This window comes from Athene cunicularia (genome assembly GCF_003259725.1).
Source record: "Athene cunicularia isolate RWA chromosome 11 unlocalized genomic scaffold, athCun1 chr11_part1, whole genome shotgun sequence".
NCBI lineage: Eukaryota > Metazoa > Chordata > Aves > Strigiformes > Strigidae > Athene > Athene cunicularia.
Window position 1 is genome coordinate 12198545 of NW_020799113.1, and position 61017 is coordinate 12259561.

Sequence of the window (61017 nt, forward strand, 5' to 3'; positions counted from 1 at the left end):
GCACCTTGAACTCAATGTTATGTAGTCCAAATTGTACAGATGACTAGATCATGATGCAATTCTGCTGATTGAGTAGGATTGCATAGAGGTGTATTTGGTTTATGGAACTCAGTGATGTTTTCATCTCTATTTTGAAAATGTACTGGAGAAAGACACACCACACACACCCCCCCACCCCCCAGGACTACCGGATTAGCCCCACTTCTTTTTTCTCCACTGCTAGCGCTCTGACAGATGTTAGTTTTTAAAAATGAAGGGCAGCAGGCCACATAGATACCATTCTTTTGGAGGCAGGTATTCTGCTCTGTTTCTTGCACGCACTGATATTTATACTATTGCCGTCTTCTAAATACCTTCTTGACTCTGAAATGGTGACCCTTTCCTCCTCCTTCTGTTTCTACCCCCCATGCTGACTTCCTAACTTACATAAGGACAGAGCATAATCACAGTACAGATGTTAGAATCTAACCTTTTATATACACAGCACTTATAGATAACGTCAATATAGCAATAAAATAATCTCCTAGGCAATTCAGTAGCACTCTTGTAGTCCCACAAAGGACAATGAACATGTAGGAAAACAGCACTTGTCCCATAATAAAAGTGTCCCCACTATGCATAAACAAACTTTATTCCAAAAATCACTGTTTTCTTCAAATAACCTTTTTTTTTTAAAAAAAAAAAAAAAAGTTAAATTTAGGCTGCCAGTTACTAAGTTCCTATTTCCAGATTTAATATCCTGTGTTAGTGAAACAGTTTTGAAAATGTTATCCCAATCTAATAACAAAATAAAGTTAATTTGAGTTGAAAATTCCCCTTTTCAAATATAGAACCGATACTTATTACACCTTTTTTTTTTTTTTCTTCATTTTTAGGTACCTAGCAATTATGTGTATGTTTTTTATGGGTGATCCTTAGAAGTTTATTGAACATTCTATACTTTCAGTTTCCAGTAAAAACATTTTTGTAGGATTTGCCGATTCTCCAGAAGGCTTGCTCATACTGTCCAAAACTTTCCCTACCACTGAGTGGCAGAAAAGTTGAAGAAAATTATTATAATGGAAATGAGCTAAAAAGGAGTGATTTATAGGAAGAAAGTAAGAGCCATTAATCTTTAACTTCAGAAAGCAACAGCTATAATGGTATAGACTTTTGCAAAACTTTTTCCCTCTAACATGAGTTACAAACATACTAAGAACTGTAGTCAATGGGGAAGGACTACCATGATCCCAGCTTTGCTTCTCACAGCAGCAGTGGGGATAACTGGTTTTGACAGGGAAGTGAGTAAAACTAGGAGCACATAGATTAGAATGTAAAATTTTATTTCCTTTGTATTTACTTTCAATTTTTGAATTAAGTCTCTGCTGCAGTGGCAACAGCTAAAAACATTGTGAAGATTAAATTTGGGAAAAAAGTGCATGTGCATATTTGTATTTGTGAGAGATTTTCATTGGGTAATATGAAACAGCTGAAAGTAGGAATTTATGTGAGGCACACATTCCTATCATCAGTGGTTAAAAACTCAAATCTCATCGGGCTTTCCTCTGCTGAATTCAAAACACTGCCATTGATGACCCCACTGTTACTCACCATGGACCAAAAGTCACACACAAATAGGGTTTTAACATGCTCTGCTGGCCAGGTCAAACCCTTTGCAAAAGCATTATGGTATTAGCCTGTCATTTGTTCCTGCATTATTTGTCCAATTTCTATTAATGCTGCATGAGTACAGAGAAGAAGGGAGAGGGACAAAGAAGCATCATCCATAGTTGGTACATCTGGAGTACCCCGTTTTCAGAGAAACTATAAAACTAATTAAGCTTTTTATATGGAAAATGTATTGCCCTATTCTTGTGGCAAACCCAGCATCAAATGTGGTAGCTTTGCTCAGTCAAAGAAACACAGAACAACTTAGGTCCAATCCCCTGCTCAAAGCAGGTGCAAGATGTGGTGGTACAGGACATTGTCCTGTCCAGTTCTTGAAGGACAAAGATTCCATGACTTGTCTGGTCATCTGTTCCAGTGTTTGAGCACCCTCACAGTGAAAACATTTCTCTTGATATGTAATTGGAATTTCCTGTGTTCCAGTTTGCTTCCATTTCTCTCATCCTATAGCTGTACACCTCCTGGGAAGAGTCACTGTCTCTTTTCTATACCTTCCCAATAAATAGATGTAGAGAGCAATAAGGTATCCCTTTCACCTTCTCTTCTTCAGGTTCAAATAACCGAGTTTTGTCAGCATCTCTTTGTGTACCATGTACTTCAACACCCTGATTATCTTAGTGGCTTTTTGCTGATTTAAGTCCAATATGTCAATGTCTTTGATACTGGAGAGCCGTTAAGAGGTTTCTAGTGCTCATTTAACTGAGATGCATCTGTCTGGTACATGACTGAGAAAGGTTTGAAATTCTTTCAAAAGTAGCAGTAGAATATTTTACAAGTGGATCATAAACTGTCATACTTTCACATTTTATCTCATCCATCTTGCACAAAGCTTTTACACACTACAATATACATGATTTAATATATATCAATACAAGAAGCTGTCAAACTTCTGTTTTCTAAAGTTTTTCTGCTGGGATTAGGAACTGGAAACTAGGACACTTCCTGCGTAAGCTTTACCTTCACTCACAGTAAAAAGAAATATTAACAAGGACATCAGGACTTTGAAAAGTGTCATAGCTTTGCTGTCCTAGATTTAAAAAGGAAATAGCAATGCAGTGTCTGCTACATTGAGACTGACTCCTGGGAGCCAGAGGGAAAGCAGATGAAAAGCAACTTTTTTTTTTTTTTTTTTTTTTTTTTTAAATTCTTGCAAAGATCTTAAAGTGATGCCTTATCCCATTTTTAGAAACAATGATTTTTTTTTAAAGTGCTATTCATATACAGAAAAATAACAGCACAGGGATTACATCACCTCAAAAATACATGAGTATAATCAAGGATTCTGGGCTTCAAAAAGAAAGGTGGCGCAAGCATCGGCTTCCTCTTGGTTAATATTGACAAAAGCCAAATGAAACAAACTTTCTCTTGCTCACAGTATGCCTTGCAAAGCATGGCTCCAACAGGGCATGTGCAAACAGGGGGAGCAGAGGCAAGGCCAGGGCCTCACACAGGCTGGTGTGCTGGAGCAAACACTGCTTCTTTCTAAGAAAACACTGCGCACATCCCTGCGTAATGCTGCAACTGCAGCTAATACTAACAAAATGCTTTACATTTTCTTCAGTTGGTTTCCTGAAGCACTCAGAGGATCTCCTAGCTCCAGCAGACAGACAGGTCGTGTACAATAAATAAATGAGGACCCTGCTAAAATGTGCACTCAGCCAATAACATAGCTTTCAAACAGTTTGGGGGTTTTGTAAACCGGCGGACACCTGAAGGTAAAAAGGGGATGGAAAACTAAATCACATATTAAATTGCTGACTGCACTACTCACATACATTAGCCTGCATTGTAGGCACAAAATCTTTGACCTCATTTAAGCTACTGCAAAAACAGAGGCACAAAGATGGCAGTGAAAAACATATTTAAAATTAGACACCGAGATATTCAGACATCATGTGCTAAATGATATTTTATTCACTGTCAGGGAGGGAATGCTGGAACCAGGAGGTTCCATAAAAACTGAAAATGACAGTGGCTTGTGTAGTGAGAAGGAAGTGAGAACTAATCCAGCTACCTCCTCAGCCTGTCTATAGGCACAAAACTCTTTATGTTTGTTTTGTATGATTCTCTGAGAAGTTTAACCCCAAATGGCTGAGATTTTTCAGCCCCTGGGAGATCGCTAATGTTACTAGTTAACAGTGACAAGAGTTAGAGGCCTCCTGCAAACTCCTTGCGTAAAAAGCTACAGCTTGCAATGGAAGCATCTGACCTTTGTTGAAAGTCGTATCAGTGTAAACAGAAGCGTTCTCTTTTCATAACAAGTACTTGCATAACTAGGGCAATCCCCTGAACAGATGAATTCAAGTACCTTTGCGAAATTCAGAGAAGCAAGACTATAGCTGGAAATGACCTGACTTGCAAAGAATCTATCCATTTATTCTGCTTTCATTTATATTTAAGGAAATAATCAGAAAGGTTGTCGCTTCTATTGTTATGTGTAGTGACTCAAGAACATCAACCAATTCTCCTGATTTTCTCTCTCACCAAAAGAGGATTTTTTTTATTTTTTTTTTTTTTTTTTACTGTGGTATTGCCAGTCAGCCTGTCACATTCAAATCTCACTTACTGTAGCAGTTGGTGTTTTCTTCAGCTCATATCTGGTGCTTGTTTGCATTCTCATTTTCTGCCCCTGACTTTTGGGAAATAAGTGGCATATCTAGCATTTCAGAATTTTTGCTATGGGTGCTGATCAATACAATTGGTGGAGCTCTTCTATAATATAAACATGGGAAAACTACTGAACAAAGGGCTTTCATCTGAAACACTTCAAGATACCTTGGAGTAAAAAATACATTCTGCAATTCAATAAGAAAAAAAAATACAGTATATACATAAAACTTGAAAAGAAATTACTTTTATCTCTGAAATATTGACAGTGCCAATATAATTAAGATTTCTGAAGGACAGTGTAAAACCTGAAACTCCATAATGACCTAACTAGTAAAACCAACAAAAATGAGAGCACAGAAAAGCGTGTTTTCTGGTTGTTTTGTTTTTGAACTGTCCTGTTCTTATTTTTTAACTGAATATCCGAGGCTTGCACAGGTAGAGACGATGCTGTTAAAATGGACCTCTCTGGTCTTGCCCAGCTCACCACACTGCTTTGGAACCTTAGGCCATCATACCTCTGAATAACCTGAAAAAGGCTTGGAAATAAAAATACTGAAATGAATTCGAAAGAGTCGTAGGAGGAAATGGGCAGGGAAGAATCTGTTCCTTTTCAATACAACATTTCGGAAGAGACAAAGTAAATACAGCACAATCTCAATCATTTAGAGTGCCAAGAAAAAGGATCAACTATGTTTGAAACAAGTGATTTATTATGGTTTGTACAGTCCATGTCTGCTCCCACATCCCCCTACAGGGATCTGGATACCAATGTCACATGGACCTTCACCTACTACAAACTGGGAAGGAGGCCAAGAACAATCTTTCCACTGGCCTTTGATGGCTATGTTTTCTATCAAGCCAAGGAAATTTGCAGAGGGACACTCAAAAAGTGAATGTATTTCTATACTTCAAAAATCTGGACTGATTATTTTTGTAAACAAAATCTCAACGAAAAACCCTCATAAGATCCATGACAAGTGATATTCACAGCTGATGCACACAGAATGGATCCTGTATCCATGTTCTGCACAGCCATATTTCTATACCATACAAATTTTAAAGACATTGAGAAAAACCTTGTATGGAGCCCTTTGTATTAATATTTACTGTTTGTTTCTGAGCATTATTACTCTTATATTTTCTCTTTCTTGTCACTTGGTAAATATTCTACAGTTTTCCCTAACATTGGAACTTTTAATTGAAAGTGAGACAGCACATCTGAGCAAACATATCAGAAGTTGGCCTTATTCACCATCTGGTTCTGAAGAATCCCTCTGGTATTCTGGGACAGAGTATAAGTTTTTAGGATCACATCTGTAGCATTTAATATTTAGAATGATTGTGAACCAAATAATGCTTCAAATTATTTTAAAAATGCATTTAGATATAACAGAACATAAAGGATATCTGTGCCCTTATGAATGGGCGGGCAGCCGTACTAGAAGTGAAATATCTCATCACGATGGCAATGGACATTTACTTTCTGGCAACAGATTCATGCCCCAAAAATAAAGTCCCAAACTCCAGGGGAAGTAGGATAGAGCAGAGCATGCAGGATTTGTGCCCAATCTGTTGTGTGTAAGTGTAAGCATACCTTGGAAAGATGTAACAGTGCTTAATTAAACCTTACATGACACTTCCCACAATCAGAAAACTTTACAGAATTAATCTTTATAACCTGTAAGATATTGGCATATCATAATTTTACAAATTGAAATGCAATTTTTTTTATTTCCTTGACACAAAGGACTATAAAATTGCAAGAAATCAGGATAGAAAATTGACTCCAGTGGTTTATGCTCAAAGTGAAGAGAAGTTTAATACAGGATGGAGTACATATGTTCAGCTAGACCTATCTCCATCTCCTTACTCCCCAAAAGGCTTTTATTACATAAAGAGATTCCCATGTTTATAAAATGAAAAATGAACACGACTTGACCGCGCAACAAATTCAGTCAAGGAGGCCCATCACTTTGGAGTTAGAGCTACATTTAAGGAATTAAATTTCTTCACTAACTAATCAACAATATCGACGCCCTTCATGGTTACTAATGCTCATAGACAAACACATAAATATTATGATCATCAATGGATATTTTCCTGCATGGATTCATGACAGTGAGGCTGTTTCATATAGTATTCTGTACCTTAAAGGGAGATGCTTGGTACTTCTGTGATTTGATCATAAAGGTTCAAATTCATTTACGCTTGGAGGAAATAAATTGGAAATTTTGCCAAAGGCTAGCAAAGCAGTTTATCATATTTCTGTTACGACATCAAATGGCAAAAAACCGAAAATCAATTCAGAGTGAAAACTTCCACTACTTGGGATTAGAAATTATTTTATTGCTACATCTTTGCAGAGTGATTCCTGAAATGTTTTTGTACACTTTTATTGCAAATTCTATGATTATTACACTGCAGCAGCATTCTACACGTGAACTTGAATTTAATTTTCTATTTTTTCTTAAGCTACTTCATATTAAAGGGCCCTTACTGGGGCTCAATTAGTTGGATTGATGGCAAATTTTATCTCAGAAGAGTAATGCGAATGAAGTATTCAAACCTCCAGACACCTATTGCAGTGCATTGGAGAGAGGCCAGTTTTTACTCACAATGTTCTTCGACTAAATTGAATCCAGATGTTTACATGGAATAAAATATTAACAAATGTGTCCCAAGGGCAGCCAATCATTATTGAGTGCTTTAATAACCTAACCCAAAAATTCTTTAAGGTGACAACTAGCCTTTAGCCAGAAAGATACTTTTGTTTATTTTACTTTACTTTTTTAATAATGCAGGGTGTATTATCCTAATTTAATTCCAGCTTGTCATCAACAAAATACTTATCTGGGATAATTCTGAAAAAGCTGTACAACAAACCATTTGTGAAAGCAGTAATAATTTAGTTCTAAACATATGGTTCCAATTTTATTTTTTCTTATTTTTTTTTCCCCTCTATAAACATAAGTTACTTATTGCAGTTTTATTTTTGTAACACAAATCAGATATCTTTGAGAGAAAGATCTAGGCATAAAAGAAAAGCTGTATTTACATTTTAAAAACTGCTCCAATAGCCCACCATTTTGTCCCTATAACAATATAGTACTATTCAGTAGTGTTCCAGTTCTTGAAGATTAAATTCACAGAAAAGCTAATATTTAACAGGAATTTCCTGGAAAGACATTTCAACTTTACATTTCTTGGGAAAACTACTTGACACTGTCTAAACAAACATATAGTTTATTTGTGTCTGCAGCTTGTACACATTCAAATCTAAATTCTAGATTTCATAGAAGTCAGTGTGAAGTTGACCTGAAGGTCTCAATAGCATGTCAAGAAACTAATATTAATTTTCAATATGATCAAGCATACAGCAAGGTAGCGTGAGATTCTAATTTACATTTGACCTTCCTTCTTGAGTAGGTTGGCCTAATTTGCTTTATTAGGAACTTGCAATATGCAAGAAGTTATGGTCCTTTTTTGATACTAAAAAGTATTTTGATAATTGGAAATTTATCCTAATTTATTTTTCTTTCACTTTCTTAAATGCACTGACCAACTTGTATCCTCCCTGATTCAAATACAAGCCAGGTTCGTGTCCTTGAAGGTTAAGGATGCCCATTCCTCTCGTATCCAGAAATCTTATCCTGAAGTGTCACTAAGGGTTTAGTCAGGAAAACTTCATTACCAAGACTCTCCAGACACAAATTTCTTACTTCCTCAAAACTACTCTGACAAAGCTCGTCCCCCTTCCCTGTCTCAGCTGTTGCAACCATTTTGCATGCAAGGAATCTCTAGCCTCCTGATTTACCAGACATATTTACCACATCAGACTGGTAAAATGTGACTGGATCATGAGTAGAAACATGTCTCAAAGACTTTAAGGGAACGTATTTTTGTGACCAGGAAAACTGTTTACTTTATATGTCTGTTAAAATGCAATATATGGATGGAAGAAAAGCTGAAATTCTATGTAAGACATGGATATTTCTAGAGCATCTTTATACATAAACACTGTGAATATTTACTACTAAGATCAAGGAATGCTCAACAACATCAGATACACTGAAGAGTTGAGCCATCCTATTTTATACTTTCCTAAAACAAGGATATCTGGGACATGTTAAAAGCTTTCAGTGCATTTGTCACGTGAAGAGACAATGGAAGATGCAAAAATGCAGCTCAGACTCTTAAGTACTATTCACGGAGAAATACTTGTGGAACTTACCCACGAGACATGCAAAGACCAAGCCAACACAAACACAGATGGTGAAGCCCTTTTCAGACCCTATCTGGTGTCAAAGGCAGGGGAAGGTATCAAATGAATTTTGCAACTAAAAGTACGTGAGGAATCCAAATTCCTCGATCTGCTTTGCAACAACAGTTAAGCACACTAAAAGAGACAACGATGCACAAAGTAGACTTTCTGGTCTTGGTTTTTGGTTTACTACTGAGGACTTCTTTCAGAATCATACCAGGATAACAGGCTGACATGCCTGCTTACCCATAGATATATGCATGGATACCACCTTCTATTCTACTTTACTTGAATTTCATATCAGTTACTGAAATGAGATACCAAGCATGTCAATTAAAAAAAAAAAAAAAATAAAAAAAATTAATCATCCAGTGTTATATTCACAAATGGAAGAGATGTCACAGAGTGGATTCTTCCCTCTTCTACACAGTCTGGGTGGTGTCACTGAAAATATTCCATATTTATACCATTTGGAGAAAAAGATTTAGGCCTATATTTTATTTTGAAGACAGACTCTTGATACTTAGTAGCTGACAGAGAAGCAGTAGCTTCCAGGAATGTACTCAGACATTACAGAGGTAACTGTAGTGCACAATTCTGAGGTCAGTCCTTCCAGGCTCCTCTCCTCCCTTGGGAATGCTAGCCTTTTAGCTTAAGGGGGCTGTGCACTCAGTGTATTTCCATGAGAGCTTCTAGTTCTTTTAGGCCTGTTGCAAAACTGTAGCCAGGGACAGACAGTACCACTCCTTTTAAATTGCAGCTATTTCCCACTTCCCAATTATCAAATCTTGTTTCAAATGCCACATCTTTTAAATAAAGTAACAGGATCTGTCCTATCACTTTTTTCTTGATATTTCCACATTGTGATGCCATCAAAAGAAGGGTGCTTAGAGACCGAGGTGTCCATGGCAAGCCTTGGTGTTTAATTAATCTTCATTCATATTCAGTTCCAGAAAATTATTTATAGCATCTTTGAAATGTTTTGCTTTGGAACTTAGATAATGGGCTGAGAGTTGCAAAGGAGTAGGATACCAACTATATTTATGGTCTGCAAGTGCTACAGAATAAAAGTAACAGAACTGTAGCATAAACATACCCGCACTTTCACATATGGAAATTTTCTACAGCTACTCGGAACTGAACTGAAAGTATACGATAAATAATAAGGAGGGGAAAGAAGGCAATTTCAGACTTTGCTAGTAATGGCACTCATCTGTAAGACAAAAAATAGCTGAAATTAAAATATTCACTGATGGTCTGACATCCGTGCTTTTGCAGAGTTACATCATATAACACATTTATCTCCTCTTGATTCTGGATTTTCTATAATTATGCAGGTGCTTTGGTAGGAAAAAAAGAGCTTAATCTTTTTAGGCCAAAATATCTTATCCTGACCATTAATTCATAGTACCTTTAATCTATCAGAAACCAAGTAAAGAGAGTTCATGATTTAGCTTTTCAGTATAGGCAAGCACTTGTAGTCCTTAAAACAAGCAGAACAAATGATCAAGTAATTTTAAATTAATCTATAAGGAACAGACAGTAAACAAAATTCCTAACAATTCCAGAGATTCTTGATCCCTCTAAATAAAAAAATTTGAAAATTTTTCTTTGTTCATACCTTGCCCTCTCAAGCTTTTTTTTTTACTTCTCTTTTAGGACCTTCACAATCCTTTCCTCCCTTCTTGGGCTCCTTGGCTACATATATACAAGTCAATAAGATTAGCCAGACTCTAGTCCCTGACCCTGAGGACAAATGATGCACAGCCCAGCATACATGTGGGAGAGCTGAGCTCCCATCTCGGGCACGCGTGTACCCCGCAGTCTAGCCCAGCCCAGCGGTACCCCCAGCCAAGCCCTTCACTGCCGGGGCAGCACTGCTCAGCAAGCATGCCAACAGTGAAACAACGTGGATGGCTACGGGCGGGCACGTGAATCTCTGCCTGTCTGGCTTACTTCACTAGTACAGACTAGAAAATACTGTAGCCTATCTTTTCCTTTCCACATTTTAGGAAATTTACAATCAGACCCGACATCCCCCTCCTGCGATGGAATTTTACTTCTGTGAAATGTCTGGGAAAAATTGTAGCACCACTCAAAAAGCGTCAGCTGGTAGTCTCCTACTTGGATTGTATTTGAAAACATGCTTGTAGCCGTAAACTTTTACATTCCTTTTAGCTGGAGCTCTTTTGAGGTTATTGTTCTGCCTAGCACTTCTTGGAGAGCATATTTTCCAGCTGTCACACTACGGAGAAGTATCTGGAGGTTAGATCATCTAGCATTGTTTTCATTACTACACAGAAACCAGGAAAGGAAAGCAAAGAAGTTATCAAAGAGACGGCAGATTTGAGCATACACTTGCACACAATTTAAATACAAAATGCTGGTACCATCAGAAAAATCAGCATTACCACTCAGAAGGACCCTTAGCCTTGGGATGAAAATTGAGAATATCAGATTGATTTGGTTCTAAAACTCAAAGTTCTAATTTCAACAATGGTTTGAAATCTTTGCTGGGCCAGATCCTGAAACAACTGATCAGCTATGATTTGTTTAGGACCTATCAGCACATCTGCTTATGCTTTCACCTACCATTATAGTGTCTGAATACTTTCTATATACAAATTAGTGAAGTGTATTGCATAAAATCTGTCATGTCTCTTTCTTGTGAGATCAGATATTTGAGACAACTTTACTTAAAAAATAGAAAACGGTTGTGGTTTTTTGTCAAAATAATTATTTTGTGCTGCCTGGCTTTTCTCGGGTTGAAGCTCGTATCTAGATTATACATGTAGTTCCAACAGTAAGAAGACCTTTTCCCTGAAGAAGATTTTGCAGAAATTCCCAAAGATGTTCTGTGCCTGGGTTTAATTTGCCCTGGAAGCATGTTTCTAAGCCAGAACCACTTAAATGAAAAAACTTTATCCAGAACTTTGTGATCTACGTTATCCCACAGGATTACAGCTGTTGTCTTAGCGTTTCAGAGACTGAAAAATCCATCTTCAGTATAGCTGTAGTTTGATCTATTAACTACTGTGTCTTGTCACCAAATTAATGAAAAAAAACTTGGAAGACAATGTGTTATGTAAATTTAATCCATGTAACAGCAGCATTATTTAGCCAAACATTACTGCTGGAGAAATCCATATTTCACTAAGTGCGACTGCCACAATATACGACATCCTGAACTTTGTTTAGAAACAATCTGAACAGCCCCATCAGTTATATAAGACAAGAGTTAGAGACAGGATAATGAACAATTCAAGCACAGGACTGATGACAGGAGACACATCTAGAGAACATGTTTAGTGTGCACCGTCCTCTTGAGAAGGAAATTAAGCTGGTAAATAGGAACCACACAAGAGACAAACTTCCTGTTTGTAATAGTATAGCTGTCACAAGGGAGAAATCAATGTCACAAGCAGTTTGAACTTAAAATAATAAACTATATTAAACAGAAGAGGAAAGAACAAGTTCAGATGCACATTTCTCTACACAGTGCTTTACAGCCTAAACAAAGAATGTTGCTTTAAGGTTGATACAAGTCTGCAAGCAAATCACTGGAACTTATCTGCAAAGTTATCCCAGATGGTCCTTCTTGGCTTGACACCACAGTAGCTGCCTCAATGACAGGAGCGATAAAACTCAGTCATTGTGTTAAGATAACTAGGCAGCTAGGGAGTGTATCACCGTTTGCAAATGCCCTGGAGAATTTCAATGAGCCAGTTAAATGTCAGATATTATCAATGTCTAAAAAACATCAGCACACCCTCTTGCAGATGTGCTGGGATGAGTATAGGGCCTTCCTGAGAGACAGAGGAAATGGAACTCCTCCCAGAACCCCAAATAATTGAGTAAGAGGTGGTTACAGAGAAAGCTTTACTTTCAGAGTATGCATCTTTATTAGTTGTCCTTTATAAAAAAAAAAAACCAAAACAACTCATAACCAGAAACAAAGACTCATTCAGTATGTGAATAGCTCAAGAAACATACTCTAGAACTACTACATTCAGAAAGGAAGCAAAAATCCTCCTAAACTTTGACCAATAAATAACACCCAATTTATCTAAGCAAAGCACTTGAAATGGGTATAAAAAAGTTCCTTCATATTAATTTCTGTGACCTCTGACTTTCCTCAGATCCTCCTCTTCTTCTGCCTATTACCATTTCTCATTGCATTAACTTCATGTTAAGTCATGTTCTGTTCCTGTCACACACTATTTAGTTTCCAGTAGGATGCCATGGATAAATTCTGATGTACTCTAGAAACATACCAGAATCTCACCACACAGTGATCACATGAGTATTCGCTAGTCCTGAAGAGACCGGTAATAAATATCAACTTTATTCAACCATCTGGTAAGAATTTTAGAGCCAAATTCAAATGAGTATTGGCCTTTACAAAATTTCATAGGGACAGAATTATGCAATTCTTAGGTGTCATTCAAATGAGCCAGTGATTAGTCAAATGAGTACTGCTTAAAGAAAACAGCATAAATGCATACTGAAGGACAACTAATATCTAATATTGAGAGTATGTGGTAGAAGGAAAAACTCCAGAACTTTCATCTTCCACAATCAAAATGTTTAGAAATAGCAGAATTATCATCTTTTATTTGCTACTACTTCATCATTTAATATGCTGTGTTTTGAAACTCAATACTTAAAAAACTAAACTGAAGCTCCTTCATCATTAAGGCTAAAACTGAATTTGCTCCAATTAAAGTTTTAAGATTTCATCCATAAAGAACTACCTTTATGTATGAATAAAGTTCTTCTGTGAAGAACAAGTAACTTACTTGGTAGCATAAGGGAAAAAAATTTCCCAGTAAATTAAATACATCTTGGGAAAAATCTTTTAAAGCCTTCCTAACTGAACTTGTTTAGGCTCACAAGTATTTTTTTTAAAAGTATGTAAACATTTGAAAGCTAATAGGAACAAGGTGTCTCTGTAAATTTGACTTCCTGAGAATTAACAACAAATACCTATTGAAAAGACAGTTTGTTTCTGATTTAAAAGTAGGGGGGGTGTTAAATGGTACTCTTACAAAAGCAAACCAAAACAAAACTTGGTTTCTTGTTCAACCACTTTCAGAACATCTGCAGAGCCAACATAGAAAAGGTTCTAAACATTAGAGAAGGTGGTTTTAATCCCTTTAATGGGGTAGCAGTAGTTGCCTTCAGGGTTCTCTTCAAATCTACAATGAGCTAAGAGCTTGCTGCTCTGCCAGGTGGCTGTGAAGTGTGGTACCCTTCCTTCTCCCAGGGCCTTAATTATTGCTTCCTCCAGTGGCCACAACAATCCATTCTGATTTTCATTAGAGACTGTTGCCGAATGAGATTCTCTTCTACAGACAGTGCCATATGGAAGTAAAATGCTAACACTATGTTAGGCAAGTTCTTCGGAGCCTTCAGTGGGCACTTTAAAAAGTGCAAGATAGTAACTTCTACTACCCGCAAAGGCTTGAACAATCACCCGTAAATTCAGTAACATTTTCATATACCTAAACCGAAACAATTAATAACTATTCAGAAAACAAAAATACATTCAGAGCCTATAAATCTGTTCCAGAAGCTTAAATTCCCTGATGAATTCTATGGCCTGGCTCCCCAAGCACAGAATTAGAAAGACAGGAGGTCAATCTTGGGTGAGTCAACTCTTGCTGCAGATTTCTCTCACTCAAAACTAGGCCATCTACTTGCTCTGGATAAGAATATTTTAAATAAGCCCGTTCCTGTGAAATTTATCCTAGATACTTCTGTTAAGTCCTAAACATTTCTAAACAGTAAGAAGTACATACCAAGTCCTATGTCAAAGTACAGCACATTAGTTTAAACACCTACATGATGGACAGTGCTAACTAGATCTGATCTTTCCTTTAACAGAGAGATCTTTGAATTTTGGCATTTTCTCAGAAATAAGAATATTTGCATGAACAATAGTTTCGGACCTGCCACCGCAATGTATTGACTGAAGAAACTACTCTTACCATGTCCAGCTCTGCAACACTACACGCTGACCTTTCTAGTAAAGAAAGAATACAGAAAGTAAAAAACCATACTGAACTAGCCAAGAACTGCACAGAAGCGTATTCAGAAGCTCACAATTTTTGTCATCTCTGACGACCAGGTACTGTGCAAGTTATCTGACCAGATTCAAAACCTGATATACAGTCTAGCCCTATCAGGGAGTTTTCTTCCTCATGCTAGGAATATGACTTTAAACAATATTACATAGCTGAGCTACGCTCCCCCACCGTCATTTAAAAATAAACTTGTAATTGACCTTTTGTGAATTCATTTTCAATACTTTCCTGTTGATTTGCATGTATTCTTAATCCCTCCGGTAAGAACAATTCTCAGATTATAACCACTTACATAATTATTCATAATTAGCAGGGCTATCTGTGTACTATTTGTTATCTAGGACTTTCTGTTGATTACATGTATGCTACAAAGAGGATCTCAAAAATAGAAGCATCCATTTAATCTCCTCTGCATTACACAGAAATATTTGGCACTTGTTCATAATACATTAGCTTGTAAGTAACATAATAATAGAGCTAGCTGTCTGACTCAGGGCTATTTCTGAAGCTGCTAATCTGATTTTTTTCCAATAAACAGAAAACTTTCCTCATTATATATAGCATTATGTGGCTTTTCTTCTTGCAATGAATTATCCCAGATTGCTACATAACTAGATAACCTTATAAAACAAATTTTGTTTGTTTCCAATAACCTTCATTCAAAGCATCCACTACATACAATGATAAATGTAAAGTGAGGATATAATGATTTTTTTAATAAACATACCTCATACTTTTGACTGATTTATATGACAGTAATATATCTTAGGTATCAACAGAGGAGGTGTATACGCTTGGGGGCTAACTAACACAAATCTATAGCACAGACATGGCACATTGGTAGCTGGGCAGCTGAAAGCTGGTGCAAACTCATTGTGTGGGTGTAGCTGCTCTAGATTAACATTACTCTTACAGATATATTTCCCTGGTCTACATGAAGAACTTTTCCCCATATCTAAGGAAAAATATTCCAAATGTTGCAGTCAGTATTACAGTGTCCATAAGAAAATTGCATGCTAGCACAGCATATAAATATTCTTAATATTAACGTGCTTCTAGTTTAAGTCACAACTTTAAGATAACCCTAGAGCTGTACACATACTGTCCCATGCTGGACTTGCTCCTGAGCTCAATGGAACAGTTTCAAAGAGAGATGGGGGGAAATTTTTTCATTTTATGCTTAAAGAGCCAGTCAGACAGAGCTGAGGGCTTTTAAAGGGATAGAAGTGACCGTTTTCTTGTCCAGCGAGTACATGGAAAATTATTTGGCAATTCAAAATTTCAGATTTAGTTTTGGGTTTGGTTTCATCATTAGTCATCGAAGACTCTTTCAGAACATGCAAGACAATTTAAAATTGAATTCACATAAATTTGCTTACAGTTTTTTTTTACTGTAACAACTGGACTAGAAATCAAACACAATTCAGCGTATGTGCTGCTATACAACAGACTTGACCCTACACTTCTTTTAGTTAAAATCTCTAAAGTTAATGAATGTGGACTTTTCTAGTGAGTATGCAACTTTACCTCCCATCCCTGCCCCCCAACTGTCAAAGATCAAATAACCCTAGAGTTAGTAGTTCATTAAATAACATAGATTGCATAAACAGAATGTTTGACCAGGTTCCAATTTCTCATAGATTAAACGCTATGGCTGCTTAGTGGAGATTAGCCAGATTGTGTGCAATGATATGTATTTTGCCTTTTAGGTAGCCACGTATCAAGGATGGGCAGTTTCTCATAAAAGATTTATCTGTTGTTAATAACCTTTAAACATACCTTGTGATTTATATTCAGTTGATATTAAGAATGCATTTGCATTTCAATAATAAAATCCAAAATAATCTGAGAATTTACTTCCGTTTCCTGATTCCACATCTCTGATTTTGTTCGCTACAGCCAAACTATTGACTTTTCAAAACACGAATCTGAACAGTTCCTGCCAGAGGAGAGGTTTAGTGTTATTTTTGTCAACCCCTTAGAGCGTTGAAAGAAGTTGATTTAGAAAGACAGTAATTTTCTGGTCATTCAAATCCCAATCGAACATCATCACTTCATGAATCTGAGAGACATAAATGAAATTATTATGATACTGTGCTTAATCCGATAATCATCTCCTTGGATGTCAGAGAATCCACTAGATAAAAACAACAGTCCCTCTGATTACCACCTCAAGATCTGGGCGCAATCCAGATAACAGGAAAGGAGCCAAAAATGTGATTCATAGTTTGTGTAACAAAACAGCAGAGGTGATGGTGACAATGCTAGTGGCAGCAGAGAAACAACGCAGAGAGTAAGACTGGAGAAAGAATTTTCCTATAGTGCGCACTTTCCGGTAGAAACCTTTCCTTGGTAATATTGCTGGCACAGAGTCCAATTCCTGAAGGCACTGAGTTAACAATACAGAAATATACGACAACTCATATTTGTGAAACAGTTATGAAGCTTTCAGTGCTGCTGTCCATACTGCTCCTTTAGCGAAGGAGAAGAGGACTTTGGCAATCACATTGAGATTTCTTGGTCATTTTCTCCAACAACTGAAAGTAGTAATATTTAAATAAATACATTTCTTTGTTTCACCTTTCGTATCTGCTTTCATGAAAGGAAGGCAAATAATGACTGCTACAGACATCATAATAGCCGATTTCATGTGATCTCACATAAGTCGCTCTGATTGCTGCCTTCTGGAGTAGTAGAGTGCCACCTCTTCACCACCAAGGTTATTTCCAGAAAGACCAGTCATCTGCAATTACAGCTGACAATGATGGAAGATTTAGCTCTTTCCCAGTCACCAGCTCCTCACCGATGAGTACTCAGAGAGACCCTAAATATGTAACAAGCTGGGACGTTCTTCTTGATAGGTGTGAAGATGCAGTGGGGCAATTCACGGACATGAGTGGAGAGAATATTAGATTGCCTACTTTCAGTTCAGATATTTAATCTACACATTTTTCTTACAGTTCTGTTTTTTTGTTCTATCAAGTGGAAGATAAAATAGTAATATAAATTTTTATGCCACCTTACAGTGCATGAGTCCTCGTATTGACTCCAAGGACCCTAAATATACATTTTTCTCAGACAGGCCACAAGGCAGCGTAGGACCTGGATTGCAACACACAAATACCACCCACTGGCTGCTCTAGCATTTTTGGCCAAGCTAACAGTGAGATGCATACATTTCTGTAGGGACAGAAACATGCAGAGAGTAATCAAGCATCTGGAGATGAGTAGCATATGTTATGAAGGGAGTTGAAGAATAATAGATGGAAGTTTCTTGTTAAAGCAAGAAGAATGCATGCCCCTAGGCTGTAGTAAAGAACAAGGCATCCCAGTTCCCATTGTCCTTAAGTAACCACTGCAGCCATCTCCACAGACAGCATCTCTGTGGCGTTAATATCATGCTGTTATTCAGGCCTTCCTCTCCCAAGTACACAGACTAAACCTTCTAGTTGCAGGTTTGGTCACCTGTGCTTTCATATATAGGTCATGTAAGAAAGATGAAACACTCAGAAATCGGCTTATTTGTGTTAAGGCCTCCAAGAAATGCTTAGTTGGTGTAATTCGGTTTCTTCAGTGCTGTATCAACAAGAATTCTGCTAATAAAAGACAAAGTTGCTTTCATGGTATGAAAAAAATCTCATAAATGAGTCATTATTTGGGAAAAAAAAAAATAAAAATAAAGGTGCCCTATGTACAGAAAGCTTAGGTCAAGAATCTCTCATACAAGATTTTTTTGTTGTTGTTAAGAGTTAGGCTACCATTATTTGAGTAATTGTGTAGAAACCTGGAAGCAGTTTTTGTTACAGAAAAATGCCTTATGAAAAAGGTCCTTTCAGGCTGGGAAGGGAGTGCTGGATTATAAACCATGTTATGCAAGCCTGCTGCTCCAGAAGCCAAAACCCTGCCCCATCAATTGCATAACCAGCTCCTAGGGAGATCTGAGCCCTGCTTCTTTATGAAGGAGCCTCGATGGAAATTCAGCAAGTTACCAGCCTTCCCCGGGCAATAAACAAGGCATTTACTGTCACTTGGTATTTACTGGAGCCAATTGTGCACAATTTGATTTTTTTCCTCTTTCTCATTTCACAGTGTAAACAAAGAAACAGCTTACAAAAAAATGACACTAGGCAGACTGTCTCCTGTTGACACCATTCTGATCTGGGAATCATATTGCCCCTTTGAAATGCTGAACAAGCCTGTAGGCTGCTGGTACAGTTCTGAAAGGAAGTGGGAGAGGCAAAAGCAAAACAAGATGCTCTGCAATGGAATGCACTAAAGAAAACCAAATATTTCAACCAATATTTAAATTCCTCAAGTGTGGGACAAGACCTACTGATCTCATCCTTAACAACTGAAACCACTACAAAAAAACACAGAGCTGATTTATTTAGACATTAAAAAAAAGTCATGCTTCACTGCGGATCAAGAGAGGTCTTAACCATTCAGCTACCGTGGTTTTGCTGTACTATTCTTCCTAGATTGTAGCTCTCAGTCCTGTTACGGGGCACACCGAACAGTTTTGCCAGGTTTGTACAGGTGAAAAGGTTACAGAGAAGTATAGCTGAAAACCACAGCACAACCTTAATTTTCCACATACACCTTCACGGATTCTTCATCAGTATTAATATTATTCTTCCTCTATTGTTAGTACTGCGTTACAAAGCCTTCTGCATGCATATTGTTCTCATCTTTACTGGTCTATGAACTGATTTAACATGCAGGATGTCACTGTTCCTTTTTCCATTACAGTAAAAGGCAAAAGGAGAAAAGAAAGATACAAAGTCTGTCTGAGTCTCGATAGCCCGTTGGGCAAACCTGGTCAAGGGATGATGCTCTGTATAGCCAAAACCACACAAAGGACTCGTATGAATATTGTAGTTTATGAACACTCCCCCCCCTCTTTATTTCTCCTTCCAATCTCATTCATTTTGTAAAGGATGACTAGATGTTTCACTCAGACACCAGGCTGGAATTAAGAATGCCAAACGTTAGAACAGGCAGGTAAAGTTTGTTTAGACTTCATGTAATTTTTTGTTTTACCCTCGATTTTAAAAACAGAATTTTTATGGCCGGCGTTACATTTTTTTTTAAATACCACATTTGTTGATTACTGGTTACAGTGAAGAATTTTTGTAGAACAGCATGTAAATTTACATATATTTCCCTACAGCAGCAGTTTAACAGATATCTACTGGAAAAAAATTCTTGTTATTCATAAAATATATTCTTTTGTCAATCATTTTCCTGCGAAGTATTCAACAGAACTGAAAGACCTGAGTTACATTTCCTTCATAAAGTTACAAAGGGACTGAAGTATAGCAAAAATAATACCCACATTTGAAGAAAGCAGCCAGACAGTCACCCAAAAGAAAAATGTACTAATTAGTCTTACACCATTATGTGCCACATTTGACTTGAAAAATTTAGCCAGCATGCTAAGAATCTAGGCCAATCTTTCTAAGTGTCTACAAGCAATTAACTGTAAAAAGCAAAGCAATGTTGCAGTTTGTAATATAGAACCCAGCAACTAAAGATCTGTGCACCAACAGGAAGCACTCGAAGAAAGGCCTTTTGAGTTTTCAGTTTCTAGGATTCCTTAGATAGGATTCGTAAGATTAAAACTGATGAAGTCTGCAGTGAGTTCAAATGTCCCTCTCCCCCTTAAATCAGATTGCACAACACAAGTGATTGAGCAACATATCCTAGCTACCTTTAAGACACATTCAATTATGCTGGCCATGCCTCAGTGTGGACTTTATTATAAACAACTAGATAATCCAATGCAAAGATAAAAGTTATGAGATACATTAGCGTATACAAGGCACAAGCTAGCTACAAGAACTATAAAATATCATGAGCAACTACACGCAACCCAGCCGAGCAGGTAACCTTTTCCCCTTCACAATTAATTTTCCTATGAAATTAATAATCATTAATCAGAGCTTGATGATCTTACTGTGGGCAGAGGATTCACTTTGCTTTGCTGCTTTATTAAGATGATTACTTTACTCTCATTTCTTCCCAATTCCTCAGAAATCCAGCTCCTTAGCTAGGAGATGTTAAAAGTCCCCTGAAAGACCATTTTGACCATTTATGTTCCTGTAGCACCCTAAACATCTTTTTAAACACTGTCAAAATCAAGTAATGCATGATTGATTGAAGAGAGTTTAGCAAATGAAGGCATTTTCAGCCATCACCTTAGCCCTCACATTGTTTTCTAATTAGTTACTGTGTTTGAATCTATGCCAAAACCCACACCCTTAGCTAAGCACCCTTAAAACTTTAGTCGGTAAATCAGTCAAGTTGTGCAATCCCTTTTAACTCTGTCAGGCCAAATAAATAGTGTCTTGACATTATGGAGACACTTTGAGTAACCAAAATAAAATGTGTTCATCATAGAAAAACCTGAATTGTTTTCAGTTAAAGAAAACCTCCAAGTTTTGGCAGAAGGGTACTGTTCCAAAAGCACTTATTTTCCCTTGAAATCAATGGGAAGGACTCAGGCAGTTCTGAAAATTCCATTAGGTGTACACCTTAATATTCAGTTATCAAAAATATCGTCACAGCCAGAATTTTTTTGCACTATAGTGGTCTGGATAAGTTGCTTATTTACAATCCATTGTGGTAGCTAATGACATGGATTATACTTTAAGAAGTGACATGCATCTTCTGAAGCAAAGGATATCCCAGTGTATTCTTTGGATAATTTAAAGAAGTCAATACAGACGATATAATACTGTAAGGTATAAATTACTTGCAGTTTTGATACAAAGTATTCTATCCACAAAAAAAAAAAAAAAAAAAAAAGACATTAGGACAGATATCTACAGATAGAGTAGTCAGGTGTGCTGGTTTTGGCAGTTAAACCACGATATCAGGCTACATCATAAATAAGGAACCTCTGGACCTTACTTTTAATCTGCAATATAATTCTCCACCTAATTGTCTCCACAAAGTCAATTACATAGGCAGTGTAGTTTCCATCTAGGCACTTTCAGTGAAACAGAAGAAGTTACAGCTGCATCTACTTACAGACAGCATTTGCTTAATGTTATAGTCCAGGTCAACTTTCTAATATTTAGTTATGTTATTATTAAATATATATTATTAAATAAGTGCAAATGAAATTTTTTAAGGTTAACTATGTTCGTAATAAAGTGTTCTCTGGCAGCACTTAGAAGCGGTTTGATTTAGGAGCTTATAGCTCTGATTAATCTATAACCTAAGAGCAGATAAGAGGAAGAACTTGTGAGGAAGGGCATTCTGTGTGCTTCTCGCCAACTACTACTTATTTGTTCACAAAACCCTGACAAAGCGTCAGTTAACCATCCAGTTGCATACAGAGTAGACCTTGACAAATAAGTCTGTGAAATTTATAGGGGAAAAGAATAGCAGGCAAGGCAATTGTACTTTACCCTGCACGTACCAGAGCATTTCATTTATTATCATATACAAATATATATGTGTATGATATAAAAGAGATAAATATATATACAATATTCTATTTGGAACAGGGACACTACTAAAAGGACTATAAGCAGGCTGACAGTAGATTTAACATATTTGCAGGCTACCAGATGATCCATTCTTGGATCATGTCACTTATATAGTCAATCTAGACAGTTAAGCAAAACCTTTACTGCCAAATCTTTACAGGATGGCAAGTTACATTAATGATGTTAAACACATGGTTCAATGGTCGTATTGAATATTAATATAATTGAGTGTATCACAATGTATGTAGGAAGGAAGAAGAAAGGACACAAAAATGTGCGTTTGAGATGGGAGACATCCTGAAAAGCATCAATCCACGGGAAGACCTGAGGATCACTGTAACTAACTCAGTTCAGCTCTTCGTGCAGCGTTATAATAAAAAGAGTCAGCAATACCCATCTTAATAATTTTATTACTTCAGTAGTTCTTTAAATAGATTTTTGCATATTTGTAAACAAGAATATCAAGCGGAAATGTCACACTTCATATCTGTGCGCATCTTTAGAAAGACAGCTTCTCTTCAATTCTGACATCCATACTTCAAGAATGAAAATATTTTGGAAAGCTTAAAGCACAGAAGCCTTAACAGTGACACAGGGGACAGGAGGTTAACAAAGCTCAACTTGGTCAAGGAATATTTTCATAGGTGACAGTCACTAACCATAGGTATTTGCACAATAAAAAAACCCCACCTTTTCCGTTTTGCTCATAAACAGAAATAGATGCAAGACAAAGTCAGTGCTAGTATTTCCTACCAGTGAGGTTACACTATTTTTGAAAAATATTTTTATCAAGGTAGGCGGCAGACAAATCTCTCACGTAGCCATTTATTTACCAATAGATGGGTCTTAACGGCGTGCTCTCTCCTAATTCTCTGCTTGCAGCATTTAATCTCCCAGAATGCAAAAAGCTGGACTCTAGGACAACTATCCAAATTACTAGGTGAACTACAATTGCCTGCCATCTCCATGTCAGGCTATATAATCTACTGGATGTTTGGCTATAAACTTTATGAAAGTACACTGTAACTATCTTTACTAGCTACATAACAGCACGCAGACTAATGAACACAGCAGAACGCTAGTGGCTTCTGGAGAACCAGACACAACAACTCCTTGAATAGCAAACATTAACTATTTTTAAAGTTATTACTTAATTACAATTAACTGCACATAATGAAGAAGCCAGAGCTAAAATCAGTCAGAAATTTGCTACGTATTCAATAAGAATAATTAAGTTGTTATGTTTGCTTCAGGATGGTAGTACATATTCATACACACAACAGCAATGTATACCCTAAACCAATTTACAACACATGGATCCAATGAACATGACATCCTTTTCTTCCCCATATTCATTAAGAATGTAAGAGTATGCCCATGACTCTGCCAGGCAAATCTTCTACATTTAGTGGTAAAGAATATGCATATTTAATAAGATGTAATAAATAGAACACCAATGCCTCCATTATCATGTTTAAACAGAATTCACCAAGAAGTTGTGATGTTTGTTATTAGCACTTTTCCCTTTCCCTTGCAGTTCCAAAGCTGCAAAATTCAAGCCCTGTCATGCTTTCAGTGGATTTCTTTACATTTCATAACATGATCTCCAGAACAAGGCTAGTGTGATTAAGACTATTCTGCTAAATGTAGTATTTTGCATAGTGAAGTACACGACATACCATTTCCTATAAGCCTCAAATGTGGGGGACTATAATAGGTTAAGATTTACTGACATCACCAGCAAAATAAGGATATTTCCAAGATAGATTTAGATTTGCCTTAAATTCTCTTTGTTATGATGAAGAGTAGAACTTTAAGGCACAATTTTTTAATAAAGCAACTCGCTATATTATTAAAATGCCAGACCAGACTTTCTGCAGATGGAGTTAATTAACAAATGTAGCACACCAGGCAGGCAAAGAATGTCTCAAAAAGTCAGAGTTAAAGCAAAATGGTAATACATGGAGCACTGATCAATTCCATGCCATTTGCTAATTGTGTTATCATTAAGCAGACCTTGTCTTCCGCAGATTTACCTTGATGACTAAACAAGCATATAATCTGTGAAATTTATATTCACTGTGCTAAAAAAATCCCAATGGCTTTCTCTTGGAAACTTTTTCATGGACTATTTCCTGTTGATTTGTTCTACTTAGGTATCTAGCTAGTTTTCATTGGCAGGATTTTCTGTTGCCAAAGGACTGGAATGTTGAGGCTTTTGCATTGACACGCAGGTTTTCTGTGCGTGTGATCTCCCCGTTTTACGCGTCCTGGCTATTCTGAAAATGCCAAATCAAACTGAAATGCTGCAGACGAAGATTATTTCCTTTCCATAAAATATACAATGGATTTGTTGTGTCTACCAACTAACATGCATACATAAAAGCAACATGCAAAGATGATCCTACTAATAAAAAAGCTGTGTTTTAATTGTTTCTGTATAGAAACATGTAATGCTTCTCAACCTAAGTTTTGCTCCGCAAGCAACTTCCTTGAGTTTCAGAAAACATTTCCACATTCACATCCAAACATGGAGTTCCATAGACCATAACCATAATGAGAAACCTCTTCATTATTTACAGGTTTATTGTAAGCTTAAAAAGAAAAACAACTTGGACCCCCACCAAATTCTCAGCTTGGTTTGTGTCTCTAAACTGGGGGAAACCAGACAACAAGTTTGAGGGCAAGATTCTGATCCAGAAGGACTTAAGACAGGCCGGAGGCTTGGGCCAGGAACCTTATGAAATTCAACTAGTGCAGGGTCCTACAACTGGGATGCAACAACTCTGTGCAAGGTACAAGCTGAGGACTGTCTGGCTGTGAGCAGCTGTGCTGAAAGGGAGATGGGGATCCTGTTTAACTGCACGCTGAATGTATGCCCACAGTCTGCTCTAGCAGCCGAGATGGCCAATAGCATCCTGAGCTGTATTAACAGGAACAGGCATGTAGACTGAAGGGGTTGTCCCCGCTATACTTAGTACTCATTAGGCTGCACCCAAAATACTGTGAGCATTTTGGGTTCTCCAATCAAGCAAGACATAGGTAAACTGGAGAGTTCTGTGAAGGACCACCAAGACAGCCAGGGCCTGGAGGACCCATCCTGTGAGGAGTAGCAGTGGAAAGAGTGCTGATGCAGCCTGGAGAAGGGAAGGCTTTAGGGGGACGTGATAGCAGTCCCTCCCATACCAGTACCCACAAGGAGTTATCAAAGAGACAGAAGCAGGCTCCTCGCAGTAATGTGTGGTGGAAGGATGAGAGATAAAAGACAAATTGAAACAAGAGAGGGTCAGATGGATACAGGGAAAAAGATCTTTTGAGCATGAAGACAGCCAAGCAGTGGAACGAGTTGCCTCTAGCAGTTCTTGAAGGTTTTCAAGGCCCAACAGGATAAGGCCCTGAGCAGTCTGATCTTGTGGCTGACCCTGCTTTCAGTAAGAGGTTGGACTAGGTGGTGTCTGAAGTCCTTTACAACCTGAATTAAGCTATGATAATACTGACTTAGTAATCAAAATTGAGCCCTTCCTAGCACTAATTGTTAACCAAACTCAACAACAGGGAGAATATAATTAAGATCTTTCACCAAACATGCTTAGATATCACAAAAACATGCACTACAGAAAACATAAGGAACATGAGTACTGATAAAGCCAAAGTAAATAAAAAAGGCTCTTTTTTTTTTTTTTAAAAAAAAAAAAGAGAACAATAAGTATTAGCTGTTGACTTTGTTACTCTGAAAAGATGAACTGTATAGATATGATATTGTAATATTAATGGAAACAAGAACTTCTGTAACAAAATTCTTGTATTTATACATGAGGAATTCTCTTTCTCCTATCCCCCTCATCAGATATTGTTTCTGGAAGAATCATCTTGTGGTCTGAGACACAAGCTTTGAGCCTTATCCTTGCTCCAGTTAGAGTAAGATTTTGCAGTTAACTGTGTTTACGGGGAATCGTGAATCTTAATTTGCATATATACAGGTATAAAATCTACCAATACAGAAGGATTCTTAAAGCTACACTGTTTTATTTACTTAGATATATGAATATTCAAGGTCTCTACACAGGTATTTGAAGTTATGCAGAAGTAAGTTACTATAGGCTGCAAAAAAACCAAATTATGTAAGAGTAATTTCTTTTTTTTATGCTTAGAACTTTATAAGCAGTGAACCACCATGGATCTTTAGATGGATGCCTTGATTCTATAAATGAAATTCTATTTTCTTAAAATTTTCTAATTCAAGACCTTATGTTTACTATTGAGTAGACAAACAGTGGGCCAAATAGAACTAATGTACAGAATCATCACATTCACCATCAGCCTCTCCAATAATACATTTTCTGGAAAAAAGTTCAGCCATCAAGACAATTTTTCCAAACTTAAAAAGATCCAAACAAACATGTAGTCTTATTAAGGTCAGCTGAATAAGAGCAGCAGGACTGGGCAGCAGATCTATGATAGTAAAGTAAAATTTCAGAGTATTTAATAGACATTGTTAATGAAATTCACAAGGCTATAAGCTTCCCAAATAGCAATTTCACTGTCATGTGGATTACTTCAAAAGATTGCCTTTGTAGCCAAGGTTTTCTTTAACTTCTGACCTATTTTTTTTTGAGAGAAAACGGTTCTACTAAATAGATTACAGCAGGAGCTGAGCATCCTGGCTCAAATAATGAAACTTTATACTTACTGCTTGGCTATACATACAGTCTTCCCCAGTGAACTCTTAAGTTTACCCCATAGATAAACCAGCTGGCAAGGTTCTGCAGCACTACAGTGAATGCCCTTTTCCAGACCATATGCTCCTTCCAAAACCATATGCCCTTTGTGACAGTCCCAGATTAACCTAGTTTGCATGAACTGAAAACCCGCACATGGCACCTTTGTAGGCCATAGGAATAACTCAGCCCCCTTCTCTCTCTCTCACCCCCTCCAAACCAAAAAACAACCCCCCGAAAAAACCCCAGACCTACCTCCTTCAAAAGGTACCTCCCACCGAAAAACAAGACACCACCACCAAGACACCACCACCCCCCCCCCCAAAAAAAAACCAACCCACACCACACAAACCATTTTGTTTGTGGGTTGGTTTGTGTTTTTTTGTTTGTTTGGTTGGGTTTTTTTTAAGTATTACAGACTTTCATCACATAGAGAAAGGAAGGGGTTGTTTGGGGTTTTATTTTCGTCCAGGTGATGCAAAATCAGGAGTAGAAATACTAAAAGGATTTGCATTATTAAACTAGTTAAAAACACAAATTAGGGCACTTCCAAATTAAACCCAAACTGTAGACCAGTTATGATGCCTCTACAATTTAAAAGGACATGCAAAATCTGCAAGTCTTTTCTTCTTTGAATCCACAACCGATTTTATTTTATTAATGAAATAAGTGGTATGTTCAATATTCTATTTGCAAGTGCATTGGCTCTTGGAACTTAATTAAATGCCCCACTAACTTCACACATCCAAGCATTTCTGCATGATGGCTTCATATTAAACAATTCGCAAGAAACAGAAAACATCACAAAACACTTCTGTAATCAGATATGCCATTGTACTATAAATTATTTTTGTGTAATAGAATCAGCACTAAAAAATACAGAGGCAGCTGGTAGAGAAGCCTTTATGGTTAAACCGACAAGCATCTCTTTATCACTGGTTAAGCAGAGGGGAATTCCTAAGGAGACAAACACTTGTAAGAAGCTTACCTCCCAACTGCCAGGCTAGGCAGATTAACGACATTGTCAGTCACACCAAATCACCATGACTGTTGTTTCATCTTTATGCAAACATTCTGTTGCTTGCTAGTTTTGTATTTGAAAACCACAACAGCTTATTAAAAAAAAAAAAAAAAAAAAAAAAAAAAAAAATGTACTAAAGTTTCAAGTAAACATTTATGCTTACTTTTGTATTCAACAGCAGTCGCAAAAGGAGTTATGGTTAGTATGACCTAAGGGCCTGGAAACCACCAGCAAAACAAAAGCTCGTGAGGGAGATAAGGAGTTTGTAGAGAAGCTCTTTCAGGCCAAGAGGGCTCTGATTTCATCATTCACCTAAGATCAAACCATCAGTACTTTTAATGTGCCAAAGACATTCAGAATGGCTCTATGGCATACTTCGTACTGGAAATGCTCTTTCTGCTTTGGAAAAGAATCATCCTGTGCCAGGTTTAGACAAAAACAGACACTTTGAAGTACACTGAAGCTTCTGTGAAAGCATTTCAATGTTGGCCTCTACAACATGATACTGAACTCGCTACCTTTAGTGCCAGCAAGTGACAACTACCAGTCCTGATGCTCAGTATCTTAGGACTCATAACTTCCTTATGAATTCATTTGTTTGAGCACCAAACAATGCAAACATTGGCCTGCACCAACAATTTCTATGAAACCAGTGCAGCATTCCCCACATACTTCAAACTTTGACTGCTTGTTCCTGTGAAGCTACTGTAGTACAACCTGCTTCACATTTATGCCTCCATCTTCATTTATCCCTACTGTCTTCACGAAACAAGGTTTAACAATGATCAGAACTGGAACTATATCCACTAAGTTTAGTGAGTCCACGGTTTCATTATGAAATCAGTCCTATGTTTCCCCTCTCAGAACACAGTGGATCTTGCAACAACCCGTAGCCACACCTGGGGTAGTCTATGTGGCAATGCTGCACAGCCATGTGTCTGCAGTTGTGCATTCCTGCGGCATATGACATCCTGCTCCAGATAGTGCTAATGGCATGGGACCTAAAGCACATGTACTTCCCACTGCAAATCTGTTTCTGATTTTCCTTTCCTGAGGTTGTCACATTTTAGTGATACTATAGGAATGCAAAAGATGGGCTTTTCAAAAGCGTAATTGCTTAAGTGCTACAGCCATACTTTCTAAAGTACCCGAAGCACTGTAGTCTTTCAGAGGTATTTACGTATATAGTAATATATACATAAATATATACGTATATATGTATACAGAAATGTATTAATATACTTCTGTATATTCTGCAGAGCTCCTTTCTGTACCTTTAGAACCCTAAGCCCCTGTAAAGCTACTGAGTAGCTTCTGAAATAAAATCTTCCTTGTTAAAAAAAAAAACCAAAACAAAACCAACAAACAAACAAACAAACAAAACCCAACCAAAAACCAAACCAAAAGAAGAGAAAGAATCTGAAACTCCTGGAGCACTGTCTGTTACAACTGGATGAGTTGCCAGTAAGGAATTATTTGTTTATATCTTCACATCCACAACATTATTTTAGATTTAAAAAACAAAGTGGAAAAAAAAAAAGTCATGACTGGTAGCTAGATTAATATCATCTCTACTGAAAAGCAGAAAAGAGAAGCATAAGAAAATTGAGTTCAGCTGGTTTGATTTTCTCAAATGCACATAATATTCTATCTTAAAAATTATTTAACAGGTTTATTGTATTAAACACCAAATCACAACAAGGAAAGAAAACTCATAGTGTATTACCATTACTCAGAAAATGTCTATATATTAACAGGCAGCAACCATATATATAAGTATATATGTTAACTATAGTGATGCAAATATTACATTTACTTTTTTTCTTTCAAAATTTTGGAAATATTATGAAGATAACAGCCCCAACAGTACAAACTGTATTTCTTTACAAGATTTTTTCCTATTATTTTCTTTATTACCAATTCAAACTACAGATTCTCCAAACTGCCTAAGCAGACCTCGTTCTGCAAAACCCTTGTGTAATAAACTATTGTAACTAATTTGCTAAGTTAAGCAAGGCGGGTGCTGTAATAAACTATTGTAACTAGTGCGTTAGGTTGGGCAGGGTGGGTACTATACACCTGAATGATCTGTAAATGTTAATAAAAATGTAAAGTGTGCCATTGGGATTGGAACAGTATAACCCTGTCTCAGAAACCCCACCTAGAGCTGATATGGAACGGCTGTTTGAAGAAAAGCCCCCCTAAAAGATGGGATCATGAGGCTTTTAAAAGATCCAATAGGAGAAAAGTGTGCCAGGAGACCAAGGCTTCGAGACTTTCGAAAGACCCCATAGGAGGAGGAGGACACGCACCCCAGCAACCCAAATGACCCAATGGAAAAGAGCAGGACAATTCTGACGGGAGATTGGTTAAAGACGATGGCACAAGAGTATAAAAAACTCTGCTTTTTGGAACTCGGGGTGCGTGTGGCCGAGTTGCAGCTCTCCATGCACCCAGCGCTGCTTTGCCTATTGCTTCCCACCCTAAATCGATTGAACCCAAATAAAACGAAATATTTTTATAATAATGGGCTTTGTCTGATTATAACACTTGACTTTTTTTGCAATTTAATTTCTCTATCAATGGAAGTAACAATGTGTATTTCTCAGTAATAATTCTCTAGAGTTTACAGGTGAAAAAACCTCTGTATATCTCGAGAATTATCACTAGTCTGTAAATATTTTGTTCTGCAGAACATTTAGATGGATTTCTACCTACAAAGAGCTTTTGTAAATTGTTTAACAGTTAACTCATCCTTGCAGTTCACAGCACCACATTTCGATAAGTGAACAGCTTGAGTGCTCCTTGATGGTAGTCTACTTAAGTCTTTGGGAAAAAACATACACAGGCAAAATATCATTTAAGTGTGCTAATTTATATCAGAGCTGATAGTTTATATCTAGCTTTGAGAGAAATATTACATCTAACTAGTTCAAATGGTATTTAGGCACCTAAAGATACCAATAAGAAACACAGCAAGATTTTCAGTAGTTACTTTTACTTTTAAATTAGTTCTACTCTGATATAGAATTCTCATGGGGGATCAAACCAAAATAATAGAACCTGGTGGTTCCAAAATAATTGAACCAACACCAGGTGGTCTATCCAACTACCTGCTAGCTTATTTATAACTAACTCATAAATATCTACATTTTTTCCCCTAAAACATTGATATATTTCACTATTTAAGATGCAAGATGACTAAATCCAATATAAAAATGGACTTGCACAGGCATACAAAAATATCACATTAAAAATTGTTCCTATAAATTAAGAGTTGGTCGTATGTTTTTCAAGATCAAAATTACGCTTTCTATGACTGCGTTGGTTTCTTCCCCCCAGTCACTCATCAATGCATTAGAATCAGATACAGAAATATCGTAGGCTTACACCAAAGCAATAACTTACATAGACTGCTAAAACAAGAAACCAATAAAAAACAGCAGTCAAAACTAGAAAATAACTAGGAAATTAGAGGGAAACCCCCCAAACCTTATATGGAAAGTCACCCATCAAACTCTTCATACACCTGCATCACCCTTCCATTTCTCTAAATTTTTCAATTCAGAATGCAGAGTCTTCATGACATGGCCTATCCTTTACTCTGAATTAGCAGGTTGTATGGCATAGCAGAACCTTAATTCAGCTGGATCTGTCAGGTGTTTCCATAACACCAGTTACCAATCATGCCAGTACATATTCCGTTCACCTGTGAGCTAAATGACCTTGTCAGTGCACAGCATTAAGTTAGGGTCAAGGGTGAGCAGGGTATCACAGATGTCTTCAATATAGTGCCTGCAGAAAGCTTCAGGGAATAACCTGGTTGAAGGGAAAAACACAGATAAGATTGCAACCCATCCCAGTGTGTGATCTATTTTCTCCCTCATAACTCTGTTAAGTTATGGTGCAATCCTTCTTGCTATTTTCTGTCTTAGCAGGAAAGTTTTAGAAGCAGCTTTACCTTTCGGCAAGTGCAGGGATTGCAAATGTTGCCTCAAAAAACTGCATAATGATAGGTTCTGGTACAGACCTTCACACACTCCAAAGCCAATACTTGCATAACATAACAACCACACAGTATATGTGTCATTTTTTTCTTCTGAAATATACACAACAGAAAATGTGCACCTATTTCCAATATCGTTCAGTAGCATAGTGTCAAATCAATCAGTTAAACAGATAATCCTCAGAAAGGCAGTTATATCAACCATTAGAAAGTGTAAAATTCTAAGCCTGTTAAACTTGTATTGTACAGCAGGATTTGATTCAATACCCAGATTCTTCCACAACTGCAGAGTGAGACAACATTGTCTATGGCAGTTTGGTAAGTTGTTACAACTCACACACACAATCTATTCTGAAATACAAACACAGTTTTCAAATAAACTGTTAAATTTTTACTTGTGGAAGAGAACTTGCTCCACAGACCACTCAGTGTGTTTCAGAGACTTCTGCTGAACACTGCTTGCCAGATCTCCCACCCTTCTACACACTGATATCTGATCAGACCTTCTGCTCCATGTCTGCATTCACTAACCACAAGACAGCCTTCAAGTTTCTAATAGACAGACCTCATGCTTGTTTCACCCAGCAAGGAACTGGAAAGAAACTTTCATAACCTCAAATTTTCATAGTCTTTTAAAAAACAGTTTTATAGCAGAGTATACAACTGTTCATTTATTTTGTCATCCTTTGGACTGGAAAGACATTTCTGGATATAACATCACACAACCTGTACTGTTTGTTTTGATACCAAACAAGGTATCTCCTTGTCCAACAGTTTGCCTTCTCTAATTTAGATTAATCTTGTGTATGCGTGCATGCTTGTGTATCTTGTGTATGCAGTACCTCTACAGCATTAGGAGATACTATCTTAACAAAACTTTTTCAAAGTACACCTACCCTTTATTTTATAGGGGATAGAGAATACATGCTTCAACACTAGTATTTAGTCCATAACCACCACAACTAAATAGCGGTCCCAGTAACAAGAAGGTGTCACTTCTACTTTAGATTAAAGAACTACATTCTATTTCTGTCTCTGCAACTACAGCACTGACTAACCATTGGCAACTCTGTTAACTCACCACTTCTCCTCCTACCAAAAGGCTTATGAACAGATACACACAATTTAAGGCACTCCCATTACATCCTTCTTACTATGTATCACTCACCATTAGTGCATTATGATAAAAACAAAAGACAAGCAAGAGCCTATCAGTGAGGAAAGAAATAAAGGGCCATAACATTTTCACAGAACATTACAAACTTATTTAAGCTGCTCTATTATTTCTATATAATTAAATATCACATTAAAACAAATCATAACCTCCCCTCCCAAATAGCTCCTCAAGCAGCAATTACATTCACCTCCTACCAGAAACATTTGAATAATGTCCCTGAAAGGCCCTGAGACTAAACCCACCAGATGGGATAGATGAGATATCCTGGGCTTTTGCATGAATTATTTCAATCCATCATAATTTGGAAGACTCATAGCTGCTGTAATACTGGTAAGCTTAATTTGATTTCCATTTATAAAGTAGGGCTTTGATGGATGCTATAAAACAAAGGATAACCATCTAGCTACTATATCTTTATCTTCTCTGCATTTTTGTTGACAGCAGAGAACTGAGGGCTCTGACTCATGACCTACAGCAGTTTAAACCAATATGCCAGCTGTGACAACAGAGAAACCAACACACAGCAGTCCTGCAGCAGCAAGGCCGCTGCAATGTATATGGCGTATGAATCAGAGCCCTAAATAATTTTTAGTCAAAATTAATGTATTGAATGATTTAAAACAAAAATAACTGTGCATACACACTGGATCAGTAGAGACTCTGCAAAGTAATTTCATGATCACCCTAGCATTGTCTTAAACCGTTTGAATTTCAGTGCTATCTCCTTCATTTGCCCAAAAGCCAGTTTCTGGCTCAGCTCTGGAAAGGAAACAAATTTGAACATTGGGAAGCTGAGTGTTGATGTTACATGTTTCACACTCAGTTACATTCTTCCTTGGAAATTTCTCTTTAATTAGGCACTGGCGACCAACAGACACTTGTGCCAAGAGAATAAAAATTTGTTTAAAAGTTAAAATATAGCAAATTCTATTTCTCCAATGTAAAGAATCCTTGGGTAGCTACAAATGCAACAGAAAACATTATTTTGTTTCCAGTGAGTGTCAAATATTACTAATTTAATGCCCCTTCACTTCAGAATGTCAAGAATGTCCTTATGCATATTCTTGGTGTTCTGCCAGTAGGAAATCTGCCAAAGGACTCTGATGTGCTCTTTTTAATTCAGGGCCCTCTGCTGCAAAGATCTCCCACAGAAAAGTATTTATAAACCACAGTGTATCTGCTCCTCCTCTCAGAAAATATTGCCAGACCTTCATGCTCTGCCTTTTAGATATTCCCAGTTTTCTTCTGTCTTTGCAAAATTGACTTGGATTCATTTGGATTCAAGGTGCAGTCATGCTCCCCACATAAAGGAGGCAGACTCAGACTGGCTTCAGTATCATTTAATCCTTTGTGCTCCTAGGTCACTGTCTCAGTGAAAAGGCTGGGCCCTTCCTGTCTCTGCCTTTGGATTCTACTTTACTGCTCACCAGGTTTTGGCAAAAGTAGACAGCCAGCTCTGCTCTTGTCCTGTTATGTCAGTGTCTGTGATATCATCTCTGATTTTTAATGTAATCCCTTTGATTTTTTTTTTTTTTTTTAATTTTTTTTGGTTTTAAATACAATTTCTCATGCACCGATACCTTCACTTTTGGCAATCAGAACTGTCCAAACAGCAGATTATTGGTTGCAATTTTCAATTAAAATAACTCATGTTAAAGATAAATATATTTATTACCAATTTCATTTTCATCTCAAACCTAAACTATTAGCAAACAGAAGTACAGTCCCTGAGCCAAGAAGCAAATGAAACCTAACATACAGCAGCAAGAATACCAATAAAAGTCTAAAACGATACTAAAAGAAATACAAGTGAACTTCTGCACTAAGGCAGGGTAACTGTGCAAAAACTTATTACGTCCATACATCATCCCGTAACAGTCCACATTTTCTTTGGAGGCCAAGCATGCAACTATTTACTTTTAAACTGAAGCGTTAACAAGTGGCTCCCTCTACTGTTACAAGAATGTCAGTACTGGTATTTCTTTCCAGAAGCTGTTTTAAACAGCTTTGTAATCATCAAAACCTTTATATAAAATTAAAGAACCGAAACGTTCATAGTTTGGATTAATCTTTAACATCTGTTTTAAAAAGGATGTGTGCGTTTCAATACCAAAATGCATGCAAGCCAGCCTTTTATTTTTAGCTTCTGAATAATATTTTGCTCAGCAAAGTTTTCTCTTAAAATTCATAGTACTAAGACTCAGTGCTTCGAATATTGTATGCTCATTCAACAGCCAGGGAGAAAAATCATACATGACCTTGGATTTGAAACACAATGATTCCTATACTTAGTGACAAATATTGAGAAAATAAAACTTAATTGGTATATTTCAGCAGAATTCTGATTTCTTTAGACCAGATTTTTTAATTGAAAATATGTAATATTTTAGTTCTCTCATGTACATTGAAAGTATCATTCCTGGAACAGTTAAAACTGTACTCAAGGGGAACCGATGTATTTAAAACCAGTTTGATCTTAAAAAAATGCTTCCTTTGAATAAGCCTTTTAAAACAATATCATTCAATCTTACAGAATTTATCTAATCATAAGGCAGGCAGCAAAACATGGTTGTCATACACAGCTGCAGAGTTTCAACAGTGCAATGGAACCAATTCTAAACATAAATGCATATGCCCACAGGTGAAAAATATACATCTATAAAATCCACCTGTTTTTTAAAATTCATCAAATGCCTATTCCTTTTACTTGAGCCTTACAATATTTCCACTGTATGCATAGAGTTACATACCAACATATATGTACAAAATCGAGTATACACATTAGTAGCCAGGGGCACTAAAATTACTCTGAACATGATTAGTTGCACTCTGTAAGCCCCTTGGGTTTACATTCTGTGACAAAGAGAGAAACTGGACATATCAGAGACACACCTAGTTTTGTAATCAGACTCTTCCAAATACCAGAACACCCTACCATAGTTTATACTGCTTGACACAGCAGATTAGGTAGTCTTTGAATCTGCAAAGTAAATCCAGTTTAAAATAATTATGAAAAAAAAAACCAAAACAAAACAGGTCCTATACATGAATTATAGCAGAGCCACAAGTTTCCCAATAAAACAGAGCCATCCAGAACAGAAATCAGGCCCAGATCTAAAAATAGCATTGGATACAGCTCCAAAAAATTCCAGCAAGAAAGGCGTTCATATCAAGCACAGCCTGCAAGCTTACAAAACAGAAGGAAACACTGTCAGTATTAGAAAGACACTGCATGATTCACTGTTTTTCATGGAACTTTCTCAGACACTTTCTCTGCTGTTGCAAAAGACAGTTCAGAAATGCTCTTCCAAGACACAAACTACCCTAATATGGCTCTGAAAGAAAAAAGAAAACCAGCAGTACTAGCTTGGAATACTAGAACTCATTTGTAGCTTTGCTTGTGTACAACCAGAATAAAATTGTTTCCATTACATAATGCCTATCTTAAAACTTAGAGAAAAAACTCCTTTCAGTAGTAAATGTTGAATTTATCACAAAAATCTTGTACTCATCCTCACACCAGGAATCAAAGTCAAAGCCTCAGGACCTTATCCTGGAGACAGACATTCTATAAAATGTTAAAGGGAGGGAGAGGAGAATGCTGCATCATAAGGGTGGTCCCTGTTATTTTCCACTCAAAACACCGCTTCCAGTTGGGTTTTTTCAGCTCCCAAAGGTTGAATAGCAGAAAGCATAATTCAGGAACATACTTTAGAGAAAGAAATAAATATTATAACATACGTATATTCTCCTATGGGCACCTAAAAACTGAACATGTATGCACCCAGGATACACATAAGTGAAAGAAGACAAGTTCTTCAAGGAGCATGTTCACACATGCATGCAGACCCCAGCCAGTTTAAGTGATCTTATAGCTAATATCAGACTAAGTGCAAAGAGAAAAGCCATTTCCCTTTAAAACTGAAGACAAACAAAGCCCATAAATCACACTGGGATTGCGTCTTTGCTTGATTAAGTAATTGTGTGACTTTGAAGTGATTCATCTATTCCTGATTAAGTCCAAGCATGAATATTTATTTTGGCATAAGAATATAATACTTAACATTTTCTTCAGGCATAGCTCAATCATTCAGGACAAGAAAAGCAAACCCCCAAAATCTCTGCCATCAGATGTGGCAAGCCAATTCACATGAACATAAGCCTTGCTATATACTGAGGTAAAAAGACTTGAATCCCATCTCCTTTAGTACAGATAGCTACAGCATTTACACTATTAAATCATAGCCCTAACAGGAAACACATTTGATTGTATCTTTTAGCAGTTATTTAAAACCAGAAGTACAGTCTTGACCTCTCTGACACCCCTCACATCATAGACTGTTCAGTATAGTGGGCTACCTGCAGTTTGCCATCTCAGTTTAATACTGATACTACCATATTTTGTCAAGCCTAGTGTTGTGGGCAGAGCAGTGAAATTTAAGCTCACCTAAAACACATACCTACTGTGGAGCTGCCCTTTACCCAGTGTAAGGGTTTTGCTGTTACCACACAGTCTGCCACTGAGCAGGGATTCAGCTTGTGCTCCCCCATCCCCTGGTACTTTCCCACCAGCCTCACTCCCCTCAGTGTCATGCATTCATTTGTTCTCAACCTGCCTGTTTCAGCTACAAAATCAGACCAAGGCACAGAAAACCAGCACGGCTGCTGCCCAGACAAGCTGGCAAAGCCTTCCCTTAAGCATTGTGTCAGTCACCAGCCACCCTCCCAGCCTTCCTCACGCCCCTTTTCCTTCCCTCCCTGCCACAGCTCACCCGAGGTGGAACAGGATGGGCGCCCTCAGAAGCCCCATTCTCCAGGGCAGCACGGCTGTTGTGGAGCTGGCTGAAGGGTGGATAATGCTGGCACCAGCTGAGAAAAATCTTCACATCAGCCACAGAAAGGATAGATGCTGTGGTGAGATTTAACAAGGAACTTGGTCAGCACTTCCATCCACCTTACTGAGCAAGTTGGCTCTTTCTTGTGCCTCAGTGTCTCTGTTTGAATAATGGTAATGATTATGCTGGCCATCTGTGTGGAATGTTTTGGCTGATAAGTAAAAAAGATACTCATCAAATATGCTCCTTGGCAATTTTGTAGTTACTCATGTCAAAGCCCTTTTCTTCCATGTTTTCCACCAATTAAAATCTAAGTGTTTTCTTAGATCTATCTATAAAAAGAATGGGAATTATAGTAATATTCATGCTATGGATAGAATCTCACATGCTTACTCTGTGTTTAAAGGCGATTTACAATTATGTTTTAGATTATCATTAATCAATTAGTGTCGTTTCATAGGCAAAAAGAACATGTGGGCACTTGCCATAGACCTAGCGGTTAACTGCTGCCAATAGGCACTCTCTTGTCCTCAGCAAACTTGTGAATGGACTTCTGTGATGCTCCTCTGTGGAAAACACTTGCTCAGTTCTGTAAGACTGTTCCTAGACATTTTTACCTACATTAAGTTCTTGTCTTAACTTCTTTCAGTGAACAGTTTCCCACATATCACAGTATTTTGACAACTTTTCATGTTTTTCTTTCTTCAAACAAGATAGCATTAGGAAATAGTATTTTGCAATAAATATAATGGTGTATCTTATTTTTAAACTGATGCGCTTTTTCTTTTGGGTTCAGTCAGTTCTGTCTTCCAAGATGGTGCGAAAGGTGCCTGGAACACACAAGGCATTAACACTAGCAGGAAAAGAAAGCCCAAATGCATTATAGGACATTGTGGGAAACACAGTATGAAAACACTTCACAGCATTAGCTCACATCCAGCAGGAATGACAAGTTCAGGCTCACCATCAGTGCAGGACTTGCAAAACTATGTCACTCACTGTACACTTCTTTTGCCAGCACAGATCCCAGTAATTTATCTGAAGTGTGAGCTGTCTGGGATCTGGAGTAATGCAGAGAGAAGAGTAGAGAGCTCTAAGATCATTGCTTAGAGCTGGATCTTGCTGGTTCAAAACTGACAAAACCGGAGTGCTCTGGGTATCTTGAACTGCACTGTTTGCTACACAAGGATCACAGCAGAACAAAACCATAGTTACACATTAGTTATCACACAGACAGCTACTTGAATGCACTCAGGCCATTATGGTATTTTATTGTTTTAGGATGGAGCTAGGAGATTATATATATATATGGAGGATTTGGGGGTTCTTATTGTTTATTGCTGGCTCTTGGCATTTTTTTACTATCACAGGTAAACTCAGGGCTGTTCTGTTCAGGTAAAAGTAGTTGTATCTGCCTGGAATTATGCATGTCTTATCCCAGACAACAGGGAAGTTCCTTTATCTAACAATTTTAGTGGAAATACCAAGAAATTGAAAGCTGTTTTAGTGATATATACCATGTCACAGAAAATTAGTTTATTCTAGGGTTCAGGAACATTCTGGCTACATTTGGACTTAGACCTGATCTTTTCCTCTGCTCATTCCACTCAGAGCACTTTGTACAGTTGATAGAATCACAGGCCAACTTTCTTGCATAAAAAAGCATATTTTCTTTGCCATTAAAAAAATCCAAACAAAAACCTTGTTCTGTTGGGTGCAAGAAAACTTTCTCAGTTGCTGTGCTTCATGCAGTACTAGTTCTGTTGTGCACTGAAAGAGACTGTTTATGGGTTTTATGAACAGCCATACTTATAGTAAGTAGGCTAATAGAGAACTAGTAAGTGAAAACAAAACTGAAAGACAGGTTTTGTTCCAAATGCAGTTGAGATGCCACCCGGGGTGTTCCTTCACCATATGGCATAGCATTGTGACAGCTTCACCCATTTCCCTCAAGGAAAATTCAGACCATACTGGTTATGTTTGTCATCTTTCCTGTTAACAGAGATGCAGTGTTTAAAAATAAAAGCTGAAGGGACAATAGAACCTTAAAAAAAGGAAAATAGAAAACAAAGAATGTTTGGCTCCACTTGGTACCATTTTACATGAACTTTAGCTGTGACAGCTTGCTTTAATGTCCAGCAACAACCTCCTGCCAACAAAAACAATTAATTTGTCAACTCTTATCTGGGAAAAAGTGGTAGGATTACAGGTTTTAGCTACTATTCCGAGCTACGCTTCCTGTGTCATGCAAAGGTAATCAGCTACTATCTGTTAAACACTCGATGCTACATTCCCAATTCCTTTCAAATTGTGTATTTAACGTAGAAGTGAACAGCACATCAGCGCTTACTAGCATTAATATAGTCCCTTAATACACTGCTAGCTAGTGAAGTTTCCATTCTTCACCGTGTCTTCCCACACGAGGCAGTAATCAACACAGTACTCATCTTTTGCTGCCCCTGCAGTGTCATGCTCCAATTATCTTCCTCCTTTGGTATGACAAGTGAAAACAAAACCGTATTTCTTTATCTGCACTTCTGTACTGCACTGTTGGTTTCCATTTTGAGTACACTAATACGCAAAGGAGACATGGAGTAGTTTCTATTACTCTTGGCCCACTTCCTTGGTTCTCCTGATTGCCTCTAGAAGAGCTTATTAGGAATTAAGAAGCTGACCCAAAGTGTCAGTGTCTCACTCCATGCAGACCTAAGCAGAATGGTCCAATTCACTACAGCTGTCCTCCCTGGGATCCCAACCATGTTTAGGAAAAGCCCTTCACTGGTCTACTCTAATCAGTGACAGCAGCTTTTAGGAACTTACCTAAGTTTTTATGGGGACAGAACTTGGTGATCACATAGCACTTTGTAGGTAAGCACAGCTCCTTAGCAAATACATCATTCTCAGAATGACGCTGCCCACCTGACTAATAAATTGTCCACTCATTTATACAGGAAAATAATAATCAAGATTTGTCTACTTGAATGTAGAAACATATTCAAAACCTTTATCCTCACTGGTATTTTTGAGACGTTGTAGTAACTGTTCCTAATACTTTTCTTTTGCTCTTGCTGCAATCACCTTTCAGCTCGCTCCCCTTGAGGGAAGACCAAGACTTTGCCTTCTGTTTCTGACTTCAAAATACATCTGTAAGGGCCATCCAAGAAGAGACACTTAACACCCTCACTTCTTCAGCATATTTCAGCTCTTTTGCATTTAACCATATGATTTCAGAACCCAGGGAACTGGAGAGAAACTCACTATATTAAGCTTCAGGGTAAGGCTCAGTATGTCCAAAGTTTAACATGGCCTCTGTAGCCCACATTTTCTTCACAGTCTAATTTGATTTTACTAATATGAACAATTAGCACCAGAAACCAGTTAAAAGGAAGGTGTAATAGACTGAAGCATGTACAAAGGCACAGACACACAGTAATCTTCACTTTGTTCCTGCTCTTGAAAAGTGGTTCTATTGGTCCGCTTTCATAAATTATGGTCCTTTTTTCCCAACTTAATTTTGGGATAGATCCCAGAACAGATTTAAAGGGGTGGATCTGACGATGAAGTGCAGCATATTAGCTCTGCGTGAGACGGCATGCCATTTCTATATAAACAGCATCACATTCTGTTAATAGCTTATCATAGCATTCAGATTTAGAAGAGGCAGGACAAAGAGGTAACAGTGCAGATTGTTTAAAGAGTACTGATGGTCAAAAGAATTTCCAACTTAAGAAGCAATGTAGGTATCACAGATCTTTTAAAGCATTACAAATATTTTCTGTTGAGAAGAATTGTAAATTTATATGTTCTAATTGAAGCCTTCCCTCTCCTAACTACTGTAGCATGGTATCTCTCAACCTGGAGAAACAGGCAAATGGATTTTCTTGGTTTTCATTCTATGGACACTAAGATTTTACCCCTATATACAAAGCTTCTTAGCTGCCTGTAATACCAGAAGGCTGCTTAGTATCCATAAGTTATTCATATAATATAAAATTTTATCCGTAGCACTCTTACAGTTACTGTTACCTGTCTTGCATTTTATCTTTATGTAAGAACAAACACTTCGGAGTATGTCAGAAGCCTTCCTATTATCATCACAAATCAACAGATGCATAACGCCACCTTGTGACAGTACTTCAACAATACACCGAACATCCACTGCTCCCATACAGGGATCTTCAAACTGCTGTCCATAGACCCTTAGGAGTATAACCTATTTCCAAAATCCACAGTGCAGGCTTAAGGAAAGCAGGTTCACATACACACTACGCAGAAGTCGTCATATCTGCAAATATTAAAAGGGCCTGTTTTATTACCATGGACAAATACTTCAAAGTTCATAAGTGAAGGAGATACTAGTAGAGCATCAGTTTTCTAAGAATATCTATACCTTGGATACAAACACCAATATCCAACAGGTGCATGATTTATGTTATATTTTCCAGATGCACACATAACATACTATATCTGAAGCTGTAAGGGTCACTTTTAAGCATCTAATGGGATCTTTCCCTTTTGAGGAAAGGAGGATTTAAAAAGTGCTAACACTATTTAAAGTGATAGCAGTTCTTTTATAAGCAATTCAAGTGAAGCAGAAAATTTGTTTTTTTCATAGAAAATATTACTACAAATCTGTAGTAGCAGCAGTTTTAATTTACCAAGACCTGGCATTTATTAGCAACAGAACATACACAAAAAATATCTTTTTTTATACAAATAAAATTATGTTTTGAATATTCACAGAGTAACATAACAGAACAACATTTTTCTTCACATTGATATTCAAAGTTAGTCAGATAATTTGTGATATAAAACGCCTATACAACATTCAGTCAAGCACCATGGCAGACAGTGCATTAAGATCTCTCATGAATGGATGATCAGCTAGTATTTGATCAATCTTCTGTCTTTGCTCATAATCAGGAAAAATTTTTATCAGGGCTTCTCTTAGTTGTACTGTTTCTGTGGCAGACCTCTGTGGTGGAGATGCCAGACAAGCCTGCATGTTTCCTTCTGGCGGAAGCCATGTGGATGAATGATCACCATGTACTCTGTTTTTAGGCTGTCGACTGCTACTGGTTGGTTTGGGTGTCTCAGAAGAATATTGCCCACCGCTCTGTAAAGCCTTTTGTGCTGAACGAAAATCTCTACGGAACAACAAAAAAATTTTGATTAAATTAAGGTAAAGGAGATGCTAGCTGTCTCTGTGCAAACACAGAAAAGAAAAATATGTATAACTCCAATACCTCACTGCTGCTCAGCTAGTTACTGATTGAAATCAAACGATAGGTGCTTTTTCAAAGTGAAACAAAACAGTAGGTGTAACAGTTTTCAATCTGAATCTGGCATGACTAACAACATAATAATGAGTGTTATCTAGTACTAGTTCCAATACACTGTGAGTACTTTACTTGACAGAATACAGCAATGGTCAAAGCTTATTTTACGGAGTATCACCATTAGTATTTTTGAGCTAAATGGATAAAAAGATACATTGAACACATGTACATTGACTCAGAACATGTGAAAATACTGACAGACCGAAGGAACGTCCAGATGCTCCGCAAGACTACACCTCTGATTTTGCTCATGACTGTTCCCTGTGCTCACAGTTAGATCGAGACCTTGCATGATATCTTTAACAGGACAATTAAGTTTTTCAGCAATTTCAGGATCTGAGTAGTCCTCCTTAATTATTTAGATTTCATTCAGACTTTGAAAAGTTGTTGCTACTCTAAACTGCTAGCACTAGAAGATTTAGGGCCAAGTCTACTGCAGATGCCACCAGGTAACATAGAAATATGAACGGGAACTTATGTTACAGTCTCATTTCCACCACCAAGGGAAACAGTATCTAAATTACAGAGCTCTATTTTAAAAGCATTTAGGTTGTAACACCTCCCATTACTCAACATGGAAAGGCTATGTAATTGCTCAAGATCATTAGTTTCTGATCTTATTCCTGGTGCCATTTATGCTTTCTGCATCATTTAACTCAAGTAGAAAAGTCTCAGGGAAGGAACAAAATTAACTCTTTACACTGGCACCTTTTCATTGTCTTAAAAAACCCCACCACCCCACCCACAAAAACCAAAGCCTAGTTTCAGTTGCAAGTTTACAGATAGGAAAACAAGCTCTTCTAGAGTTTCTTCCATTTCTACAATCATATCAGTTACCTCTCAGAACACAGTTTTCACTTTATTTTTCCAGGACACAGGCAGCTAAAACAGTGTTTCAAATTACAACTCGTAAGGGTTTTATATTAAAGTTCAAATACTTTCTTAGCATTTCCTACTGGAGTTCTAGAACTGCACTTGCTTTTTTCTTGTCCATATTACATGCTTATTCTCAAATCAACCTGACACCTTCTGGTACATACATGTCTCACTTTCCTCAATTGTTTACAATAGCTGAGATTCCTGCTTGTTCTTCATATTAATCCTTAATTAGAGTTTGGCTTTTGTATTGCTGGTTTTTAACTATCTCACTTGTTTCTAAAAAGCTCTCTCAATACTCCTCACTATCATTAGCACTTATAATTCCTAAAATGGTGAAAGAAGAACAAATAGTAGCTTATTTTCCTGCGCAAAAGGGCAAACCTATTCTCTCAAGCCTTGGTAGCTAATGCAAAGCAAAAAAGTACAGTGATCTTACAGGAATAATCTACTGTCCCACTAGGAATAAGTGATCAACCAAGATATTTTAAATAACATCACTGTAATTAACAGTGTATCAGGCTACCACAGACTCAAAGCACTGGCAGCTTTGTGTGATGACAACAGTTTGGATCACCTTTGCATGAAAAAGCCACCACAATCAAATCTCAGAGGAAGTTATTGTCTTCTTATCTTAACTCTGAGATGTTGATTAGATGCAAATGTCACCAGCACTTTCTGATAAGACAGAAACAATAGGAAAAACGTTTTTGTTACTACATCCTACAGTGTTCTTGTTTAATTTCACCGTACCTTTACTATACAGATCTAAAAAGGTGTTCAAGTGAACCAGGAAAACAGTTTATTTCGGATGTGAAATCGTAACTATCTCAAACAAAAGTGAAAACAGTGCTCATACCTAGAAGAGCCATCACCTCGAAGGAAGTCATCTAATCTAGGTCCATTTCTTCCCAGAGGATCATCAGGAACCATAAATATGTCACCAGCAAAAGTGTACTGGAGCAACCTGCAAAGGATTTATTAGTATTATTTACTAACAATGTAATACACCCTCGATGACCTTCACCTCTGTACAACAGGACAAGTTGCCTTAGAGCAGACACTTCACACCACATCGGGAGTGGTTTGAGGTTTAACTAGTAACCCATTTTAGATACAAGCAGCATTCACTGTCAAAAAAATTTAATGGAAGCTTCTGTGAACTGTTCCCATTACATTGCAGAACAATGAAGGGTTTTGGTTTGTCTGTTGGGGTTTTTTTTGTTTGGTATTTTTTTTTGGTTTGGTTTTTTGTTTGGTTGGTTTGGGGTTGAGACCAGAGTGGAATTTTCTATGTGATTAGAGATTTTCCGAACTCCCCTTCCTTGTAACAATCTTCAACCACACAGCTAAAATGCATATATTATCAGAAAAGTCACACAACTAGCAAACATAGCATTAGCTGTTCACAGTTAAGACACAAAGAAGCATTTTTTTAAATCATTTTGGGACGTGGGGAAATCTGCATTTAAGAAAAACAGTTCAACAAAAATTTGTCTGTGAAGAGAGAATTTGGTATAGTGGAATTTCCCCAGAAGTAAAACTAACAGCAGAATAGCAGAGTTAACACATGCTCTTAGAATGACATGCTAAGTATTCTTGCTGAAGTTCTGTAGGAGGACAGAACCTGACTTGGGTAGAATACACTCAAGAAATAGTGTAAATACCTACATGGTTAGTCAACAACAATTCTATGTTCTCCCGACTAGACTGTGAGAATCCAGGACAGTTTTCAATTATTTATTCCATTAGAGCTATACAGACCCCTGACAGTGTATGTATCCTCAGAAGATGTTGGGGAGACTGAGGGATTAGTGGGAAATTTGGCCAACAGAAGATCGTACCTTAATAGTAAAATGTCCTGATTTAACTGGAGAGGGAAAAAAACACAAAGAAACAAAAAGACAAACAAACAACAACAAAAAAGAAGCCAGCTGCGCAGGAGAAACTATAATTCACAGAGAATCTACAAGCTGAAGCATGGATACTTGATAGCCAAGTGAACTCATCTAAACCCAAAGGACAGTCAACAATTGCAGGGAAATGGCTACAGGGATATGTTGCAAGCGTTCATTATTTTGTTTAGTTATGTTGATTTGTTGTTTACTACAGTTAAGAGTGATCGATTCTGAAATCTTAGAAGTGACACTGTATGTCTTCATCAGCATATCTCCTTGAAGAAATGAAATGTAAAACCAGACAGCCTGTGAGAATGGACCACAAAGCGTATACTCGAGCAGGATCTTACACTGAGCTTAGAAGTGACATAGCTTGGCTGCTACACCAAGCTCCTATTTACGTGAACAATTGACTGATGTATATTAGAGAATATATAAATAATAGGGACATTAGACTACTCAGCACATTATTATAAGGCCATGAATCAAAATGGGTGAAACAGATAGTACTTTGTTGGGTTCTACTAGAATTGCATGACAGATTAATTAAAAAATAAAAAAATCCCACATGAAAGAGGAGTGCCTACAACTGTAAGGACAGACATCCTTTTAAGCTTTCATAGAAATTGAGTAATTACCTTTTTTGAATAATTTCTCTCCAGGCAAGTGATTCTGTCACAAATTCTCTGAAGTTATCGTTAGTCACAATAACACCTCCAGTTTTATCAGCAAGCTCTAACAAAAACCTGTAAAATTCATTTCAAAGACTGTTAAAGATAGTCTGGTTTGCTGAAAAACATCCAAAGATCTAGAAAACTAAACATTTCAACATCCAAGAGTAATCTACTTGCATGAAAACAAGCACTTTGTTTACCAGGAAACTGCTGTTTTGACCCACCATATAACTTTAAGTAATGTTTTAGGTAGCATGTATTTATTTGGCGCAGCAGAGGCTTCATGGGAGGCTTTTCCATAAAAAACCCCACAAGCAAAATCCCCCAAACCCATGGGACTATCAGATTCTAAATATTAGTAAATTTTTACAAACTTTTACAAAGGAATACAGTATTTATTACACATTCCCACACAAACTTTTTCATATGCTTTTTTGCTCAGCATTTTTTGTGTCTGCAAGGCAGCATCATATGTTATTTTGCTCTGTCAACACTTGCTAAAGAGTGCTCCCACCCTTTCGCTCTTAAATGAATTGTGACAAAAGGTAACTCTGATTTATTAAGAAAATACCATGGGGTTTTTTTACCTATCCAAACCCAAGTTTTTAAAATTTGAAACTATTTTAGCAAAAAGATAATGGATAGTGTCCTTTTAAAGAAAAACGTACACTTTCGACAAAAGTGCAGTTATAGCACAATAGTCATTTCCACAGTAATCTCAACTGTAAATACTGCACCTACATAGCATTTTATATGAAATGCTAGGTGTATATAGAAGTATGTGTGTAAAAAACTCAAGCTGGGCTGCCTTGTGTGTATATTTTTTTTTTTTTTTTTTGCTATAAATTATTGAAGAGATCAGAGTTGCTATATTTTAACAAGGAAGATAAATTAAGTGCACTCTATGAATCTTTTGCATGTCGAGTTTGGGTACCTGACTGTGCAAGCTAACAAAAATAGGCATGCACATGATGCAAAAACTTGACAATTTTGTAGTCAAAAAAATGGAGCCTGAATGATCATTAGCAGGAAGAAATCCAGTGAACTGTAGCTAGCCACAAAACACAATTTCAAAGCTGCAAACTGCTCATCCATGCAGAGTTAGGAAATGCTGGTTATGGAAAAAAAACCTTAAGCAGCATGAACTTTTAACTGTGTCTCAAGACTGGGAAAATTTGGCAACAGCAATGTAAGCACTAGGAAACTCCCCTTCAATGCCCAACAAAAAAACCCTAAAGCTTTCTGTTGTCTTGTTCACTGAAAGATGATCCCCGAATTCTGAAGTTGTACTTTGGTGCTCAAGCTAATTTGGAAATTTACTAGCCAAACACACTGCTCCAAATACACATCTGTGTCTGTATGACACAAAGGCATCAAGAAAAAAAAATTAACAGTAACAAAATAGCACCTAATCATTAGCTGATTTAGCTAGTGCTCCCCAAACATAATTCAGGGATAGACTGATGATCAGGAAAGCATAAAAATATTACTAGAAGACTAATCTCTTCCTCAATGCAAGTGATGACATTTGAAATGGATTTTTTTTTTTTTTTCTTCTGTTAGAACTGCCATCAATATTCATAATTTTCCATGAATTTCAGAAAACAGCATGTACATTGTTAGAAAATTACATATACAGTGTTTCTCAGGACAGTAAAATAACATAACAGATGTGGAGCCCAGTTAAGTTGGATGCACAGCTCTATCTAGACAGGTTGAAGAACTAGCTAATACAACTGCTCATGAAGTGTTAAGCTTTTACAACCATTAGATGTTTAAAAATACTTTAAAACTATGTATATTCCATACCTGTCCTCATGAGCAGCAATTCTTGCTCCTAAAACCATCCTTGCAGGTGTACAAGACAATATTCCAACATCCTCGAGCTGTGTTAAGAAATCCTGCTCTGTTAAAACATGAAACAACTGCTCTTAAAAACAAAAGCCTCCTTCCAGGCTATTTATAGATTTAACAATTGGTCTGAGGTACAATTAGCAGAGAAGATGGGCTATTTTTGTACCTATTAATCTAGAAAAATGACATATAGATGGCTGAAGAATTTTAATATTATAAAAATGGGGAGGAAGAGGTTGAAACTAGAAGTTAAAGAGCAAACAAAAACCAAACCAAACAAAAAGGCCTCACCTTACTGCACATCAATTAGCCTAAAGAGCACTTCAGAGTGTCTCACACTGTACATGGGAACCCAAATACTCATGCTGAGCAGCCAGACTGCTCACGGTTAACATTTTATGAAGTATTCCTTCTCCATTCATCACAGAAGTATCCAAAGAGATAGTTACAGTATAGTTTAATAAAGAAAACATTAGGAAACTATTTCCCTCACCTGTAATGTAAGGATGACGTTTCTTTCTCCACTGTGGAACAAATACAGTAATATCTCTGTGGCCACGCTTCCAAAAGTAGTCAACAGCTATTGCAATTCCTCGACAAGAAAAGAACTTCCTTAAACCATGACTGGGGGTGAAAGAAAACAGAAGGAAGATTAAATGCACTAGAGTTTTACTACTGTGAATATAACAAAATCAGAACAAAACTTGGCAGTGAACTTGGAAGTTACACATACAGCCTCACCAAAATAAAAGGTAGATGGATGTTACAGATGAGGAATCTTATAAATGGAAAGAGATCTTCTGCAAAAGAAGGGAATAGAAACATCACTTTGCAACTTTATAGCTCAGTCTCCTTTCAGTTTTGTGGGCGAAATGATATTTGAGTAATCAGAAGTGGGTTTAGCTTTAAAAGAGGACAATAGCGATGGTTTCTGAAGTCTATTGATTATAGATTAAAATGATCTTAATCCAATATTGTGGTAGTTCCAAACACAGTCCCACTACCAACAGATCACCTTTGGTTCAACTGGTTTCCAAGGATTACCTCTGAGAAGTATTCTGATAATCTAAGGTATTAGGACTCCTCCTCCTTCATTTCAACGATCTGAGCTACAATTTTCAAGAAAATAATGAAATTTCTTTGAAGAAAGTTTTTCAAAATACTGTATTTTAGTGGTAATTTTTTTTCCTCCATTTAAAAATACAGGATGTTAATCACCTGTTTTTGCAACTCTGTTAAATAACTTCCCAGAAAAATCAGCAAGTGCTTAATGTGAGTGATACAGACAGTGCAGCTGATGACCTTGTGAGGTCCCTCCCAAACTGAATTATCTCAATTGTCCTATATGCCCATTTAACACAGGCCAGGAAGTCCTGTCTAACCAGATTCTGGGAACTAAGGTTCAGGAGAATAATGGAAGAAGAATCTTAAAATAAATCACAGCAGACAGAAATAAATAAATAAATAAATTCATAGAAACCACATATTAGCACCTTACATAAGACTAATTCCAGTTTTCATTCAGAAACTTCTTCACATTTTCATGATTAAAGTCTACACTTAGACATAACAAAGATATACTTAGAAAAGACACAATGATTCAGAACTGAGGGCACAAACAGGCAAAGCATTTCTTACAAAGTAGTACATATTTTATGTATTGAGTTAGATGTTAAGTCACTACGAAGTGCTTTCATAACAATAAGTGACAAAATGGTATTTGTATTTTAAAACACTCTCCTAGTTAACGTGCAGTTATGTATTACAAGTCTAATAGTAGGCCTTACTAGTTTTGAATGAAATCTTGTCTTTAAACCCCTAGTTGTACCTACCAGGAAATCTTCTGAAAAGAAAGTTCTTTAAAACATCTCCATAGAAATATTTTACAGTGAAACTCAGCCTTTAGTGGCATACATGTATCCTTTTCCAATTTTGTAAACTCATTTAAAAATAAATGTCTCAAAATATAAATTTATTAAGGTTCTCTGAATTTGAAATTAATGTTTTATGTAGAAGGGCAGAAAAATGAGTAAGCTACACCTGAACTGTATAAAAGCCAAAAAGTCTGACATTAACAGAGCTTCTGGAGGAAAAAAAAATCCTATGCCCCATTTTCCCTAATAAAATTGTTCTTGATATCAAGAGCAGTCAAATAAAGGAATGCAATTGTCACAGAAGAGTTACCCCTCATAAACATTCTTGGTCATAAACTTGAAAAAAAAAAAAAAAGCAGTCATCTCCCCATTTTAAATGAGAGATCCTATTCAATAAACTAGAAAACTATGTTAAATACTTTTCACTGTGTTAATAGCTCTCAATTGAACTTCAAGAGATGCAGAGGTCTCAATGTTCACGTTGAAAATTATGCCTCCTCTATTTGTCTAATCTCATTCTTTATAGCTTTAAACCTGCTGAACTACACAGAGTACTCTGTTTTTTAAAATGCTTTGAAGCCTAGAACAGCAGCTCTTGATTTGTCCTGTATGATCACAAACTCCAGCTCTGAAGCAACTTAAAACAAACAAACAAAAAAAAGTCACACAAATAGAAGCAATATATTCAACTTTATCAAATAACATGGAGAATTAAGGTGAGCTATGAGTAAATATGCCACTGCTAGATAAACAGAAATATGAAATGCTTTATTTGATCTTGGTAAACATTTGAAGGACAGCAAATTACCACAGCAAGGTGGTCCTTTCAAGACATCCATCTCAACAACTGCATCTGTTCCCCAACTGCCATTATAAATATTGATTTTGACTGTCCCAGTTCTTTTAAAAAAACCTGTGAAGACCCTATAAAGGTATTTCTTAAGTTAAACAAGATGATCATAAGCAGTACAAAGCATCAAACAGCAGGCTGCTCTCTAGGACATGTAACATTTTCTGTTTGGTTTTGTAACTAAATTAAGGAAAGTACATGTCATTATTAACAAACAATTCTAGCAAAATATAATTCTATCCCACTATTCTTTTATTCTGAGTTTCTTCCACATTTTAATAAAATTTAAAATTACCCAACAACTGTCTGGATATTTCACTCTGCCCTGAAAGGCCTGTTTTCATTACATAGAAAGAGGCAATTTTTAAAAATACTTGTTAGCGAATAAACTCTGGGCCTTCTCTCACTCAAGTACACTGAAAGTACAGCCAGCATTAATATACCAACACAACATTTTTACTAAACTGCACATGTTAAGAGGAAAAATTTTTCACCCTCTTGCAGTCTTCAGACTTACGACACAAGGCATGTACTAATTCAGAAGTCCATTCAGCCTTAGTCCAAGCACGAGAGCAATGCTTTAATTAAACCCCTGGACCCAAACACATGACACTCATGTCAAAAAAGAAAAACAACCCAACATCGGCATAGAAGCAGTCGTCCATAACCTCAAGGTACCAAGAAGTAAAACTGAAAACAATTAAAAGCAAAAGTGAAAACAATTCTTTACTTTCTAAGATCTAAGAAAATAACAAGGCTTTATTTAGGCAGAAGGAAGCTGCAGAAGACCTACATTAAAAAAAACCCAGGCCCCCATGCACTGATTATTTACCAGGACATTTAAATACCTTGATGGTTCTGCTATTTTGATGCAGTTCTCTGTCCTTTGCTTTTCATTTTGCTGAGCACCATGCAGCAGATGTTGTATAACCATATTTGAGGACTGTATGTCAACAGTATCCAGCTACTATGCCCTGTTCTAATGTGGAGTGTGTGCACTCCAGCTGGAGTGCAAGACAGTCCACTGGGGTGCCTGAAGGAAATATCAGAACACCAGTAATGCACCTATATTATCGATATATATATATGCGCATGGGGTGCATGCTCAAAGATTTTTTTACTGATAGAGGTGCTCAGTCAAAAGAAGTTAGGAGACCATTGCCTACAGTAGTCTCACAGCCACTGGAGAGAGAAGCAGACGTCTATTCACCACCTTTTAATTAACTGGTTTCAGATGTATTTGGTTGTTCTTAAAAAAAATAAAAAAAAAAAGAGATACAAAACCTCATAGATTAAATATACAGATGAAAAAAAACCTCTAATTTTTTTTAATATGAAGACAAAGAGGATGTGGTATATTTGTTATTTTTTTATATGACTCCAACATTTTGCATTTCTCTTCCACTAATATATGTTTGGAAAATAATTTTAAAAGTTCAAGGTATCTTATGACTCAGTTGCGACTTGCACTCTTACATCACTATTTTCTAAGTAACAGTCTGAACAATGAAGAAATGTTTGATTTAAAAAGTATTTACTGTAACAATACACTGTGCTTGAATTAAAGCAGTGTCAGGAGTTATGGATCATGTCAGGCTTCCCATTTAAAGTTAGCAAGACTATAAAAATGACAAAAAACCTTAATCTATTAATTCAATTAATTCTCCAGTGATTGACCTGAAACATTTTACTGTTGTCAGTCATAAGGGATGAGCTCTGGACTCTTTAACCTGAGGAGATCACTTTATAAGGATGATCATCTTCTTCAATTAATGATCACATGGTAGGAAACGTTGTGCATTAAGAAATCTTCTGACACTCCTTCTCATAAACAGAACAAGTAACTTAGCTTTACTTTCGGTTCCTTGTCTGTGCTAGAGGGCCTTTATGGACTAACTGCAAACATTTCTGTATTTCTAGGTCCTTCGTTCTTAAACTGTATTTGAAGCTAGTAATCTTAAAAAAAAAAGTATGTTTTGTTCTGAATGGGGAAAAAGAGTGACCTAGCAGGAACATGTGCAAATAATTAAGAGGCCTGTCAAAAAAAACAGGCAAAGTGAGATATATTTTTATATGCATTAAGTTTAAAACACCAACAGAAATATTTCTGAATGAACTATACATCTAGAAATTTCAAGGTGTCATCTGGTAGTTTATGTAAGTCATCTGCAAGTACTAAGGTATCAAAATAGAAATCATCAGACTAGGACTGTACGCAAAGGGAAGAAGTTAAGATTGATTCCCCAATTCACTAAAATAATATTAACAGTTCTACTAGCACTTCACAAAAATAAGAATATAATTTATTATTTCTGTTCTCAAGCAAAATTCATATATATATTACGTAGAAAAGGGAGTTACAAGTAGTTATTATCCCTCACAATTAAGAACATTTTGCTATTCCATGATTTTGATGAAATGTTTACGAGCTAAAGTAGATCCTTCATAACCACAAAAGAAGAGAATCTAAGGACATTTATAGCTATCTCTGTGAAACTAGAAGCAGACATCCATTTTTTTCCCCATTAACGCAACTGTGTGTACATGCACATGCAGACCTGTGTTTATATAGTTACTTTTGGGAAACTACCAGCTGTTAACTGTCTGAAACATTAAATTCATTTTAGGACCGACTTCAACATTATTTTCTTACAGTAATTAACACTATTTTTTTTTTTTCCTGGAAAAGTTTATTTTCCTTCTCTAAACAGCATTTAAGCCCATTCTTTTGGGAAGCCTCTTTCATCTAATAGCTAGAAGTAGGTGACACATGATACACGCATCTGAGCCAGTCAGATGCGTTTCTCTCAGTCTAAGAACATCCCACAGAAATCATGGGATCACTGGTAGTACTCTGGCCTGTTCTTAGAAAATAACCTATTCGAGAATTAGTTACATCTAAATACAAGATAATATAGCTGACAGGAGGCACTTCAGGATTTCCACTAAGATCGAAATCTGTATTTTAAAATAAAAAAGAAAATAAACACTTAAATAGCTTCATCTTTTTCCACTTTCTCTAGGGATACATATGATCTTTCTCAGAATTACTACTGTTTTGCTTAAAGTACTCCGTTTTGGTTCTGGCAGCGCAGTATCAGAATGAAAACCAATACCTGGGTTTATGCATGTTCAGCAGAGGAAGACTGAATGCACCGAAAATCTTAAATAGGAAGTTCTCATAGTAGGTTTACTCTTCCTTATTCTTACATTCACCAGTGGAGCAGGAGAACAGTCAGTTTGTACTTAAAAACGACCACTTCCTCATTAAGAAGAAATACTGCATTTGTCATTGCTCATTTTCATATTCCAGAACTACAAAAAAGCCCCATAGCAAACACTGACAAAACCTTTAGATATGTGCTTGCCAAAATTACTTAGTATAAAAAGAACAAATCCAAATCTCTTCTTGACTAAAGAACAGCATAAATTCAAGGACAGTTTTAAAGAGGCAAATGTTAAAAAAAGCAAGTTAAGCACAAAATTTTAAAGAGACAGAAGTTATGACTATTTTTGCTATTCCAGTTAGTTAAAACAAACTTAAAAAAAAAAAGAAAAAAAAGAAAAAAATGAAAACTGTGACTGGCAATGCCCTTCAAAGTTGTCTACAAAGGAAAGATTGAATGAAAAAAAGAAGGAATTAGAAGATATTTACAGTAACTGAAAATCCCTGTATCAAAGAAAGGAATTTCTTGATCTCAGTATTAACCGTGTCCATTTCATAAAGTTTATTTGCATGATGCCTTCTCAGCCAATCTATTAAAATCATCCAATAGCCCTAGAATCACCTACTATCATTTGCATATATTTTTAGTATCAGGAGGAACAGGAGACAAGATGTGTGCACACATACACATGGCTTCCCGTCCTGCAAGTTCTATGGAGGGGGATGGATTTTTTTGTTATATGCCTACATTTGTAAAAAGTAACAGGACCCAAGCACTAATACATAATTTTGTTAAAGGACAAATATGTTACTACTATATAAGAACCTCCAATTCAAAATTACAAGACGGCAAGAGCAAAAGTAAAAAAAACATTATACTCTTAAATTGATAACTCCTTTTCTTTGTTAGGTGCATTCAAAGCAAATTGTTTCTTGCATAAAATCGCTTCCAACAGAGCAGAGCTCACTGAAATTATTTCTGACTGTTACATTGAGCTGGAGCACTGATAATTCAAACTAGGTTGCTCTGAAATGGCACAAATCACGCTTAAAATCCGATGACTGCCTAGTAAGAAATGATGTAGATTTAATTCACTTTTCATTTTGAAACATTTTGTTATCAAAAAGGATCTCATCTACCTCTAACATAAATCCAGTTTCAGTTTTCATTGCCCACTCTGTTCAAGTTTTTTCTTGATTATTTTAGTATTTGGGCTCCATAAATCTGAGCTGCCCATTGTTACAAATTCACAAATTTTTACCAGAGCAGGAAAGCTAAGTCTTAAATGGCTTTACAGAAAATATTTCCCAGAGTATTGCAATTACCAGACAATTTTTAAGTCAAAATCACGGATTTTTTCTTATTCTGTTTTAATTGGTTATTCCATTTGTTCAACTCCAGACTATGTATTTTTTTAAAAGCCAAAAGTAAACTCTACAAGTTCTGTGATAAAATATCCCACAACCACACAGTTCTAGCTGGATTTGTGTACTGAAGTGTCATACAGTGCAACTGCTAAAAAATTTGGAATTCACTTCTATGTACACATTTCCTTCTAAGTTTCAACAAAGAATCTCCAAACAAATCAGTCATAAAAGTGAATGCTGTCACTAAGTGAAGAATAGAAATTATCAAAATTGCTATGTGCTCGTAATTAAAACGGCTACTGTCAATCTCACATAATTTTTCCTTATCAAGCTTTACCATAACTTACCACTGCAGCCATTACCAGTAGCTGAAAAACTTTGCTGTGTACATGGACTGTTGTTAACCAAAAAGCTAGCCAGCAAAAACTTCGCACATGCACAGCAACCTCTCAGTCCCCATCTCATTTGAAAGTTCATTGAACTTTTAATAAAGAGACAGCTGAAAAGAACAATACTTACGAAATTGCAACATTGCTTCCATCAATAATGATATGTTTTAAATATGGTTTCCCAGGTTCATTTTTCAACTCCAGTTTGTATGGCTTTTTCAGAGATTCTAAAAATCTTTGAACTCCAGTAACTGAAGGATCAGGGTGATGTCTGCGTGGTCCCACTGTCTCTCCATCAGAATCTGAAGGACATAATCGTGAAGACAATGCCTGGTCTGGGATAGGATTTTCAGAATTTGAGGTTTGGGAGAGTTGTTGATCGAGATCTCTCACTTGAGAAGAGCTGCAGTGTCCTAATTGGTCCTCAAAACCAGAATGACTATTCTGTTCAGTTGAGGGCCCTACAAGTCTTTGCTGAACTGCAGTTTTAGTCTTAGTTGAGACACACTTCACATCTGAGCTCCCTCTGGCTACAAAATCAACATCTTTTAGAGCACCAGTTTGTGCAGTGCTCAAAGTTACACTACCATCAGTTTCTGTATCACTTGACCTTGAACTGTGATTCCTACCAGGGCAGTAAATGTCTCCCTGTTTACAGCATATAGCTGAATTTTTACTGGAAGGAGAAGCAGGTTTGCATACCAACATACGCATTTTATCTTCTGCATCAACTTGCATGCTTAGTGAATCTCCGATTTCATGATAGTCATTTTTTGTCTCCTTTGAAGTATGGCTGGATTCAAGTGGACTTTTATTGCTAGAAATGCCTTTGTCTTCTAGCTTTTGTGAATTATTTGCATTAGTTCCTAATGGAGGATTGATAGTTCTAGGCTTTTGAGATGACTGTTCATGTTCCTCCTGAAATTTTAAATTTTCCTTTTCAATTTCTTCTAGCAACGTTAATGGTTCCACAGATTGCCCTAGGATACCAATAACTTTTTCTACAATATTCTGGGAATATCCCATTGTTCTGAAAAAGTTCACAAGAATCTTATATTCCATTTCCTCACTGATATCATCACCTTCTTTAAGGCAATATCTGGGATCATCCAAATCACTGCAGCTATCCGAAAGCAGATCAATAACTGCATTGCTATCTGAAGGATTACTGTATGAAGCAGATTTCACTTCCTGATCATTCTCCAAAGAGAACTGCTTTTTAGGGAGCCTTTCCTCATCATCAGAAGATCTTCTTTTACAAGATTGCCTTTCTTTAGGCACCACTGTCTCTAACAGAGGCACATTTTTTATGGGAACAAAACTTGTTTCAGGAGCATCAGAAAACACAGTGTCCATTTGCTTTGTAAGCTCAGTTACAGGTGTCCCAGCACTGTTTCTTGCTTCGTCACCACCTGTTCTTCCATCTCTGTTTGTAATGGTTATTTGGGAGGCTTCATTCTGTAAAAGCTCTGTTGGGCTTTCAGAACCTGTAAGATCTATGATATCACTCTTCACTTTACAACATTCAGTTTGTGTGAGAGCCAGGAGTTCTCTTTTTAGTGAGCTAGGCAAAATTAGTAAATCCATTGTATATTTATCTGCATGTGCTTCCACAAATTGTCTGAATTGCTTTTTAATGTCTGATTCATTATCACTTAATAAGCTTTCATTATTCTCAAAAAGCTTCACAAACTGCTGAACATGACTTTGAGCCATAACAACAGCTTCTGCACCCCCCTTAATATTGAGCAATCCTATTTCCAGCACAGTTATATCAGCACAGGTATCCTGAATAAGACTGTTGAGGAACAGGCTCTGTGCACCAACAAAGATGCAGTGCATGTCCTTTGGGTAGTACTCCTTTTCTTCTAGCTCAGGTTCACAAAGTCCCTTAATGTACTCCTAGAAGGAGAAAAGACAGCAGAGTGAATATTTGTGAAAAGCTAACATATAAAGTTGGTTTTGGTAAAGTCAGTAATGGACAAGTACATTAGAAAATAAAACCATCTTAGCATAAGAAATGTGAGAAAATAAATACTGCCAGTAAACAGGATAAAAGATAAAATACAGATATCTGAAATTATTTTCAAAAAGAACTCACAGAAAGCTAACTTTCTTTTATATCCTATTGTTTATAAATAAATTTACGTGAAACTGATTAGTAACAGTATTTAAATTGTAGCTCTAACAGTTTAAAAGACAAATCCAAAGAGGTTTATTTTCCCATCCGCATTCTTTGGTCAAAGACAACAATGCTTCATGAACTTTCTAAAGAAAATTTCCCAAGGTTCAACAGCAGTAACTAACCTATATTTGTAAGCTGTTATTAAGTCTAAGTTATTCTATACTTACTACTCATGAATCAAGGACATGGCATGGCACAAGGTAACCAGTAGCCACACTAGCATCCATTGAAAGATACTCTATAGAAAAAAGATATGCTAAAAGCAAATTAATAACAAAAGCACTATCTGGACTCAGATTCCCTTATTAACCAAATAAAATACTTGTATTTTAAAGCTACAACTGCCAGAGCACCTACTTACAATGGGTATATAACACCAAAGAAAATCACACTCAAAAAACTCAACAGCAAGCCAGCTTTCAACAAGAGGCTTCAAAACACAGTATTCTGAAAAAGCAGATGATACTGACAAGTGACAGAAAACTCCAGGCTCCAGATAGTTCTGAATTTCAGAAGTTCAGGTTTTTAACAGATTTAAAAAAAAAAGTAATTAGAAAATCCCATTGCTATTTCTGCCACCCAGAAGTTACTACGGGTAAATTCACTACACTACCTTATTTTAAATATGTCAGAGTTCAGAACTCCATGAATACAGTATACTATTTCTTCTTTTAGGTAGCATTATTTTTCTCAAACTGTTTCTTTCTGTGCTTAAAATTCTGTGGTGTAGTGAAGCCAGTTTCTAAACTGCAGTCATTGTATTTGCAGGCTCCCAAGTATACCAAATATTTCTATCTACGTTTACTCTCGGAAATCAAACTTATCTTTCAAATGGAACTTAAAACCAATACAAGATAACGAATAACATAACACCGCTTCCTATCATCTCGAGTTCACCACAGGTATCAAGGCAGGCTGCTTCAATACCATATTAGCACAAAGTGCTTCTGCAACAAAATCCACAGGATTACTTCTCATGCCTTAGTCATCATATGACCACTTTTGCAGAATAACAGGACAATAAGAAAATTTTTTTAAAAAGATATTCAAAATCTGGGAACTTTTTTTTTTTTTTAATATTCACTAAGAAGCACTGAAGAATGAATAAATTGCACACGACTGATGAATTAAAACACAAACTGCTATTGCCAAACCTTTGGAGGGAAACAATAAAGATGAGCATGGGTTCCTATTTTCTAGTCAATAATCCCTCTAGATAGGGTTTGAAAACTGCTCTACATGTAAGGGAATTCAAGTCTCCCATACCCTTTAAAATATCTGGAATAGGAAACATTTTGTATATTATTAGGAAAAGCAGCAATTAGAAAACGTAAAACTTGTACTGTTTGTTTCAGGCTTTAATTTACTGGAAAAAAGGAAGTTTTACTGCAGCTGCCTGGAGAAGAATAGCTGTTTATACTACCTGTAACAGTTTCTGGAGTTTTGCAGCCCAAATATACAAGAAAATTGGTTTAGAGTCAATTTCAGAGTCAAATAATTCGAAACTCTCAACCTTCATGGTATTTTCCATTACACAGTTAAGGAATCAAGATTTTTAAAGTGGACTGCCAAGTCTGCCAGTGAAGTCACAAAATACATGCAAAGGATCTCCACTAATATTTAGGTGTATTTAAACAGTCACAAATGGCCACATATTGAGATTCCGGGTTTGAAAAGTACTTTTAGTCTAGCTCGGGCGCACCCGACCATTCTCATCACGTGATTCAACCAGGACTATAGTTGCCCAGTGCACTATGAGGAATATTAATTTCTTCATTACTGCTGAGCCCCCCGCCCCCCCAAGTTGGTTGTACCAGAGATTTAACAAAAGAATTCTGGGAAGATAGTTCACAGCAAATAGTGTCCCGGTCAGACACGCCCAGCCCAGCTCGGCTCTCTCTCTTTTAAGGTGTTTATGGTGCGCTAGGCAGCACTACCCGCTCCAGCGAGCAGCCGGGTGGTGCAGTCTCGACCTGCCAACCTCTACGCTAAGGAAAGATTAGCTCTGTTAAACTGTTAGTGAGAGCTTCGCTAATATGCTGCCAAATGCCACAGAATAAGTAATGTCCGTGAAGCAACGATGAAACATGACAACATCCAAGCAAATCCAGGGTAATTCTTGCCTTCGGGAAGAAAAAGGAGAGCGACCCGTTTCAACCGTGCTGTAAAACAAAACTTGGCCCATTCTCCCAGGTGTTAAAACCCCTCACGCAGCTACAGGCAGACGGCAGTAACACTTCACTGCGAGATGACCGAAACGTTCTCTGCAATACGGATGAACTTTTCACTTCTCAGCTGAACTGTTTCTCTTTGTTCTCTACGCTTTATGTCAACACCACCGGAGACACCCTGGCACCTGGGCCGCACCTCTTTGCCGAGGCAGCGCGGTTTGTTTCCTGGTGAAGCATTGCCTTCTTCCCCACCCTTTCTTCCTCCCACCGGCACGCAGCGGCCCCGGGCCGTGCCCCGGCCGGGAGGGCTTTTCCGTACACAAACACAGCCCCGGCCTCCGGCCGGGCAACCGAGGCCTCAACGACGCGACGAGGCGGCGCCTCCCGCCCAGCCCAGCTCGGCTCTCTCTCTTTTAAGGTGTTTATGGTGCGCTAGGCAGCACTACCCGCTCCAGCGAGCAGCCGGGTGGTGCAGTCTCGACCTGCCAACCTCTACGC

At 37.0% G+C, this 61017-nt stretch overlaps 1 protein-coding gene across 1 annotated transcript; it reads right to left on the reverse strand.

Moving 5' to 3' along the window:
• Positions 1 to 42161: 42161 nt before the first annotated feature.
• N4BP1 (NEDD4 binding protein 1) lies at positions 42162 to 58082 on the reverse strand. Its single transcript, XM_026856719.1, has 6 exons — positions 56294 to 58082; positions 49010 to 49140; positions 48472 to 48568; positions 46627 to 46734; positions 44950 to 45057; positions 42162 to 43022 (listed from the first exon to the last, which is right to left on the reverse strand). The coding sequence occupies exons 1-6, from the start codon at positions 58003 to 58005 to the stop codon at positions 42704 to 42706; spliced, it is 2475 nt and encodes an 824-aa protein (XP_026712520.1). The 5' UTR covers positions 58006 to 58082; the 3' UTR covers positions 42162 to 42703.
• Positions 58083 to 61017: the final 2935 nt, after the last annotated feature.

Excerpts from the sequence above, each read along its gene's own strand:
- N4BP1 (XM_026856719.1), bottom strand. The coding sequence starts at position 58,005 with ATGCACTGCATCTTTGTTGGTGCACAGAGCCTGTTCCTCAACAGTCTT. Across the intron at positions 48,569-49,009 it reads ACGTCATCCTTACATTACAG|AGCAGGATTTCTTAACACAG; the intron begins GTGAGGGAAATA and ends ATGTTTTAACAG. Across the intron at positions 45,058-46,626 it reads AGAGAAATTATTCAAAAAAG|GTTGCTCCAGTACACTTTTG; the intron begins GTAATTACTCAA and ends AATCCTTTGCAG.